General features: G+C 33.2%; 2 protein-coding genes and 1 long non-coding RNA gene across 3 annotated transcripts; 1 reads left to right on the top strand and 2 right to left on the bottom strand.

The window, feature by feature from the left end:
• Positions 1-24,479: 24,479 nt before the first annotated feature.
• LOC140452904 (uncharacterized) lies at positions 24,480-25,375 on the bottom strand. Its single transcript, XM_072547236.1, has 2 exons — positions 24,903-25,375; positions 24,480-24,839 (listed from the first exon to the last, which is right to left on the bottom strand). The coding sequence occupies exons 1-2, from the start codon at positions 25,294-25,296 to the stop codon at positions 24,523-24,525; spliced, it is 711 nt and encodes a 236-aa protein (XP_072403337.1). The 5' UTR covers positions 25,297-25,375; the 3' UTR covers positions 24,480-24,522.
• A 13,834-nt stretch (positions 25,376-39,209) lies between these two features.
• On the bottom strand, positions 39,210-39,728 carry LOC140452979 (uncharacterized). The gene is made up of 3 exons (XR_011952271.1): positions 39,645-39,728; positions 39,514-39,576; positions 39,210-39,459 (listed from the first exon to the last, which is right to left on the bottom strand). It is a non-coding gene; the product is annotated as an uncharacterized lncRNA (long non-coding RNA).
• Positions 39,729-65,387: 25,659 nt separating this feature from the next.
• Positions 65,388-66,434, top strand: LOC140452735 (uncharacterized). Its single transcript, XM_072547061.1, has 2 exons — positions 65,388-65,573; positions 66,180-66,434. Exons 1-2 carry the CDS (start codon positions 65,388-65,390, stop codon positions 66,432-66,434), a joined length of 441 nt encoding a protein of 146 aa, XP_072403162.1.
• Positions 66,435-72,089: the final 5,655 nt, after the last annotated feature.

Raw genomic sequence — 72,089 nt, forward strand, 5'->3', positions numbered from 1 at the left:
TACTTAATATTTAAAATTTCTAGTGATTCTTGACTTGATGACTGCATTTGATTGTAAGATTAACTGTTTGAAACTGTATTTTAAGTGCAATAAATTTTACTCTACTGATTATTTTATTTATAATATAACCTTAATAATAATAAAACTTTATATATATTTATTAGGTATATATAAGGTTTTATTAATTTTATTTCCCTAAAAATATTTCTTTAATGAATTGAAGTTTTCAAAATATCAGTTTCCTAAAATTCAAATTAGTTTGATTTTCTAGTAGACCTTACAGCTGAATATCGGACTACCGACGTCATAGAATGCGGTGTTGCCATTTTTACTTCATGGCTTGGAAGTAAAGGTGGCTGTGGCCCAACAAAATAATAAATAAAAGAGGAACATCATAATAGTCTGATAAGGTACATATACATCACATCTATTAAAACTGCAAAACATTGAATACAATGAGGTGTAATATTAATAGAATTTAAAAGTAATACAAGTGCATTCAGCTTACATTATTTACATAATTTATGTTAAAAAAAAAAGAAAATAATCGTTTAATATTTTTGTAAACAACTTGCAGTTTATTGAATTCTAGTATCCCTTGAGCGAATATTATATTTATTAAGAGTGGCTTAAAAAAATGTTATTGAAATTCCAGGTATTTATTTTTTGAAAGTTGAAAGCTTGCGCTTTTTAGATAAACTTTTAGTTAGTTTCTTTGTCATAATTTCATTATTCTTGTTTTTTGTGAAGTTATTTAACACAGTATTGGAGAAAATCACAGAAATTTTAAAATATAGTTCTCTAACAGCTGTTCCACAAACATCTGTTTATGTCCTTCACATAAACAGATACAAGTAATTCCTTCCTAATGTTAATGTTTGAAATAACTTTTATATACTCATCACTGCACTGATTGTCAATATTTAATAAATAAAAACAAATCCTTTCTTCTACAACTTTTATTTGCCAGTGTTTTAACTCAACCCTCTCACTAACACTTTGTAAAAATTTCTTGAAATCCACGATAAGGTCTTTGTTTTCGAGTTCTTTTATATTATTTTCTTCCCAGAGACTTATTTCTGCTCGTCTAGTTTCAGGATTTTTTCTTGTTGGTGGTTTTGGGTTAGATAAATATGACGGTTGGTTTTCAAAAATTCTTGGTATCGCATTCTCTTTCAACTTGGGAAAAACCAAATTTCGTTGAAGAACCGTACCATTTTTATCAATGAATGACTCACTTTCAATAATATCCGTTGCATCAAAATGTTTTTTACATACTACCGAACTAGAAGTTACTGTGAAATCTTCACGGTTAATAGATCTAACCCACTGAGTACGAAGGTGATCGTTTTTGGAAAAAGAGAATGTACTTTGGGCCTTTTCATACTTTAAAGTAGTTGCATAATTTGATTTGCAATTTGGTACACTGCAGTGTCTCGGCATCTGTAATTAAAAAAATATGTTAGAATATCATATTACTACTCCCTGTACCAATAAATTAACATCGACTTGGGGTTTGTAATTACTAAAGCAGTGTCTGAATTTGTGAATTTAACAGTTTGTACGTATTATTTGTCTGAATAATATATATCTAAATGCTTCATACAGTTATTACAATATACGTAAAAAATACATAAATTTTTTTTTTAATCGAATAATTTACCAATAATACAAGAAATACAAACAAAATTAGCATAATCTCTCCAAGTAAACACAGGGCTATCGGACTACCTCCAACGTTGCCAATTTTCTTACTTCACGGCTTGTAAGCTTTAGGTGGCTGTGGTTATAATAATAATGTTAGTTTAAAATGTTTAATTTATATATATTTACTGATTTAAGTGTTTATTCTGATCTGAAAAGCCTAAATGTCAACAAAATTATTAATAGAAAAGTATGGAATTCTCTAGATCACCGGAGATGGCCTTGTTTGCGAAATGGTTTGTTCCAGAAAATTCAGACATGTATTTAATAGAACAAATGAAACATGATTTCTTACCAGATGGTTCTGGAACATCCAAAAAGATATAAATACCCGGTGATTTGGATTCAGAAAGTCAGTCAGGAGTCAGTCAGGAGTCAGTCAGAAAGTTTAGTAAGAAAGTCCATTTAGTTAGTCAATCAGTTATGAGTTTTTTTAGTATGAAAATTAGTTAGAGGCAGTCAATCAATTACAATTGTTCAATATAGTGAGTTAAGTCAATATTAAGAAACAGTATAAAGAAAATAATATTGAAGATTAAAAATTATGTTATGTATAAATGATAATTGGATAATGGAAGAAGTATTAATTGAATATTAAAATTAAATAATATATTTGGTGATTGGATATTGGTATATAGAAAAGAAGAATAAATATAAATGCTGTTTGCTGGTTTGCTTGGTGGTTTATAAATGCTGTGAAGAAAAATATCTTAAATTGGTGGAAGCTGATAATTGGAAAAAGTAATTTCATAAAAACAAGGATAACCGAAGCTGAGAAGAAGACATTTGAGTGGTGATTATAATCTATATAGTGGAAAACAGTTCATTTAGGCATTCAGTGACAGAAAGGTACAAAATTTTGTTAATATAATTTAGTTAGTGTCATAACAATTTCAATTTTGAAGATAGTTTGTTTAAATTTTACATTGTCTATAAAATTTAATTAGTTTCATAAGAATTTCAATTTAAAGATAGTTTATTTTAAATTTACATTAGCTAGTTTAGATATATATATATATATATATATATATATATATATATATATATGTGTGTGTTTCATAGTAGATCTAATAAAGATAATTTAAAAAGGTACTTACAAACTAATTCTTTGAGAACCGCGATAAAAACCCTATATATTATATTATTAAAAATACTCATTGCTCATCATTAACAAACAATACATCATAACAATATATATATATATATATATATATATATATATATATATATATATATATATATATATATATATATATATATATATATATACATATTGAAAAAGTTGTAGTTTATTAATTTTATTTTTATTTATAATAAATGTTGTAATTTTTAAAATATGTAGTTCGTTGTTTAATTTAATATATACCTCAGCTAGCTCAATTATGTGTTCTAAGCAATCTGTCACTGTGTGACGTGGACTCTGTAGTCTCCTGGTAGAGTTCAAAAAGAGATTAAACCAAAATTTACTTTAGACTTTTGATAAATTAACCCAAATGAAGCACGTTATTTATTAATATCGAACAAATTTAATATAAACAATAAAATTCGTCTGTAACTTGGGTTGCCTTTAAAAATTTATAAAAATAGGAATCGTATAAATCTTAATGTGGTATAGTGTCGTGACAATAAAAATTTATTACAAAATGTGGAGACTCTCTACAAGTACCTAAAAACTAAATAAATATTGCAACTTTATAAAGTGCTTAAATGAACTATAAAGAAAAAGAAAATAAACACTTTATTCCGCTGACTTTTAACTTGCATTCAAATATAATCAAAATTTCAAATGATCCCCAAAATTATTATCCAACCTCACTTTAAAACAGTTCTGATTTATTTAAAGAAAACTAACTACTCGCAAAATAATCGGTGAAACTGGAATATCAATCCTCTCTTCGGTAGTTAAGGTACGTACTATTCTATTTTTAATTTAATGATCATTAATATTTTTAATTTTTTTAAGGCCTATCGCAATTATGTTAATTCATGAATTTTAATTTTCTCAATTTAAATGACATTTCTGTACTCCAATAATAATTTATAAGTCAAATTGTTTCTCTTACTCTCTGGAACAAATTCTGGATATCTCTGCTGTGGAAACTGTGGAAAAACTAAAATTCTAATTAGACGAGTTAAAAAACACTCCCGACCTATTCCACAGTTTCAGGGCTCCCCTTCGTCGAAAAATCCTCGTCGGCCTCCCCAAAAAACCTATTATCCGTTGCTAACAGCAACCAACGTTCTTTTTCTTTTCGTCTTCTATTTTTTTAAACCATAAAACTGTCCTGTTCTGACACATTTGTCAATCCACATTAATTTCTCATAATCACTTTAATCACATCTAATTTGGGAATTTTTAAAAAAAAGTGTTCAGATATAAAACTTATTCTATTACAATGCTAATACAATTTATTCTTTTCATCTCCACATCATTGTAATTTCTTATTTAACAAAACCCCTATTAATTTAGCTCCCACAGACTTGCTTAACAGTTTATTTTCTGACGTTTTTTTTTTTAATTTCTATGTTTAAATATTTTTTAAGAATTCTTCTTTTTTTTTTAAGGTTTAGACGATTCACCTATACACTAGGCAACTATACTATTCAGAAATTATTAACACTATACCAGGTAAGTCAAAATTAATTTATTTAACAATTTACTAATCTTTTTCTCTCTTTTATTTCAGAGTCGAACCCACATTGTGATGGCTTCATGAAATTCATGAACAACAAACTCATATAAAAATCCATTTAAGTTGTATCCTTTTTACATATTGAAATCATTTCAACTTTCCCCCAATTTGGATTTTGTTCAGTGCTAACTATCAGCACTTACTAAATCTAAATTCTTACCGGTAAACTTAAATATTTTATTAATATTAACATAACAATAAACTGACTTTTATTAATAAGCATATCTCTTGAATATTTTTTTTTATAATTTACTCTATGACAAATACAGAATTCTCCAAACAAAATCTACAAATCTTTCACTAATTATATCAACTTCAGAATCAAATTTCCAAGTACTTTCCCAATTTCTTTACTTATTTTCCTGTACTATTTATTTCTTGTACTATTTTCGTAGAAATTCTTATAATTGTTCCCCTATATACTATTTCATATACTATTTCAGTATCTTTATTCATTGCCGCATTATTATTTATTCTTTTTATATCCGCATATAATATTCATTTCATCATCTCTACATATAACTCTCTATATTTCATATTTCAATATTTCATATAATTCTATTTTTCATCTTATTTCCGCATATACTATTTATCATTATAATATTCCCTATTTGCCAATTTCTACAAAATATCGATTTGTCCATAGTACTTTGCTCATTTATTTATACTTGTAACTCCTATAAATCTACTTGAAAATAAATCAACCTTTTTTGTTTATATAAATTCATCATTATTCTGTACATCTGTTCCTAATAAATTATTTAATTATCAAATTTATCTCAAGATATGCTTATTTATTAATTATCCTTCTATTTACAAAACTTATAGCTTATAATACCAAATTCGTGTCATAATATTGCCTACCCTTGTATGTTTATTCATAATACTTATAAATTCCCTCTATATTAAATATCCCTCTAATTTTATTAGTTTCTGGATATCTTAGTTCATAACTGTTTACCCCATGTTCAGTACTAATGACATAAGGTCCTTCAAATGGCAAAAGTAATTTTCCACACAGATTTTCATCCCTTTTAGGCACCTGTAGTGACCTGATAAGTACCTTCTCCCCCTTTTCAAAAGTAACTCTTTTCTTTCTCTTCTTATTGATTCTATTTACATAACGATTAGCATTTCTTATTAAATTTTGGTTCACCTTCTTCATTACTTCTTGAATGTCCCCTGTTTTACTGATTTCCCAGGGTCTTTCTGGATACTTTCCAGACATTAGGAAATATGGGCATTGTTTGGCGATTCCATGTGGTGTCTCATTTAAAAATCTTTCAACTTGTGGCAAATTTTCCTGCCATAAATAATGTTGTCTAGCACACAAAATTCTTAAGAATTTTACCACCTCTTTGACGTATCTTTCTGCAGGATTAGATGCGGGTCTTCTGATACTAATGAAATTTAATTGGATTTTCTTTTCTTCACAAACTCTTTTTAATCTTGGACTTTCAAAATATGTGGCATGATCTAAGATAATTGTTTCTGGAGTACCTACTTCCTCTATGTATTTTTCTAGATAGTATTTTACGGTTTTTACATTTGTCCTTTCGCTGGGATATAACTTTACAAATTTTGTATGTATGTCAATCATTATAAAAATATTTTTGCAACCCTGTTCACTTATGGCTAAATTACTGACAAAATCGATAGCAACTAATTTTAAAGGTCTCTCTGCAACTATGGATTTTGCTACATTAACATTGTGGAAATTCTTCTCCTTTGCTAACTCACAAATGATACAACTTTTAGTGATGTTTTTCGCCATGGATATATCTTTTCTTGTATAATAATTTTCCCTAAACAACATCCATAATTTTCTGCTCCCTATATGACCATATTCAGCATGTAGATCTCTCATGATTTCTTCTGCTAATTCTTTGGTTACGACATAAACTTCTATGGTTTCCAACTTCTTACACCATACTCCATTGATGTTGATTGCTCTCTTCTTTTCTGCTTCTTCCAATCTTCTTTGATCTTCCAAGATTCTTTCTAACGAATACAGCCCTTTTTCATTCTTCATTTTGTTGATTCCAATTTGATATTTTCTTCCTTCACTTCTTTGTTGTGCTTCTCTGCTTAGTACATCTGCTACAATGTTTGACTATCCTGGAATATGTCTAATTTCGAAGTCATATTCTTGTAAAAAAAGGCTCCATCTATGAATTCTGTTTTTAAGCAAAGTTGTCAGAGCAGAATGATCCGTTTCCAATACAAAATGTGCTCCTAACAAAAAAAATCTTAATTTGGTAACACAGTAGATCACACTTGCCATTTCTAGTTCCGTTGCTGAATATCTTTTTTCAAAATCTTTGGTTACCCTAGATACGAAACTTATAGGAACTTCCTTTTTTTCTTGTTGTTGTAGCAATGTAACAAAAAATATGTTTATGTAGCAAAAATTGTGCTAGGGGAGTCTGGGTGACGCTATCCAGTGTAGCGTTGCAGTGTAGCAAAGGGTAAACTCTCTACCTCTAAAAATGTACCTTGATACACCAACGAACTAATATGTGGAATAACAGAAGAGGGAAGGGATTAGATAGAAATAAATTATGTAGAAGAAATAAATAAAGAGTAAATATGAATTTTAAATTATAGCAGAATTAAGTGTTGGCTAGCGACTATGCAGGAGAATGACCACTTGACACTCAAAGAAGGATTCGGCCAATTTGCATGCCCTACAGAGACCGTAAGATATAAGAACTAATGACAAGAAAACCACCAAGAAATAAACAGATGAAAAGTAAAAGTTGCTCTAGTGAATACTTGGGCGCCAGGAAGTTAAATGTTTTCTTCCGAGATATCTTGTATTGCTGAAATATAAATGATAGGTACTAATTGAAATATTAAATTTTAACCACACCTTTAATAATTACCAAACTTAGGTACAAACTATTTTAAATGCTTATATACTAAACCACCACCTCTTATGTACAATTAACTTAGCTATATTTACAGTAAAATCCCTGAATAATTATAAAACAATTTACCCCTTATATACCCCTTAAAAATTTCAAATTGTGACAAAAGTTAGATCCAATAATAATGTATAAATAATAAATATAATTATATACTACTCACTAATAGTTTAGTTTTCGTTTAAAAATTGTTTAGGGTTTTAAGTAAAAATTCTCAGGATATGTGTGCACACAATAACCTAACAATGAGAAATTCAAGGGAGAGTTATAACCTCATCCATTGGTAAACAATAAATAATTAAATTAAATTACAATGATAAATGTTTTTTTTAGAAAAAATTGAAGATATTTATTATTAAGGATAGTTTTCTTTTATTAAAAATTGAACCAAAAGTTAAAACCTTGAAGAGGACATAAAAAAAAATTATTTAAAGTAATTGAATGAAAAACAAAAATAAGTCAGTTCTTCCTGCCGGTTTCAGTAGGTTTCCCTCGAAGATGATCCGGTGGAGAACTGGACTCAGGTGGTAACAAGATACCAAACCTGTATTCCCTGGATCAGGTACTATTGGACAAATACGTCACTTTAAACTGCTTCTTAATATCCCATAAAAAAAAACCACTTGAAACTCCTTCCCCTTATCCTTATTAAGTATAACCCCAACTAAAAAATAATTCTTCCCCTGACTTGTAACTGGATTCTTGAGTAGGCTAAAAAAACAGTTGTGTTACTCCAAGTTTTTGTACATACAAAAGGTAAGGAAAAACACGAGGGTTATCAATCTTGAAAGGCGATACAAAAAATGTCAGGAAGTGACCTTATTGAAATAAAAACCTTAATGGTTTTCGGTAAATAGTGACCTTCGAATGGTGTGACAATGTTTTTATAATGTATGGATATATTAAATAGATAATTTTAACGGAAAACATGATCTTTATATTAAATAGAATAGAAAAAAAAAAAGAAATATTAGCCGGTCTAAACGGTATGAAATTGAAATAAATAATTGTTTGCTTTAATTCTTGAAAGGAAATAAAAATTTGAGATAGATATAGAATCTAATACTTATAATTTATTTAGGTATAAAACTTTTCCTTAATGAAATAAGGTGAAATATAACATGTATCAAATATATGAAATACCTATCAAAGACGAAATTAAAATAGGTCTGAATTTTACTAACAATGGCGGATGATATAAAGGATTTTTCCTTATAATTTATTTGTAATGTTATCTTACCGGCTAGGGTGATCCAACTGAAAATATCCTCGTACAAAACAACAAAATAACTCAAATGGTTTCTTCTAAAGTAACAGCTCTTCACATAAAATAAACTTAAACCAAATTCGGGAAAAAAAAGTGGCACTTCCCCAGCCGCCTTGAACAAACGATGTTCACTCAACGAGATTCCAGCAACAAGTGATTTAACAAGCTGTCGGTTGAATGTATTTTCAGAATTTCACCGCTGAGGGCGCAGTTTAATACCAACATCAGAAAATAAAATTTACTGGGAGTTATTTAAATATTTAGTTTAAGAATATTTCAATATGAATTTAATTTAGAATTAAATTAAAAGATTCCAGTCACAAAAAGAAGGTAAATGATTATTTAAGTAACGGACTCGTTACATTCCCCTCTTACTTGGAGAAAAAAAAAATTTTTAGTGAAAAAAAATTTTTTTTTTACTTGACTGATTGGTTAGATGTAGGTTAACCAATACTTCAACCATATGTGGAGCAATCAAGAATCGAGAAAAAAAAATAAACTTATATATAAAAAATTATAGCCATGGCAACAATTTGCCAAGTACAGCTATAAACTATATTAACTCACTAAAATACTTCCAAAACAATCTACATCGATTCACATGATTATAATTAACCACAGATTATGAGTGATGTAGAAATAAAGATATGGTTTCATCTAAAGAGACCCACATGTAACTAAGTACAAAGTCATGCTATTTAGAGTAAAGTTAAAGTAAGGTAACTCCAACATAGCATAGTATAGACTAGTAATACAAATACTCAATAAAAATAATCCAAAATAATGTGAAATCGGACCCTGGTTCCAAAATTGACTCATCAATGGACAACAGATTTATAGAAGAGCATATCCAAGGAATAATCAATCAGGCAAATAGGTGGACCGATACACAATAATAAGTAATAATAAAAATACCAACGTACTTATATAAAACAATATAAGTAACAATAAAAATACCAAATGTATAGACAACAATATAAGTGTCGAATTGGATGGTAGATCCAAAATTGACCATACAGTGGACAACAGATTTATAAAGTAGCATATCCAAAGATAATCAATCAGGCAAATAATGACCCAATTCACACTATAACCAAATAAACCAAATAGGGTAGGTCCACATATACCCACATCCGGTAATATGTGCCTAACCTAAAAATTCATCAAATAAATTATTGGATCAAAATGTGGGACTAACGGCTTGAACAAAAGGACAGCCATAAAATCGATTCCATCCTGATGATCTGCCATCAGTACATTTGGGATCCAAAATAAAGACCAAAAATAAAACTAGGAGGTGTTATAAACTCAATCATCCTAGCAAATGCCAAGCTGAACAACTTGAGCTCAAAAAGGTAAAGTACCAAAGCATGTGAACTGCTGTGGTAACTTCTTACAACAAAATTAACTTATGCTGATACTCGATAACTATAGCATGTAGCTACTACAAATTTATAAGAATATCTAGCATAAGAGCACTAAAAAGAGTTTAATGTGCCAGTAAACTCTAACAACCATAGCAAAATAGTAAGAGTAAGGTAGAAGTAATAACAAAACAGAACATCAAGAACGAGTAGACCAATTTCTGAAGAAACTGCAAATTCATAATTCGTTCTGATACTAATAAAAGAGAACAGGATAATTCCTAATTCAATATACCAAAATATAGATAAGTGCCTAAGGAAAGAAGTGAAAATAACTATAAATGGTCATTTGTCGCCAAAATCTGAAATACTATCCATAACTGTACTCTAAACATGCTAGCTGTAAAGGGAATATGTCATGGATTGAGTAAACTATATAAGTAAGAATAATAAATCAGCTAAGGAACAATTCTTATATTAGACCAAAGTCTGAAAATATTAAGGATTAAAGCTAAATGTTCAAATCCTAATTAACATTCAACAATAATTTACTGTCTATGGAAGACATTCTACTGCCTAGATAACTGTAAACTTGTCATGAAAATGGTGAATTCCGAAATTCATTGAACAACTGAGGCCAACAATTGAACTAAAACTTCGAACCCACGTATTCATTCACCTATACACAGGCAGAATAGTCTATATAATATAGGAGTGTTCTAAAATTATGCATAATGATTGTCTATATAAATTCCTAATGACATAAAAAAACGTCCCACATAGCAAATCCAGATACATGTTCCTATATAACTTGATCATGACCAATAAACGGAATCAAATCCATAAAAAAAATTACAACATTCTTTCCAACCTGGCAAAACAAGTAAGCAAAATGGGAACATAGGTTATACAACACATAAACATATAGCACAGTATAGCAGCACTACAATATTTAGTTCCATACCAGTGCAACATCTAATATAAGTAAACACTCTAATGGCCTTAATAATTGTAACTAATTATAAACAGATACTAATCAAAGTATAAGCTGTAGATATATCAAATCTGGTGATTAATAACAAAAATCTAAGAAAATATCAAATCGTAACCAAACCGAGCCAAAACAATAACAATTAAAGGAATAGGTTAGCTTAATAGACATTAAGTTAATCTTCCTCTGAAGATGAAGATGTTGCCTCATCTGTTGTATTGTCAGGGAGTAAATCCTTTATATGAAATTGACCAATTCGTCTATTCGTCGAATTGTCTTTTAATTCATATACTAAAGGAGATATTACCCTAACGACAGTACAGGGAACATATTTCTGACAAAACTTAGCAGAAATGGCATCACCTTTATTTGATTTTACAAAATTCCGTTTCAAAACTCGATCGCCCACAAAAAATCGCAAATCTCGTTTCCTCAAATTATACTGATGCTGATTTCTACGGTAAGAAGCTTTCAACTTCTTCCTAATATCAGCGAATATTGGAGGTAAGTTTTGGAGATCTTCCATACGGTGAAGTTTCTCAGAAATTTGAGGAAGAGTTGTTGAATTTTCAGAAATTAAACCGAAATAATCACCTGACAATGGAACATGCCTACCAAAATTAACATAAGCTGGAGAGCACTGAGTGGTTTCATGAACAGAAGTTGGAATGGCTTGAGCAACTGAATGAATGTACTGATCCCAAGCTCTATGATCAGAGTAAGTGTAAGATCGAAGAGCAGTAACAATGCTACGATTTACACGTTCAGTGTGATTAGCTTGCGGATGATAAGCTGCATTGTAGAATATCTTTTGGACCTTATATTTACTTAAAAGATCTTTAAAGGCTTTAGAAATAAATTGTGGACCATTATCACATGATACTATTTGGGGAATACCAAATAGTAAGAACACTTGCTCCTCTAAGAACTTCAAAATAGCTGGAGTTGTAGCCTTACGAAGAGGGCAAACTAAGGGAAATTTGGTGAAGTAATCTACAACTACCAAACAATACGTATTACCTGAATAACTACGTGGATACGGTCCAATAAGGTCTAAAGAGATCATTTGCCAAGGAAAATTAATGTTCCTAAACGAACCCATTAATCCAGCTTGAGGTAGATTACTCGGCTTGCATGTTGCACAAACTCTACATCTAGAGATGTATTTCTTAACTGAGTTGCGCAGACCAGGCCATTAATATAACTCAGCTATTTTACTAAATGTTTTATAAAAACCAAAGTGACCTGATGTCACATCATCATGAAAAGTTCTCAAGACTTCATCCCTATTTGCTGTTGGGACTACTATTTTCCAATCAGACATATTCGATAAAGACTCAACTGGACTGATTACATGTTTATACAGGATATTATTCTCTACCTTGAAATCAGGATATCTAGTAGGTTCTTGGGTGACATTATGAATCATCTTTCGATACCAATTATCTGGAGATAAAGTGGACAGATCTAAAAGATTGATATCGAATGTACGTGACAACGCATCTGCAACCACAACACCATTGGCTTTGCGATGAACAATATTATAATCAAAGACAGAAAGCCTACAAATCCAACGGGATAAACGTTGTGACGGATTTTTCATGGAATGTAACCATAATAAAGAACTATGATCTGTGATGATAGTAAACTTACGACCCTCAATATAGTACCGAAAGGCATCAAGACCATGGATAATTGCAAGAAGTTCTCTCTCTGTGGTGGAATAATTTTTCTGTGCTTTATTGAGCTTTTTGCTGGTATAAGCTATTGGATGTTCCGAACCATCCTTCATTTGAAATAGTACACCACCTGAAGCAGTGTTGGAACAATCTGTCATGAGATAGAAATGCTCTTTAAAATTCGGAGATGTCATGACAGGTGCACTAGTAAGAGCTTCTTTTATACGCCGGAAAGCATCATCGGCTTCTGAAGTCCATGTAATAGTTTGGCCTTTTTTCCTATTTTTAAGGAGATCTGTAAGTGGAGACAACAAAGTAGAATAAGACGGCACAAACCGACGATAATATCCACACATACCTAATATCCTACGGACTTGGGTAGTAGTCTTAGGTATAGGAAAATCCTTGATAGCAGTAACTTTATCAGGATCAGTCCTTAAACCTTTACTATCGACTACATATCCTAAAAATTTAAGACTAGGACGACAAAACTGACATTTATCTAAATTAATAGTTAAATTAGCCTCTTTGAGACGTAAAAACAACTTATCCAAAATTTCCATATGAAGAGAAAAATCAGGAGTGACAACCAAAATGTCATCCAAATAATAAAAAACATAGGGCTCTACCTGAGGACCAATGACTAAGTCCATCAGACGACACATTGTCTGAGGAGCTGAAACAAGACCAAAAGGCATAGTGACAAACTGGAATAATCCTTTCCCACTAACTGCAAAAGCTGTATACTTTTTACTTTCCTCACTTAAAGGAATCTGTAAAAAAGCTTTAGATAGATCGATAGAAGAAATATACTTAGCATTCTGGAGTTTACTTAGAATGACGTCTATTCGGGGAATAGGATAAGCATCCCGATTTGTAGTAATATTATTCAACTTTCGACCATCGAAGCAAACCCTAAAAGATCCATCTTTTTTCTTGGTTAACCACAAAGGACTACAGTAAGAAGACGTGGAAGGTTCAATGATCTTCAACTCTAACATGGAATCAATTTCCTTTTCCAAGTCAACTTGCCAAGCCTGAGGAATAGGATACTGATATTGTCTAAAAGGTGTGGTATCTCCCACTTCGATAGTGTGAGATATTAAGGATGTACGACCTAATTTGTCTTTTGACGAAAGGGTTGTAAATTTAGAGATCATATTCTCTAATTGACTTTGTTCTGAACTAGATAAACTAGTAAAATCCTGAATAGCACTAAGTAAGGACAGATTAAATTGAGAAATAGAAAAGGAAAAATTAGAACAATTTAGTGTGCTATTAAAAGCATTTAAGAAGTCCATACCTAAAATTATAGAATTCTGAACTGAAGGAATGATATAGAATGTAATTTGCTTACATAAATCTGCTACTGTGATTTCGGTTTCGAATTTGCCTGTAATAGACTGAACTGTACCATCTGCAGTAGACACTTGTAGAGAAGAAATGGGCATAATGGAAACCTCAGCATTTTTCAGTAAAGTTAATGAATGTGAACCTATCACAGAAATGTTCGAGCCACTATCTAAAAGAGCTAAGCAAGATTGTCCTAAAATCTTAATAGGAAGATAAGGTCTATTATCATTATGTTTTCTCACTAATAACGAATTCAAATCAAAACAATTATTATCTGATTGATCAAAAATTTTAAATGGTACTAAACTAAACTTATTATCTCTACTAACACAATCAGAGGATGCAATAGGCAAACAAGAAGAATCAGAAATAAAAGAATCCTCCTGAATTGTGGTAGACTCTGGTATAGATACTGGAACTACTACACTGCTACTATTATGTTTATTACTAAAATTTGGGAAGATTTTTGGGGAAGATAATCTATGCGAATCAAATGTATTATATTGAGAAGTTACTTCTTGGAATGACTTGGTGTGGTGTGTGTTGGTTTTTTTGGAACAACCCCTTTTCCTTTCCGACTGGAAGGTGGGTTTGGGTGGTTTGACGTGGTTGGACCAGTGATTTCGTTTGATGTAACGGTTTGATTCCCTGATGGGGGGTGTGGACGGAGAAACGCTCAGGGGACGGGCCTCCGATCGTTCGTTTCCCGAACACTTAAAGCAATTTCGTTTGAGGGTATTTTCCCTACCACAACCGTGGCAGAAAATACGGGTACGAGGGATGCCGCAATCATAAAAAGTGTGGCCAGACTCACGACAATTCCAGCACACTACAGAACTTACAACTGAGATATTACGCTCAGGGCCCTTAGATTGCCAAGAACGGTGTCTAAAAGGATTTTGGTGACCGAAAGAGTCAGAAGAGTGTTTGGAAGTGGTGGGAGGTTGAGAAGACCAAGATAAAGTTTCCCCCAAACGTTTACATTTCTCGGTGATGTCTGCTATACTGGTGATGTCTACTAAAGCTAATTGTTGGTGATAAAAAGGCAATAGACATTTCAGAATAATCTTAATTTTTGCAGAATCTGTTAAAGGAGTCTCAAGGCGACTACACATACCCAAAATGTTATTGATAAACATCGTAACAGACTCATTTGGCTTCTGTTTACGATTTTTGATTTGGTCTAGAAGGTCATCTTGAAATGAATATGGAAGAAAATCAGATTTAAGTTTCTGAGCCAAATCAGACCAATTAGAAAAATTATTGTGGTTGTTTCTAAACCACGTAAAAGCTGTGCCTGTAAACAATTCAGCAGAAGCTGCAAAAAGATCATCTTCACTTACTCCTCTCGATACTCGAAGACATTCCACCCTATCCAAAAAAGAAATTAGTTGGTCATAATGACCTTCACCAGAAAATGTAATGCCCCATTTATGTATCTGAACAGGTTTGGGGTGTAGAAATGAGTTAGCTGCTTGGACAGAAGAAATAGGAGTTGAAGTAGCAATTGGATTTACTCGTGAATCAAGTTCACCCTCTAGGCTAAGAATTCGGATTGAAATTGAGTGTTTATAAGATTGCTGCTCCTCATTCGAACACGACAATAAATGAACACGGCCTGAGACATGAGCTAGACGTGATATCAGCCTGGAGTATAGGCTATCTTGGACAGTCCCTCTAAAATCGGATATCCTTTTAGCCAAATCATCCACAGTCTCATCAATCTCTTCTTGCTGCTCTAGAAAAGGAATACTTGTGGCAGAAATTTGTCGAAAGCTTCTGTTTCCTTCTTCTTGCCTTAAAGCTCCATGCAATAGTTTGCGTTTTAAATCCACATTGGAAGACTCATCAATGTTGATGTCCCTAATTCTCAACTCATAATCTAATTCCTTGACTAATAAATGTTCTACCTTGAATGCAGACATTATGAAAACAAAAAAAAATAATAGATGACTAGATAAGATAGACAAAAGAAATAATGTACTAACACACCACAAAGTCAATCGAAGAATAATCTAAAGTTTCCAAAAAAATATGAATATATATGTACCAACACACCACAAAATCAATCCAAGGAACTAAAGTTATCTAAAAAATATATATCTATATATAATTAAGTGTTTAAAAAGAATTAAGTAAAGTTAAGTTAAATATTTAAAGTTGAATCCTTGAAGCAACACACAATGGTTTCAACAAGTATATGGTTAACAAATAATTGAATATAAAAAACCCATCAATATTGACTAATATATATATATATATATATATATAAAAATAGTAATATCTAAATTATTAAATTTTATAGTTCAATAATAGTAAAATAACTTGTTAACTGTACACAATGAGATTAAAAAGGTGAGGGTTTAAATATGAATGTAAGTAACCTACAGCAATACAAGTTTACCTATAAAGGTAAATCTAATAAGGAAAAATAAATAAATAAAGAAGTTAAAAAATTTGAACAAAGAGCAACAGGAGCAAATTAGAAATAATAAAGAATATTTTGCAAAGAGAAATATACTACAGAATGTACGGTCTGAACTGAAAATAGGCACCACGTTGGGCTCGCCAATGTAACAAAAAATATGTTTATGTAGCAAAAATTGTGCTAGGGGAGTCTGGGTGACGCTATCCAGTGTAGCAAAAGGGTAAACTCTGAAATGTACCTTGATACACCAATGAACTAATATGTGGAATAACAGAAGAGGGAAGGGATTAGATAGAAATAAATTATGTAGAAGAAATAAATAAAGAGTAAATATGAATTTTAAATTATAGCAGAATTAAGTGTTGGCTAGCGACTATGCAGGAGAATGACCACTTGACACTCAAAGAAGGATTCGGCCAATTTGCATGCCCTACAGAGACCGTAAGATATAAGAACTAATGACAAGAAAACCACCAAGAAATAAACAGATGAAAAGTAAAAGTTGCTCTAGTGAATACTTGGGCGCCAGGAAGTTAAATGTTTTCTTCCGAGATATCTTGTATTGCTGAAATATAAAAGATAGGTACTAATTGAAATATAAAATTTTAACCACACCTTTAATAATTACCAAACTTAGGTACAAACTATTTTAAATGCTTATATACTAAACCACCACCTCTTATGTACAATTAACTTAGCTATATTTACAGTAAAATCCCTGAATAATTATAAAACAATTTACCCCTGATATACCCCTTAAAAATTTCAAATTGTGACAAAAGTTAGATCCAATAATAATGTATAAATAATAAATATAATTATATACTACTCACTAATAGTTTAGTTTTCGTTTAAAAATTGTTTAGGGTTTTAAGTAAAAATTCTCAGGATATGTGTGCACACAATAACCTAACAATGAGAAATTCAAGGGAGAGTTATAACCTCATCCATTGGTAAACAATAAATAATTAAATTAAATTACAATGATAAATGTTTTTTTTAGAAAAAATTGAAGATATTTATTATTAAGGATAGTTTTCTTTTATTAAAAATTGAACCAAAAGTTAAAACCTTGAAGAGGACATAAAAAAAATTATTTAAAGTAATTGAATGAAAAACAAAAATAAGTCAGTTCTTCCTGCCGGTTTCAGTAGGTTTCCCTCGAAGATGATCCGGTGGAGAACTGGACTCAGGTGGTAACAAGATACCAAACCTGTATTCCCTGGATCAGGTACTATTGGACAAATACGTCACTTTAAACTGCTTCTTAATATCCCATAAAAAAAAACCACTTGAAACTCCTTCCCCTTATCCTTATTAAGTATAACCCCAACTAAAAAATAATTCTTCCCCTGACTTGTAACTGGATTCTTGAGTAGGCTAAAAAAACAGTTGTGTTACTCCAAGTTTTTGTACATACAAAAGGTAAGGAAAAACACAAGGGTTATCAATCTTGAAAGGCGATACAAAAAATGTCAGGAAGTGACCTTATTGAAATAAAAACCTTAATGGTTTTCGGTAAATAGTGACCTTCGAATGGTGTGACAATGTCTTTATAATGTATGGATATATTAAATAGATAATTTTAACGGAAAACATGATCTTTATATTAAATAGAATAGAAAAAAAAAGAAATATTAGCCGGTCTAAACGGTATGAAATTGAAATAAATAATTGTTTGCTTTAATTCTTGAAAGGAAATAAAAATTTGAGATAGATATAGAATCTAATACTTATAATTTATTTAGGTATAAAACTTTTCCTTAATGAAATTAGGTGAAATATAACATGTATCAAATATATGAAATACCTATCAAAGACGAAATTAAAATAGGTCTGAATTTTACTAACAATGGCGGATGATATAAAGGATTTTTCCTTATAATTTATTTGTAATGTTATCTTACCGGCTAGGGTGATCCAACTGAAAATATCCTCGTACAAAACAACAAAATAACTCAAATGGTTTCTTCTAAAGTAACAGCTCTTCACATAAAATAAACTTAAACCAAATTCGGGAAAAAAAGTGGCACTTCCCCAGCCGCCTTGAACAAACGATGTTCACTCAACGAGATTCCAGCAACAAGTGATTTAACAAGCTGTCGGTTGAATGTATTTTCAGAATTTCACGGCTGAGGGCGCAGTTTAATACCAACATCAGAAAATAAAATTTACTGGGAGTTATTTAAATATTTAGTTTAAGAATATTTCAATATGAATTTAATTTAGAATTAAATTAAAAGATTCCAGTCACAAAAAGAAGGTAAACGATTATTTAAGTAACGGACTCGTTACAGCAACACTCCAGCTAATCTCTCACATGATGCATCCGTTCTTAGTATAAACTCCTTATCATACTGCGGATGATACACTTGCAAATTGGTTGTAAAAATTTGTTTTAATTGTAAAAAAGCTGTATTTCTTTCTGGAGTCCATTCCCATTTCTGGTTCTTCTTTAACAGTTCTATTAGTGGCACTTCCATCCTACTTAGGTCTGGAATTAATCGTTTAAAATAATTCAATATTCCTAAGAAACCTCTGAGTGTTTTGAGATTATGTGGTGTGGCAAATTCTTAAATCGTTTGTATCCTTTCTGGATCCATACTGACTCCTTGTGTATTGAGCACATATCCTAGATATTTGACTTCTTTTTGGTAAAAAGAGCATTTTTCCAAATTTAATTTTAAACCTGCTGTTTCTAACTCCTCCATTAATGTTTTTAGGTGATCCTGATGTGACAACTCATCTTCAGAAAATACCAAGATGTCGTCTATGTAGTGGAGAATGAACCTTTTATATTTGTTCAGAATGGAATGCAAAGTTCTGACCAGTGCTGCACATGAACTCTGGAGTCCAAACGGTACCACACAGAATTGGTACACAATACCATCCACCATGAATGCTGTATAACATCTGCTTTCTTTGGCTAATGGAATAAGCCAAAAGCTATGCCGAAGGTCCAACTTTGAAAATACTTTAGCTTTAGTGATTCTTCCAAAAATACCCTCAACATTCATTGGACTCTCATATTGTTTTCTCGTATAGCTGTTGATATTACGAGCATCCAGGCATATCCTGATTTCTCCTGATTTTTTTCTTACACATGTGATGGCACTAATATAAGAAGAATTACTTCTTTCTATTATTCCATCCCTCAGCATTTTATCCAGCTCTCGGTACACATCATTCTTTAATTTGTACGGAATGGGATATGTCTTCATTTTATAATTCTTGATTTCTTTGTTCATTTCCAATTTATGTACATATTGTTTTGCCACACACACCTCTTGATAGAATAACCTCCGATGTTCCTTTAACAAACTTCTTATCTCCATTTCATGTTCCTTTGGCACTAAAATAATTTCTTCTGAACTGTTTACTTGACAAATCTGAAATTCTTCTTTATTCAAAATCTCTTCTTTATTTAATTTACAAAATTTAATAGATTCTTGATCAATTTGTAAAGTTTGATTGACATAGTTAATAATCATTTTATGTTTTTCCATTTCATCATTTCCCAACACTATCTCAAAATTTAAGTGATCTACCACTAACATTTGTATTTCATACATTTTATTTCCCAATTTTACATTACAGATTATAGAACTATTAGTATCATATAATTTTTTATTATTCGCCCCTATTAATGATAATTTATTTGTTTTTATCACCATAATATTGTCCTTATTTAACTTGTATACTGAATCTTGTATGTACCCTTCAATAAACTTTAAAGTATTAGTGTTATTATTTTTATTTAATTCCCCAGTATCTCTAATAAACTCCCTTGGATGTTCATACTTTGGTAAGTAGACAATATTATGCACATAGGAGCGGTCTAAACAAAATTTCTCCCTTCTGCATCAACACTTGCTTCCCCCCTATTCTCCTCTGTTCTAACTACATTCACCTGTCTTCTCTCCTCATTTTCCCCCCTATTATATCTTGGATTCCCTTCTCTGTAAACTTCCTTATTTCTCGTCTCCTGAGGATAATTTCCCTGGTTCTGTCTCCAATTATTGCCTCTGTCATTTCCTTGTCTCCAGTTATTCCCTCTATCATTGTTTGGATTCCCTTGTCTACGTTCCCAGTTATATCTTCCGATATCTCTCCTGACATTGTTCATATTCTCTCCCCTATTTGTAAAATCCCTGCTTCTATTTTGTCTCTCAAATTCTCTTTCCCTATAATTATTCCCTCGATTCACATATCCCTGTCTATTTGCTGTGTTATTCCTATATGTCCCTTGCTCTTGTCCATTTCGATTCTGCGTCCCTACACTCCTCTCAATCCTCTGAAGATATCCTGTCAGACTTTCCATCGTCTTTATATTGTGGAGAGCTATTGTTTCCGCCATGTTATGGTTATATTTCCTGGCGATGTATAGGACAATCTCCTCTTCTCGCATAGCCGGTTCTAAGTATTGTGCTGTCTGGAATAACTGCATTGCGTACATATTGTAGTTGGTACTTTTTTCATAATTGAATTTCCCAAAATACAACCGCTCCCTGAAACTAGCCTGTTGGTTTTCTCCCCAAAAATAGTTAATAAACTTGGCCTCAAATTCCTGCACATTATTTATGGAATTTTCATTATTGCAAAACCATAATAATGGCATGCCCACTAACATGTTCCGAATATTTAATTTCATTTCTATCGGATCCCTTACATTCTTTACCTTATTTTTGATGATATCTACAAATATTCTAGGATGTAAGTGATTCAGGTTTCCGTCAAACTTAATTCCCCCATCATTATAACTCGGCATCACAGTACTCACTCCCCTTGTTTGTCCTAGATTTGATTCCAAACGCTGAATCTCCTCACTTGCATTTTTAAATTTCTCTCTCAATTCCTCAACTTGTCCCTGTAATACTCTATCTCCCTTTTCCGCCTGATTTGCATGCCTACCCATTTCCAGTTACAAATTCTGCAATCCCATCTTTATATTGTTTTTGATAATGGTAAGTTTTTCCTCATGATCCTGAGTTTGCCTTTTAACACTTTCTACCTCCCTAACAATCTCTTTATTCTGCTTATTAACTTCTTTGTTTATTTCCCTTGGTAAATTCTCTTGAATGGATGTTCCCAACTCTACAAATCTGCTCCCAATTTCCTGTCCTATTTCCGCTCTAATTATGGCCTTTTCTCTGGATATCTCCTCCTGTACATTCCTCTTAAAATTCTCACTTTCTCCTCTGACCTGTTCTACTTTCTCTTCTAAACCTTGGGTAATGTGTAGCATCTCTTCCCTGACTATCTTCACTTCTTCTTTGATTTCTTCCTTCATTTTAATTAACTCTCCCCTAAGTTCTCCTTTAATATTATTTTCCATTTTGTTCATATCCCCCCTAATATTGTTAATATTACTATCCATTTTGTGCATATCCCCCCTAATATTATGATCCATCTGTTGTAGCATCCGCATTATTTGCCTCATATCCATCTGTGTCATCCCTGACTCTCCAACATCTCCTTCCCTGCGTCTCTCCTCCTGCACTCTACTTTCATCCTCACTTTCATCACGTCTATCTCTCACTGTCTCATCCAACTCCTCTCTCAAACTATCTGTTAGACTTCCCTCTCTATCACCTTGTCCTGCTTCTTATATGCCTTGCTCTAAATATACTACAACTTCTCCTGATCCTCCTCTGCTTTCTTCATCTACCTGTATATCCTGTTCCTGTTCTAACACCTGTTCTCCTTTACTCTCTTTCGGTACGACTTCTTTTCCATTTCTTAAAGTTATTCGGTCTGCCATTTTATCCTAATATCTATTTATTCTCAAATTTAACTTTAACTGCCCCAGAATCTCTGCAACACTAATCACACCAATTTATTTTTACTCTAATCTGTGTAATATTAATAAATCTGCTTAAAAACACCCTTATTTCTGTTTTCCGAGAGGCCCCACGTTGTTAGCGTCAATTGAAAAAGTTCTATTTTATTAATTTTATTTTTATTTATAATAAATGTTGTAATTTTTAAAATATGTGGTTCGTTGTTTAATTTAATATATACCTCAGCTAGCTCAATTATGTGTTCTAAGCAATCTGTCACTGTGTGACGTCGACTCTGTAGTCTCCTGGTAGAGTTCAAAAAGAGATTAAACCAAAATTTACTTTAGACTTTTAATAAATTAACCCAAATGAAGCACGTTATTTATTAATATTGAACAAATTTAATATAAACAATAAAATTCGTCTGCAACTTGGGTTGCCTTTAAAAATTTACAAAAATAGGAGTCGTATAAATCTTAATGTGGTTTAGTGTCGTGACAATAAAAATTTATTACAAAATGTGGAGACTCTCTACAAGTACCTAAAAACTAAATAAATATTGCAACTTTATAAAGTGTTTAAATGAACTATAAAGAAAAAGAAAATGAACACTTTATTCCGCTGACTTTTAACTTGCATTCAAATATAATCAAAATTTCAAATGATCCCCAAAATTATTATCCAACCTCACTTTAAAACAGTTCTGATTTATTTAAAGAAAACTAACTACTCGCAAAATAATCGGTGAAACTTGAATATCAATTCTCTCTTCGGAAGTTAAGGTACGTACTATTCTATTTTTAATTTAATGATCATTAATATTTTCAATTTTTTTAAGGCCTATCGCAATTATGTTAATTCATGAATTTTAATTTTCTCAATTAAAATGACATTTCTGTACTCCAATAATAATTTATAAGTCAAATTGTTTCTCTTACTCTCTGGAACAAATTCTGGATATCTCTGCTGTGAAAACTGTGGAAAAACTAAAATTCTAATTAGACGAATTAAAAAACACTCCCGACCTATTCCACAGTTTCAGGGCTCCCCTTCGTCGAAAAATCCTCGTCGGCCTCCCCAAAAAACCTATTATCCGTTGCTAACAGCAACCAACGTTCTTTTTCTTTTCATCTTCTATTTTTTTTAAACCATAAAACTGTCCTGTTCTGACACATTTGTCAATCCACATTAATTTCTCATAATCACTTTAATCACATCTAATTTGGGAATTTATAAAAAAAAATGTTCAGATATAAAACTTATTCTATTACAATGCTAATACAATTTATTCTTTTCATCTCCACATCATTGTAATTTCTTATTTAACAAAACCCCTATTAATTTAGCTCCCACAGACTTGCTTGACAGTTTATTTTCTGACGTTTTTTTTTAAATTTCTATGTTTAAATATTTTTTAAGAATTCTTCTTTTTTTTTAAGGTTTATACGATTCACCTATACACTAGGCAACTATACTATTCAGAAATTATTAACACTATACCAGGTAAGTCAAAATTAATTTATGTAACAATCAGGGATGGGCGGTGTCGATAATGTCATGTCGACAATTCGATTGTCGACATGTCGACAATCATGTCGATGTCGAGTGATTTAAAGTTGTTGCCAATGTCGACAATGTCGAGTATGTCGACAATTAGCAAACGATCAGAATGACGTTCCGTGCGCACTAATTTGAAATTTTAGGTTAATCTGGCTGCGCTGACTTATTGAAAAAGTATGCATTAATGTTTCAACAAGTTGCAAAGAGACCAAATAATCTCAAACTTTTTAAAACTTTTAACCTCACTATTAACTTGCAATTGTCAAATTCATAGGATATTCCATAATTGTTTGATTGCAGGTTTTTCAAGTGTAAATGAATTTTAAATAGAATCATATAGAGACAATTTATTATGTGCAAACCTCATGATAGAGTAATGCAATGTAATGAATCTAAAATATTACCATATAGATGCAAAACCAGAAAAAACCAGCAAAACAAATTTTCATAGATTTTTAATTTTCTTTCGTTACTCGTAAACTCGTAACATTTACAGAAAGGTTTAAAAAAATTAAAAAGAAACGTATACCTAAACGTCAGTAAACGAGGTAAGATTCAAAACCACAATCAAACATATCTCAGTACATTGAAACCTTACCTTGTTTCCTAACATTTCGTTTACTTTTTTTTAAATTTTACTAACTCTTTATTATAATAATTATAGTATAATAATTACTGAAACAGTGTTGAATCTCTTCGTGCTTTGGCAGAGACTGGTGCAACATTTTGCGGTTTTGCTAATTTTTAACCAAAGAAAACATTTAACCAATAATACATCAAATAGTTGTACTTTCCCCGTCCATATCTACAATTTCTTCCTCGTCCAGGTCATAACTATTTTTATCAGGATACTCTCCCTTTAATGAAACATAAATATGTACCAATTTCTTGGAATTAGTGAACGTTAATCTATTTCTTATCAGACTGTGAATGTGTCCCCAATTTGAAAAGAGTCTCTCGATTTGAGCTGAGGAGGCTGGCATTTTTAGAAGTCTGAGAGCCATTTTAGCAAGAATTGGGCATTCCAGTTTGACCACTCGCCAAAATACTAGAGGCTTTTCAACTCCTTTTTCCCAAAGTGTTGAGAATATTCCTGAAATTGTAAACCTAATATATTAAAAATCAAAAGAGCGATAATTTTGTCTGAAAGACTTACCCGATTTAGTGTTAAATTTGTCCCATTCTTCTATGCCCTGATTGCACAACTTTCTGAGTAAGAACTGAGTTATTATACCAGTGTGCTCTGACGTAAGCTTGGAATTTTCATATTTCGGATGCAGATAGTACGCAGTTAATGCGTACACGTTTAACGCCATTTGTTGTCTGTGTTTCAATTTTTCTTTAAGGTTATCTGGCAGATTCAAATTGAGCCACAGATGAACGGCATCTGCTACAGATGTGTCAGATTTCTGACAAACATTGATCAGATTACAAATGGGTTCATAAATTTCTATGTTCTGTTGAATCTCATCCACAAATTCATCGTTGAAGATTAATTCCTTGACTTTCGGCTTAATCTTTTTTTTCGTTACAGCGGCTACTTGTTTCATATATACCAGATTTTCTAGGAGACTTTTGAAAGAATCTCGGTAAGAGCACCATCTTGTTTCGGCCGGCAATTTGATTCTGCGCCCTCCCTTATCAACTATCTTTTTCTCTAAATCTGGTTGCTTAAATTCTTTGAGGACAATGACCACATTGTCGACTAACTTTTTATCCAGCACGTCTTTGGCTAAAAGGTTGCCGGTGTGGCTACTGCACGTAGAGTGCCACATGTTGTGCTTGAGGAGGGATCCCATTTTAATCATTGCACTAGCATTATCCGAAACTATACCGTACGCATCTACATCGTATTTTTCTTTTGCAATTTTTTTAGATTCTGTTATTATTTCGGCAAGTTTTTCTCCAGTCTCAGACTCCGTGGTTAAATCCCAAGCATCAAGAAAGGCATTTTTTCCGTCTGCACTATGCAACATTGTCACAACCGTTTTAGAATTAGTAGATGAGTTTTTCCAACCGTCACACAAAATGACTGACTCGGTTTCCACTTTTTTACGTGAAATCTCAATACAGTCTTCATAGCACTTATTTAAAAGCGATGTACAAAGTTTTTTCCGGCCAGGAATTTTGTCTAAATAAGCAGGACGGATCGTTTTTATAAAATTTTTAAAGAGAGGTGATTCTACCACAGTAAATGGTAAGTTACAGCCAAATATAAATTTGGCTAGTGCAGTGCTTATCTTCTCCTCTTCATACTCTTGTAATATGTCCATATAGTCGGTGATTTTCTTTGATTTTTTGGCTGGTCTAGCTTGAGATGTAGCGAATAAATTTCTTTTATTCGTGCTTGTGTAGCTTGTGCTGGAGGAAGTTGGAGTACTTAAGTTAGTCAAATTACTACTCTCAGTATCAGTAGTTGATAACATCATATTTTCAACAATACTATGAGTGCCTTGAATTGCTACACCATTGTTTTCTTCCAATTCCAATAAGGCGGCATCGGTATCTAATGAATTTTCTATAATTCTATCTAGCATGTTTTCAGGTGAAGTTCCAGTCACAATAGCTAGCGAACCATCTTCCATAACTTCGTAACTACCGTTCGTTGTATTCTAAAATTCAAAATAAAAAGAAACTCTAAGGTGACTAAATATGAAGGGCGGATCTACGGACACCCTGTATACAGAAGTTGGCATAGATACAGCGTTTTGTACTTAATTCAATAGGCCAATCCGTTTTTTGCCGTAAAATACTAAACTTGGTGTTTTTTAAATGGGACACCCTGTATATACAGATGCAACAACCTGAAAACCTCAGAATACAAATTCTGGGGTGAAAACTGATGCAATTTATGTCCCCTTCCGAATTCGAATTAAATAGTAATCAAGAAATCTACAATAATATATAGTGCGTTATTTTCACTTCTTGCCGTTAGATGGCTATACGGTTTTTGACGCCATGTTTTCTCCAATATACTACTACCGAAATTGTGATCCATGCGTTGTTGAGTTATGCGGCTCCGAACACATTTTACGATTCATTTTTATATTATAGATAAATGTAATTTCAAAAAGTTCCTCCCAAAATTTTTTCTAGATCCGCCCCTGCTAAATATGTAGTAGAACATACGTCCTATATACTCACTTGTGGATTAACTGTAGGTGTAAAACCTGTGTCTGAGCCAGTATTTTCGTATATCGAAACATGCGACATTTCATTATTGGATTGATTACCATTGCCACGATCTAACTTGCAGACGTTTCTTAAAATGAAAGTACGGGACGGGGTTAGTTATCAGCCGATACAAATATCAATTTCAGAGAATAAATCTCTATAGCTATCCAGCTAAAATTAATTAAAATATTTCTTCTTACCTGTGACTTTGCAATCTTGCTGCAGCTGTATTTTTTATCACATTTCCACATACACAACATTTAGCCGCGTGCTTTCCTTCTATCTTTAATACTTTGAATGATAATATATCATAGTTTTTATTCAGTTTTCTGCCACTCATTTTGATTCTGATCAGATCAGATCACATTCAAAGTTTACAACTGAATAATTTCATAACATAACCTCACTTTTTTCCATTATGGACACGTTGCTGACATTGTCGACATTGTCGACATTGTTGACACGTTCTCGACATTGTCGACACGTCTGTGTCGACAATTAAAGTCGACGTGTCGATGCCCATCTCTGGTAACAATTTACTAATCTTTTTCTCTCTTTTATTTCAGAGTCGAACCCACATTGTGATGGCTTCATGAAATTCATGAACAACAAACTCATATAAAAATCCATTTAAGTTGTATCCTTTTTAACATATTGAAATCATTTCAATATATATATATATATATATATATATATATATATATATATATATATATATATATATATATATATGTATATATATATATATGTATATATATATATATATATATATATATATATATATATATATATTTAAAATAATGTGTCTCGGCTGCAATGACCATTGACACAAACAATATTGTGTAGAATAATTACAATAAGCGCATGTAATGTTAATCTGTAAGCTTCGAACCTGTGACTAAATAATATAATAGAAGTAAAGTACACAAAAAACAAGGGGTCATATTCTGTTGAACAACTGAATGTCTTTCAAGAAACCAATTATATTAATTTCGCTTAAACCCACAAATACAACCGAACTTGTGAGCGTGCCTACCTTGCAACTTTTGAAGGAAGCAGTAATATGGAAGCATTGTTAAACATCGTAAGAAATCGAATTAGTTTGAATTGTTCCACTTTACGCTCGCTTCAGAAAATTACATTTATACTTATGTATCTACATACATACATTTAATACAAAGACCGGGGCGAAAGCTTGAACTACACATAGAGAAATGCTTAATTGGTTTAGCGATGGAAAGTGCAGCATTACAAGACAAACGGTTGTTTGCACCCATGACTACGAGATCAGTTTAATGAACATTAAATGGTGCAACAGCCACGCTTGGAGCCAGGACTTGAGAAAGACCATTGACGCAATAGGAAAACGAAACAAACTATTACAATATTTTTGAATTTTACAAAAGTTAAATATTGTGTTTGTCATTGAACAATTAAAATTAGTAGTGCCCCAAATACATAATGTATAAATTATTAAAAATAAAAATTATACATAAAGTATACACCTTTATTTATTTACTGTACCGTAATACATGGTAACACAAAATATTTTTAAAATATATAGTGTGTGTTATGTTAAATTATATATCGAAATTAGATGCGAGTTAGTTTTCTTATGCTTCTTGTTCAGGACAGATTTTTCATCTTCTTTCTATTTTACCTATTGGCTATTGAAGGATAAAACGCGGCATCCCTATCGGTGGAAGAAAGATATATGCCAGTAAAAAAACACCCAAACAATCTTATACATGTTTTAGATGGTTCTAAAAGGTATAAGGAGTAGGTAGTGACAATTATGTGAAGAGGTATAGCTAATTTTGCTTTATTTTTTAATAAGCGACCATAAAAAGTAAAAAAACTCAAATGAAAGTTGTAGATGATAAAAATTCTTTAATATTGGAGTCCAAAATAAAATACAGCAATAATTGACCGACATAATTTCAAAAAACCCTTATTTTGCTATAATTTATAAATATTAATAATTTTGTTTTTTGTATCATCATCATCATCATTCTGGCTTTACAACCTTGCGTGGGTCCTGGCCACCTCAAGAATTTCTCTCCAGTTGACCTTATCCATCGCCTCTCTCCACCAAGCACGTATTCCCATATTTCTCATGTCTGCATCTATGTTATCAGGGAACCTTGTTCTGAGTCTTCCTCTTCTTCTCTGACCAATGTGTCTATCAAGGAGCGTTTCTCTAGCTGGGTCATTTTGTTCCATCCGCATTACACGCTCTATCCACCTCAGATGTCTTATCTTAATAGGTTTTACGATATCGGGTTCCTGTTATATTGTACAAAATTCAAAGTTGTATCGTCTTTTTCACACTCCATTGTCATTTACTGCTCTATAGATTCGCCTCAGTACTTCTCTTTTGAAAGATCCTAACATGTTTTCATTATTTTTTGTCCAGGTCTCTGAACTATATGTTAGGATTAGGCGTATTATGATTTTGTAGAGTTTTATTTTTGTATTTGTCGATATAATTGTGGATTTAAGAAAGAGATTGAGCCCAAAATAGTATCTGTTGGCCGTGCAAATTCTGCGGTTTATATCTGTGATAGTGTTATTTTCAGTGTTTAGGAGCACTCCCAGATCTACAAATTCGTTCACTGCTTTGATGACGTCGTTTTCTCTAACAAGTGGTCGTAGAATTTGTGGTTGCGTGTTTTTTTTATCATATACTTTTTTTTGTTGATGTTTATTATTAAACCCATTTTAATAGCTGATTATTTAATGATATATACGCCTCTCGTACAGAGTTTTTCGTTACCCAACAATATTGATATCATCAGTATAGGCCAGGATTTGCACTGATTTATTACATATTGAACCAGGGGTTGTGATTTGTGACATACGTATTACTTTTTCCAGCGCCAGATTAAACAGTATACAGAGAGAGTCTTCCTGGCGCAGCACGTTATTTTTTTTAAAAGGTTCAGACAGTTCCTCTTGAATTCGTACTCTACCTTTAACTTTTTCAAGAGTTAGTTTTGTTAAATTTACGAACTGATTTGGTATTCCTAGCTCTATTGCTTTGAACATTGCTCTTCTATTCACACGTGGGCTGCTTTGTGGTCTATAAATATGTGATGAATATCAATTCCATATTCCAGTGTTTTTTCCAAAATTTGTTTTAGGTTTGCAATCTGATGAATTGTCGATTTACCATCTCTGAAACCAGCCTGGTATTTTGCTACTATCCCTTTTGCATATGGTTCTATACAGTAACATAGTATTGTGGAAAATATTTTATACGCTACATTTAGAAGCGTAATTCCTCTGTGGTTAGAGCATTCAAAGATTTCTCCTTTTTTGTATATGGTGCAAAATATTCCAATATTAGAATTATTGGGGAGGGATTTCTGAATCCATATTTCTTTTATAAGCAGTTGTAATGCCATTATGGTATCATGGCCACCTTCTTTATATAGTTCAGTTGGGAGATTATCTATTTCGGGTGATTTGTTTGTGGCTAGCTTTTAACTGCATCTTTAACGTCAAGAATCGTTGGTGGTTCCTATTTCCTCTCGTCGGTTCCCCTTACCATATCTCTTTCGTCTTCCAGGTTTTCTTCTTCTTCCTCTATATTAAGTGCCTCGATTTCACCCATCTATTCAATACATCTTTCCTTGTTGTTAATAGGTCGCCATTCTGACTTCTGCATTTTCTTGTAGTTGCCTTGAATTATTTTCTGTTGATGTTCACTTTCTTATTCTTTTAGAATGTTCCGAATTCTTTCTCCCTATTGGGGTTTTCTATATATTTAAGTTCCTCATTTAGGTGGTTTCGTTTTTTTTTGTGTATCCTCTTTTCTTCTCTTCTCTTTGTCTGGTAATTCTCTACAGTTTTCCTAGTTCATCCTGTAAGCATCTTTTGTTTTTTGTATAATGAAATGTAATATAACTACTTGAAATTATGCCAGTTAGTTACCAAAGAGATTTATTTAAATAACTGTACTTGTCCAAACAGGAAATCTATAGGTATTTAGAAGAGCAATCGGTCCTTTGAGATAGAATTTTAATATTATATTTAAAAAATTCAACATTTTATTAAAATTATTTAAAAAACCATGTGAAAAGGGCTTATTTAGCTTATAAGCATTTAGAATAACTCCGTAGATTTTTGTTCAAATTAAATGAAAAGAAATATTCGAAAAGCTGTTATCAGATGTTCAGAAAGCAACAGGTTAAAAAATAAAACTTTTTAAAAGAGAAAAAATGTTCTACAATGTTTTAAGGCCAAGATAGCCCCCTATTTTAAAACACTGTTACGTTAATCAACAACGTTAAGGGCTGAAATTAGCTGAAATTAACCAATATTTTATAAGAAAAGTCAAAATTTTTAACAAAACTTTAAGCAAACAAAATAATTGAAAATTGTTTAACAAGAGTGTTGTAAACAAAGAGTACTTTGCGTTCCGACTAGAGTAAAATCAGTAAGTGTGGTCGACAGAAGGGCAAGTAATGCTCTTAAAAAAATCCAACACAGTTTTAAACTAGAAAAATCGAAGAAAATGACATATCTCGACTTCTACTGGACCACATTTACTATTTCTTGTTTAAACTGCAGTACAACGTTAAAATAATAACATTTATTGTATTTTAATTGCAAAATTATCCAAAATAAATCAGCTAATAACTAAGGGATGTACAAATCTTTTCTGAAGTCACCTTACAAAGCGCCAGGGCAAAACAACAAAACCATATCTGATCTAGAGCTTCTACTTCACCACAAAATGAAATTTGAACCATCGCGACATAAAAATGACATACTACAATGCACTAGGTACCTGTCTGAACTTCTGGTTAATCAATGGTGATTGACCATATTCCTGATTCTACCATTTAGTATTAAAGTACATAAAAACTTTAATCAAATAAATAGACGTGTTTGCCATTTTATTGATGCATGACAAGTGAGAGAGAGAGATTACAATATGACAGCCGTTACACCAATCATAACAGACTTGCCAACTCTTTCACTACACAAGTACCTACATTTAACAAATTTCAGAAATCTCATTTCTTGAATTTGAAATTAACATACAAAACATTATGAATTGATTTGAAACAATTGAAATTAACAGTCTGTTGGCAAAACACATATACGATTAAGTGATCGTTTTGTTTTACTACCACGCACTTTAACAGTCACAACTTTTAGTAACTCCATCTGGACCTGGATGCATTTCTGTCACTCACCCAAGAGGCCATTGAAGTGGAGGAATCCTGTCGGCTTTGATCAGCACCAAAGAATCTAGCTTTAACATTTTGTGGCAATTAGATTTCCATTTCTGGCGCATTTGTAGCTCGTTCAAGTATTCCAGTTACCATCTCGACCACAGCTGTTGAACCATTACTTGTATAGATTGCCATTTGTCTAGATGGTTCTCAGGAACATGAGTAATATTACACCCTGGAAACATAGTTAAATTACGTCAAATTATAAAGTGTGCTGGCGTTAAGTCAGTGCTATCATCAGGATTGCCGGAGAATAGACAAAGTTTTCTAGAATTCAATATACCTTTCACCTGATGCAACAATGTACTAAATTCTTCAAAAATCATAGACCGACAACCCATTACTCTTTTTAAATGAGATTTAATACTTTTTATTCCCGCTTCCCATAAATTTCCAAACGTAGGAGAATTTGCAGGTATAAAATGCCAATTTATTTTTTCATGTAAATAGACTTTGAGAAATGGAGTCAGATGAATTTTCTAAAAACTCATGTATGTATGTACAGCGTTAACAGGCCTTTTAGGCCCATTGCTGGATGGATAATTTCCATCGTTTTCTATTCTTAGCTAACAGCTTCCAATCTCTGATTTCCATCTCTCTGACATCTTCCATCACTACATCTCTCCATTTCTTTCTTGGTCTTCCTCTCTTTTTTTTGCCCTCAGGTACTCTCCAAGCAATATTCTTGACTAGTGACCTTGCATTCTTTCTAGATGGCCGAGCCATTCTAGTCTACGTTTTTTCACCACTTTTGTTATTGTAGGGTTAGCATACAACTGATACACTTCTGCATTAGTTCGTCTTCTCCATTCTCCCTCTACTACTTTTCCACCAAATATTCTGCGAAGTATCTTTCTTTCCCATGCTTCCAATGTTTTCTGTACGGTTTTGTTCATAGTCCATGTCTCGCCAGCGTATAGCATTGTGGGTCTAATTATAGTTTTGTATACTCTTATTTTTGTATTGCGAGATATATCTTTGGCCCTAATTATTTTGCTCATGGCTCTAGCACACCTGTTGCTCTTGGTAGGTCTCAGGTTGATTTCAGTTTCTTCCTTACATGTCTGATCAATAAGAGTACCTAAGTACATATATTCATCCACCTTCTCGAATTCTACAACTGATCCATTCTCCACGTCCAATTTAAAGGATCCCTTGGTGCTTATTCCTTTTTTGCTCGAGATCTCCATGTACTTCGATTTATTAATATTAACTTTCAGTCCCATTTTAGAGCTTTCCCGAATCAGTCTTTTTGTTATATTTGATAGTTCTTTTCCATTTCTTGCAATGAGAACCACATCATCAGCGTATGCTAAGCATTGGTGCTCCTTGTATAAAATAGTTCCGGGCCTATTTATCCCACTAATGCTTACAATTTTTTCTAGAACTATATTGAATAGCAATGTAGACAACGGGTCTCCTTGGCGAACACCTTTTTTCACTTCGAATTCTTCTGAGACTGTACCGTTGCATCTCACAGCACAAATGGTTTGTCTAATTGTCATTTTTACCAATCTTATTATTTTTTCTGGCACTTGGAATTCTTTTAGTGTTTCTATTAACTTGTTTCTGTCTATTGTATCGTAGGCAGCTTTGTAATCAATGAAAAGTACTTGTGCTGAAATGTTGTATTCATAGCAATTGGTCAGGATTTGTTTTAGCATAAAAATTTGATCGGTTGTTGATTTTCCTTTCCGAAATCCTCCCTGGTATTCTCCTAGATTCTTCTCTATATATATTTCTAATTGTTTTTTAATTAGTATGGCGAGTACTTTATACATTACTTCTAATAAGGATATTCCTCTATAGTTTGTGCATTCAGTTCTATCTCCCTTTTTGTGTATAGGAATTATAATCGACTTATTCCATTCTTAAGGCATTTCTTCGGCATCCCATACTTCCAGTATTAGCTCACTAAGTTTGTTTATTAAGACCTCTCCTCCATATTTTATGTTCTCTGCCACAATGCCGCTCTCCCCAGGACTTTTTTGGTTTTTCATATCTTTTATTATTTCTTCAGTTTCTTCTCTTGTGGGCTTTGGTATTTCTTCTACTACTATTTGAGGTCTAGGAACATAACAATTTTCTTCAGTAGTCACTTCGTCATTTAGTATCTCTTCGAAATATTCTTTCCACCTTTCGCATATTTGGTCTTCATCCACTATCAGGTTTCCTTGCTTATCTTTTACATTCATCGTTCTTCCCTGGTACCCAGTTTTAATGTATTTTACTTCTTTATAAAAAATTTTTATTTCATTTTTCTTGTAATTTTCTTCAATGCGCTTAATTTTATTCTCCATATACTTTCGTTTCCGCTCCTTTAGGATTCTCTTTACTTTTTTTTCGTTGTACGGCATACCTTTCTAGGTCGTCTTGTTTTTGCGAACGTAAACTTTTTAATCTGAAATCTGATCTTTTTTTTAACTCTGTTCTGCATTCGTCATTGAACCAGTGGTTTTTTCTAAATCTTTTTGTTCTTGGTATGTTCTTCGACGTAGCTTCCTTTATAGTGTTTGTCATTTTCAAGAACTTTTGTTGTATGTTACTCACAGTAGTACTCTCTTGTTTGGCGTAGGTTTCTTGTATATCCTTTTGATAGTCCTGCTCTACCTCAAATTTTTCGCAGTTTTTCAAAGTTAAATTTACGTTGCTCCTTTCTTTTTCCGTTTATGCTTTTTAATTCTTGCTTCTCTCATATTAATTCTAACCAAAAAATGATCTGAGTCTACGTCAGCCCCTCTGCACGTTTTCACCTTTGTTATTAAATTCGCAAATTTCTCTTGTATTAAGATGTGGTCTATTTGATTAGTTCCATTTGACCCCGAAATTTTCCACGTTCCTTTATATATATTTTTTCTCCTAAAATGGGTACTCATTATTTTCATCCTGTTTTCAATTGCGAATGTGAATAATCTCTGTCCATTATCATTTGTATTCGAATGTTTACTTTTACCCCCTGTTATGTTTTTATATATATCTTCTCTTCCGACCTTTGCATTGGCGTCGCCTATAATAATTTTAGTGTCTTGTCTGGGTATTTCTTCACACAATGACTCTAATTCTTCATAGAATTCATCTTTTACTTCTTCTTCTTTTTCTTCTGTTGGAGCATGTATATTTATCAACGATATCATGTTCTCTTTTCCTTTAATTCTGATTGCACACATTCTGTCAGATTTTACTACGAATCGTTTTACCTGCTCCACGTCTTCATGTACCAGAAAACCCACTCCAAAATTCCTATTATTGCCTCCACTTGTATAAAACGTGTATGGGCCAATCTTTTCAACGTTGTGTCCAGTTAAATGTGTTTCCTGTATTGCTAAGATGTGTATTTATATTTTTTTAGTTCTTCTATTAGGTTAATTAATGCTCCCTCCTCGTATACTCCTCGAACATTCCATGTCGCAATATTTAGGTACATATTTTTATTTTTTATTTTGCTATTTATGTTCAAACTCATTTTCCTGTCCATCGCTGGGGTCCGTTGGCATAATGGGCCATCTTTTCCTTTTTCCACTACTATATGCCGTTTTTTGGGTCCATATTTCTAGAATTTTCTCGTTTGAAAGTACCATTTCCGGCCCATACCCAATTTATACCATCCACAATTAGTTTTCTGTACCCTATCTTTACATTTCTACCTTCAGCTCTTAATTCCTTGCTTTTATTTACGATTTCCTTCCTCATGTGTCTTTCTTTTTCGGTCAGGTCATCGTTGATGAAGATCTTTTCTCCAGTAAGAAATCTGAGTTTGCTTTTTTCTTTCATTACCTTAATTTTTTCGCCATAATCCTTCATTTGTACCAGACATATATTGTTATTTAACTTCATTGCAGAGTCTATTTCGACATCCTCTTTTAGGTGCTTTTGTATAAAATCTTTTACGTTATTTTTTAAGAGTGTTTCATCTGTTGCGTTTATTGGTAGACCCGTAATTACTATGTTATTTCTTTTCATCTGTTTTTCAATTCTTTCTACTTTGTTTTCAACCTGGGTTAATTTGTTTTTTGTTTCTTCCAATTCTTGATTTATCTTTATATTTTCTTTTTTCAGCGCTATCATCTCTTCTCTATATTCCTTATTTTCATTCCTGATTTCTTTCAGTTCTCCCATCATCTTCTTGAACATGCTTATAACGTCGTCCAAATACTCTGAATCTTCTTCCTTTGGTTTTCTTTTGCTTGGGGTTCTGGAAGTTTTTTTGCTTTGCAGGAAAGGTGAAGTTGACCCTCTATCTTTTCTCTTCTTGCCTTCTGACGCGTTATCATCACTGTCCGTGTACATCATATCTGTTTCTAAGGACCGCGAAAGGAACTAGATTCGCTTCAACCGCTCAGAAATCCAGTTCCTATCAGTCCTCAGTTTGCAGAACTATTTTTAACTTTGGCAACGTCGCAAAACTAACGACCAGCATCGGGATTATGAAATTCCGATACGAAGTCACAAAACGAAACGAAGGCAAACTCGATACGAATACGTATCGAAGCCAAAAAGTGATTACGAACTCGGTTCGACTGGAATGTCAGAAAATGATCGGTAATCATCGTATTTTTGAACTCATGAGATAATAATTCGAACAAATGGAATGATTTATATGGTTATCACTGGTTATGTCACTGGTTCGGTTATGTCTTTTGTCATAAATAACCTTCATTATATATATTTATATAACACAACGTTTATGTAAAATAGTAACAGATTTCAATTATTTTCAAATTGAAGAAATCAAAGTATGTATTTATTTTTCTACTATAAATACAGCGTTATATTATGTTGATAATTATTGTATGTTTTTGTAGATGTTGCCAATGTTTATTTTACAAAGAAGGCAAAGAAGGAGAGATGAAAATAGGAGGCTTATTTTGCATCGGCAATATATTAGAACGGAAAGCGAACCATTCGATTTACCGGAATTCAGATTTGTAGAATTATTTAGACTCAATAAAAACATTGTGAGAAATTTAGTAGAACAATTACGGCTGTAAATACATGCGCCTAGGTCAAGAAGAGGCGTTAATATAGAGAGAAAAGTTTTACTTGCATTAAGATTCTATGCAACTGGCTCTTACCAAAGAGGTGTGGGTGAGAAATTGAATTTTGGAGTTAGTCAATCCAAAGTTCATTTCATAATCCATGAAGTGACACAGTTATTGGAGCAAAATTTTGTTCCCCAATATATTAAATTTCCGAATAATCCTGCTATGAGAAACCAAATGAAAATGGATTTCATGAATAAATTTGGGTTCCCTGGTACCATAGGCGCAATTGATGGCACACACATAGCCATATTAAAGCCTCATCAGGATGAGCAAAATTTTATAAACAGGAAAGGTAATTTCATAAATTTTTAATTATATAAATGTATATACTTTCATGCATACTTTTTTTTTTAAAGGATTCCACTCCATTAATTCACAGATTATTTGTGACAGTAACCTTAGAATATTAAATATATTTGCAAATTTTGGAGGCTCCAGTCATGATTCATATATTTGGAGTAGATCTGAGGTTAAAGATTATTTGGAGAGAATCCATGCAAATAGAGAGTCTGGGTGGCTCATAGGAGATTCAGGGTATCCTCTAAGCCCAATATTAATCACTCCTTTCAGAGATGTTGTGGATGGGACACCCCAAGCACATTTTAATCAAGCACACATGCGTGCCAGGAATTGTGTTGAGCGGTGTATTGGGCTGTTGAAAGTCAGATTTCGTTGTCTGTTAAAAGAGAGAAGCTCAAGATACGAACCACAGTTTGTATGCAGGCTTATAAAAGTTTGTGCTACATTGTACAATATGTGCATAGAAAATAATATTAATGATCCCAATGTAGCAGCAGACAATATAATTGATGCCAATGATGATGCAAATAATATTCCAGCACCTCCACCTGTTAGAGATGGGATTTTAGTTAGAAATGGCATTGTAAATAGATATTTTATTAATTAAATTATTTTACTAAAAAATTTACTGTACTTAACAGTACCTTGTGTTTTATTAAATCCACTGTGTACTCCAAATTTTCACATCCTGATAATATATTAAGCTATGATATTTATAAATGAAATCCAAAAACTTAAAAAAATATATATTTAAACAGTCAACATGTGAGTTACTGTTGTTACAAAATGCCACATAGTCATTAATAAAATTGCTATATTATAACTACAAATATGGTAAAGTACATTCTTTATATCTATCAGAAATAGAATTAATGCCAAAATTGAAGATAACCTGGGTGAATACCAAGGAGGGTTTAGAACAAACAGATCTGTAATAGACCAAATTTTTACAATTAAACAGATCCTGACTAGCTAATATGTTTAATTAATCCGTCACTTAACATATTTATTGATTTTCAACAAGCATATGACACAATAGACAGTCATAAATTGATTGACACATTAAAATATTTTGACTTCGGTTAAAATATATATAAATATTTTGACTTCGGTTAAAATTATATATATTTATATATATAATAAAATTAAAACTAAAACAGAATAATTCAAATACAAGCTACAAATACAAAAACAAAATAAGGAATCTTAAAACTAATAAATAACTGAAATAAGTAGCAGTTTCAATTTTTTTTTCTTACAAATTATAATATACTAACATTAACATATATATATATATATATATATATATATATATATATATATATATATATATATATATATATATATATATATAACAAGAAAAAGGTTAATGCAAGTTGATAGTATGATAGTAAAATAATGGTAAAAGATATCGGCATAGCTTGATGTAGTGCTCCATTCTTAAGTTAATATTGCTCTTTTTCTAACTTAGCTGCACTGCACTGAAGATGACCAATATTCAGAAATACGTATACATGGTTGCCTTCCATCTCATACACATATTTTATTATATATTTTTTCCTTTGTTGCGAGCTATGCCGATATCATTTACCTTTATTTTATATATATATATATGTATATATATATATATATATATATATATATATATATATATATATATATATATATATATATATATATATATATATATATATATAAGGATAAAACTAAGCACAAAAATAAAATACATTAAAAAAACAGAAATTAAACACAAAAAATTAATTATACTTTCACTTTTTTGCCACTAGTTCTGCTAATGAATTGGCAATTGATGACATGCTTTTGTTAAGCTCCCTTAACTCTAATTTTATTTCCTTTAATTCAGTCAAGCTCTCCTGCATTAGCTCATTCTCAACATCTTGTATTTTCCTTTTTTTGGATGGGGAAGTTTAGAATATCCATGGTCAGAAGCCTGTAAAAAATATTTACATGATGACTTGATATAGGTGCATGTATCAGATCTTACCTCTATAGATTTATGTTTAAATTCAGAAAATTTAGATGTCTGAATACTACTTGTAGAAGCAACCTATAAAAAATATTGAAAATTTATTAGTGAAATAATATGACTTAAGTATGTAGTATGTAGTTACATACCGGTAAATGGATAGGTGTGTCTTCCAAACTATTCTGTGGGAAAACATCTTTAGAGGTGGATAGGAAATCATCTTCACTGGTAGATGGAATCTGAAATTTTTTTGAATATTTACTATATATAATAAATAAATAACAGACTTAATTAAACATGTGACTGATACATACTCCACACTCAGATTCACTGACTCCTTCATAAAATGTTTTTCCTAATATATTGACAACCCGTTCCTCTAGTTGGTTTAGTTCGGGCTTCACTTTTGGCCCTCCACCAGTGGCTGCAATATCTTGTTTTTTCGCAGAAGCCTTCCTTTTAATCGAGTATTTAATATCTGACCAAGTCTATAGTAAAAAAATACAGAAAAATAATTAATGGAAAAACCATACTTTGATATATTTAATCTAACCTTTTGCCATTTCTCAACAGGCTTACTTCCTTCACCAAGTGAATTTAATAGTTGAGCAAGCTCTTCCCAAAGTTTTCTTTGAATTATTCTTCCAGTGGGGCCAGAAAACTGTCCTTTTGCAAATTCTTTATGCTGCTCCATAAACTCTAAAAGGACGTTCCAATGACCCTCTGTTAATTTAAAAGACATGATAATTATTAAAGTACAAGAAAAGTACAGAAGATAAACGTTAATGATAAACCCAAGAAAATTTTTAATTTAACGAATTTTTATTATGTCGCTGTCTAACTCAGAACAGAACAAATAGATTCGAATTTTAGAAGACTGAAAGAGAGTATATTTAAAAAGAGACACTAACATCGAATTGGTAATTCGATAGCGCTGTAGGTATCGTATGGTTTCTTCCAGTTGAGTCGATACGAAAACGTGACGAAAGTTGTTCGTAATCACTCCCTTCGGAAAAACATGGCGGATACGATTCGTATCGAATGTTCGTAATCCCGCCTCAGAGTTCCTCCAGTATGACTGTTTCGAATTGTAAATAACCTTACTTACTTTTATCACTTCAAACACTAGTTTTACCGAAAGCGAGTTTTTTTCCAGAAATTTCCCACTGTGGTATTACGAAGCCTTTTTAAATTCACATATGTAAACAAACCGTAAATTATTTTTTGCTACTAATCAAAATATTTGGGATTTTAGTAGGAGAAAAATATATTTACTTTTATCTGCTTAGTACACCGTTGCCGTTCGGTTCTAAAAACTCATAAATATTTATATTGAACATTTATTTCCTTATTTGCGCTTATGTAATTTGAACCATTATCAGAGTAAATATTAGAAGATCTTCCTATTCTACTAATAAATCTTTTGAAACTCGCTAAAAACGCATCAGTGGTAAGGTCTGACACTAACTCAATGTGTACAGCCTTAGTATACATGCAAATAAAAATGCGAATATAAGTCTTGGTTAATTTCGCACCTCCAGTTTTTAGATTCTTGATAAGGAAAGGACCACCATAATCAGTACCTACATTTTTAAAAACTGAAAAACTATTTACCCTATTCTGGAGTAAATCACCCATTAAATAATTTAAAGGTTCTGGCTTAGTTTTAAAACAAGCTATACATTTATTTATTTAATATTTACAGCAGCTACGAGCTGAAATAGGCCAATATTTTTGCCTTAATAAAAAAATTAATTATTGAACACCACAATGAAGCAAACGTTCATCTTCATTTAATAGAATTCTTTTTGTTAAAACATGATTATTTAGTAAAATATAATTTGGTGTTTGCTATTAACCGGAATATTACTATTTCTTAAACGTCCACCCACCTTAAGTAATCTTTCGCGAATAAAAGGATTCAATGTTATGATTTTACTTTTATTTGGTATTTCTTTATTATTAATTAAATTCTTGTATTCTAAGGGAAAACATTCCCATTGAACAGAATTGATTGCTATTATTAGAGCTGCTTCAATTTCTTCTGGTGTTAGTAGACTAGTCCTTCTCTTCGATAGTTCAACTTTACAATTATGAGAAAATCGTAAAAGATATGCTGAAATCCTTAAAAACTTGTTAAATGAAGAAAAATGCTCTAACAAATAGTTAACTATATTAAAGTTATTTACAGCAACACGAAGCAACCTTTGCTTCTCGTACATTCTGACACTGTTCAGAATTTAAAAATTCCATTCTTTACTATCTTTAAGAAGCCATTCTGGTCCAGAACACAACAACTTATTATTCCTTAAATTGTCTGCCGAGACCAACTCAAACAAATTGTGGAGTCAGTCCAACAATAGATACCATTAACTGGAATATATATAAAATCCGAAACATTTTTCAATAAATTAGCTAGTAAAACTGTCGCACAAAGTTCCAACCTACGAAAACTTAACAATTTCAATGGTGCAATCCGTGATTTTGTACATAACAAATTACATCTGTAAGATCCAGACGACATCAAACATATTATATATATATATATATATATATATATATATATATATATATATATATATATATATATACATATATATATATACCGTATAGATGCGTCACTGAAACCATTGAATTCAATATTAATATAAACTGATATACTAGCATGAGGTGGTATTCATTCAAAGAATTTAAGTTACTATAAAGTTCTAACCAAATTTTAATTAAAGCCTGGCGGTTACTCTTGGTCCCATTCAAATTGTCTTTTCCATAAATCTTACATGATTAGCTTTGTATTTATTACAATAGTACCCAATAGTCCCAATGGATCGTATATATCTGACAAATTACCGACAGAATAATACGTTTATTCCATTGACCTGGTTTAATAGAATAATCAATTTTATACCCTATAAAATCATTTTTTTGCTCACCTAATGGGAGTACAGCAACATCTAAATTATTATTAACTATATTTATGTTAAAATCTTTAGCTATAATTGGGATCATTTCAAACCCATTTTCGTAACTCAAATCCCGAATCACCCAAAATAATCGAAACATCTTTTTGTATCTTTATTATTTCCTCTTTTTAATCTGAAGAACTGAGCAAATCGTCCATATAGAAGTCTCTCTTAATTATATTTGATGCTAGTGGATAATCATGCTTATTATCTTCAGCAGCTTGTATCAAACTTTTAACAGCCAGATACGGCGCAGATGCGGTACCATATGTAACAGTATATAACTTAACATTTTAATTCCTCCTTTGAGTGATCAGTATAGACTACACTAAAATTCACTGTGTCTATTTGCTGTGATTGGTGGGTGGGCGTGTCTTAATTTAAAATTTGGCGGGTTTAGTGTTTATTGAACTGAAAATGGGGTATTGGTAGGAAGAGGATAATATTCGTATTTTAGGATTAAGCAGACTTATTACAGTTTTATTTGAAATGTCTTTCATTTTCCTACACTAAAAATAACAAGGTACATTTGCTGTGATTGATCGGTAGGTGTATATTAATTTAAAATTTGGCAGATTTCATGTTTATTAAAATGAAACTTGGGTATTAGTACTACATATTTTAGGAATAAGCTGACTGTGTATGATATCCTAGCGCTGTTTTTTTTTATTAAATATCTAGGTATTATTGTTTTAATTTTTTTTGTAGGCATATGCCATCTCAAGTTTAATAAAAATTATGTAAAGTCTTTCGTTTTCACTTTAAATTTTCCATTAGCTATTTTATACAGCTAATATGTACATTTGCTGTGATTGGTCGTTATCGACATATGATTTGTGAGGTTATGTGTCTTTGTCTTATATTGGCGGCACAGTTTAACCACTTGGCGGTTTTATTTAACACCAAGCACACATAAAAATTTTTTTCTCTGTTTGGCGCTGGTTTTATCCCAACTCCAAGCTTACATAAATAATTTCAATTTAAAATTTTTCATTTCAATTGTTTTAAGAATCTGTTCGTTAGAACACCATATTTAATTATCAGAGTCTTTGTTTTAGCAAGAAATTATGGATTCCTGTACTCCATCTACTTCAACAAGCTCTGAAATTCTCTCAACGGCCTGCCACCTTTGCAGCAAAACATTTAAAAATGTAAAATTACGAAATCGTCATATCAAAAGAATGCACAAAATAGATGTATCAAAGAAGAAAATGAATCATATAATTTGTCCGTTATGTGAGCAAGGAACTAATTGTGAAAGTCATGAGAAGTTACGAAAACATCTCAATGACCACCACCAGGTGAGTATTGAACTAATAACTTTTGAATTTTATAGTAAACAAGAATATGAGACATGGAAAGATATGCAGAAAACTAAAAGAAGTTATACAATGAATAGAGTGGATAAGAGAAATGATTATAAGATATTATACTATGAGTGTAACAGAAGTAACATTAAAGGTAGGTGCAATACTTTGTTACTTGTAATAATTAAAACTTATACTTGTCTATCTTTAGGATATAAGCCCAACCATAAAATTAGGACAGAGAAATCTGGTGGATCAATTAAAATTAAAGGAGTGTGCCCTTCCAGGCTGATCTGTACACTGAGAAATCAAGGACAAGTTTCTGTCAGTTATTGGAAAACACATGCTGGGCATAGAGAAGAATTAAGAACCATGCACCTCTCAAAAGCACAAGAAAAAACGATTGTAGAAATGTTAATGTCTGGGGTGTCACCCAGCAGAATTTTAGATGATTCAAGAAAATTGGAAACACCAAAACTAGAAAGACTTGCCCTATTAACAAGTCAAGATATCACAAATTTATCCAGAAAGTATAATATACACAAAAAACGGGATCAAAATGATAAGGTAGCAACAGCCTTAAAGGTTCAGCAATGGAACGCTAACAACAAGAATTGAAGGGGTTAGAATACAAAGGGTACAAGTACCTTTGTCTTATAAAATGAGATATATGTACTCCTGAAAACTAGATACAATTATTTATTGTATCTAGTTGTATGTAATATTGAATATAATTGTAGATATCGTTAGAATACAACGGATGTAAGTGTACTTGTACCCTTTGTATTCTTACTTAATCAGCCTTGGGTGACTTTAATATACCTTACTTTTAGTACAATACTTTGAATTATTGTTTTTGTGTTCATTTGTTAATTAGCTAAAGCTAAACTAAAACGTTTCAACTAATAGATAAATATTACTACTGACGAATCATAACAATGGAGAGCGACGAAGGTAAGTTTTTTGTTAATTTTAAACAATAGTATTACACTATTCACATTTATTTTTCCTAAATTTTGTGAGGTTATTTATTTTTGTTTGCAGATCCTTACAAAACCGATGAAGATGACTCGTACCACCTTTCTGGGAGTAGTACTGATAGTGAAAGTGGTTATAGGAATGAAGCAAACTCTATAACAAATGAGGCAATGTCATCCGTAAGTAGTCTATCTTCTAAAAAAACTAGAAAACGGCAAAGGCACGAATCCTCATGGAAAATTAAAAAACGTCAAAATCTACGAACCCACGGGAAAGAGTATGTGTGCCGTAAAATGAAATTACACGAGGCCAAATCTTTAGTCGCGTATCCACATCAATGTCGTTATAAATGTACAGAAAATATATCTCAAAATGAAAGACAGCAATTATTTAATGCGTTTTATTAACTGCCATCGTACGACCATCAGACATCATTCTTGTCGTCGTGTATAAAAAAAGTAAGTGTTGCAAAAAAAAAATGAACAGAAACATAAGCAAGGGTTTTAGTACACAAGTAGTTTTTTTGTTGCAAAAACGAGTGTGCAAGCCTTATTTTTTAAAAACGTTTGACATTTCAAACAAAATATTTACATTTGTATGCAAAAAAACCAGTGACCTTGGAATAGTTGAACCAGATAAAAGAGGTAAAGGACCGAGCAATAGAAAGATCAGTGGAAACGACACAAAATTGATTACTGATCACATCAACAAGTTTCCGAGATACAGAAGTCACTATTCTAGGAAAGACAATGTCGCTTGAAGGTATTTGTCTTCAGAGTTAAACGTACAGTGTATGTATAATCTATACAAAGAGATCTGCCTTGAAGATAATAGGACCTCAGTCAAGTTATCTTATTACAGATATGTGTTCAATAATCATTTCAATTTACGATTTCATAGACCACATTCTGATACCTGTTCCAGATGTGATAAGTACCAAAATATTATTAAACACTCAACAGATCAAAGAAATGTAGCTGAAACTATGTAAGGTTCAACTATCTGTCCACCAACGTAAAGCTGAGCTAGCCTGTGAAACAAAAAAAAAATAGATATAGATACCTACATATCTTCAGCAGATACCTTAGTTGTATGTTTTGATCTGCAACAAACTTTACCCACTCCGCTGATCACAACATCTAAAGTGTTTTATTTGAGGCAGTTGTGGACATATAATTTTTGTGTTTACGATTTGTTGCACAACAAGGCTCATATGTTTACGTGGTCTGAAAATATTGCTTCGAGAGAGTCACAGGCAATAGGATCGTGTCTTCTGCAGTTCATCAAGTCGCTACCACCAACCGTAACAAAACTTATTGCCTACAGTGATTCCTGTGGAGGGCAAAATAAAAATAAATACATAAGCAAATTGTTCATGTCTCTTGTACAATCTACTCACTTAGAGGAAATCCACCATAAATTTTTAGAACCTGGACACACGTATATGGAATGTAATCGTGCATTCGCTCTTATTGAACAAGCTAAAAGAAAAAATCCACAAGTATTTATCCCACAACATTGGACTTCCGTTATGAAATCATCTGCAAGAAGTTTTGTTGTGCATGAAATGACTCAACAAATGTTTTTTACATTCCAGAAATTAAATACTCTAATAAACGATCCAAAACTAGATGTGGAAAAAAAGCCTCTATATTTTAGACCACCTTTATATTTTAGACCTCTATAAACCACCTTAAATACTCTAAAAATGCTGCAATATTTTCATTTCAATTTAAACATACTCTTTAAGAGGACTTTCCGTTTTCTAAATGGGTATCCGTTTTACCAAGAGGTCGACTTTTCCTGAAATTAGAGAATATATTGTCCACAAATACCGGCGATATAACGATTACCACAGCAAAGTGGAAGGATCTCCAAACACTACTAGACTATATACCACCTGTCTATCATCAGTTTTACAAGGATCTACCTCATAAGGAACAAAAAAAGAAAGAGACAAAAGCAAGAGAGTCTACAACTCGAAAGTCCAATATTGTGACAGCTTCAACTTCCAGGGTAGCGCATGAATCAGATTCTGACAACGATATGGATGATAGTGCCATAATTGACTCTGATTATGAGAATGTATAGTAAAATATGTGTTATTATGTGAATAAATTTATAATAGCCTATAGATATTTTGTTTCCACCTGTTACTAATGCTGAAATAATGCTGGAATACAACGGGTACAAGTAACTTTTTTGCATTTTTTATGGAAAAAAAGCTTTAAATTTTTAAACTACTAATGCTAGAATATATCATTTGTCTTATATTTACCTTCTTTATCGAAATTGTAATGTTTTTTTAACTGCAGATTTTACTGTAGCAAATTAAGTTTAAAGCCAGTTTACTCAATATATTGGAATTAGTACTTATACCCTTTGTATTCTAACCCCTTCAATTATGCTTTCTTATTCAAGAAAGAAGGTAAACACCAAAAATTTTTAATACCTATCACATTTATAATAATTAATCTTGTGTGGCTTCTCATGTAACAATCCTTTTTATACAAGCGATAAACATTTTTAAATAATATAACTGCTAAGTTTGTAGTTACTGGCCTTTTACATAGCTAATTTTATTGTGGAGGTGGTGATAGTTTATGGGTCAAATTTACTGCTTTGTTACCTTTCCCTCCCTCATGTAATAAATCTCACTTATCAAAATTAACAACTTTCGCCCCTTAACTAACTATAGAGTTTTAAGTTACTTTCTTTTTATCATTATTGATACAACTTTTTTTTGGTTCTTGGTCTGTTTAAGAATACTTCCCGATTCTGTTCCGTATTTTATAGTATGTTCGTCAATTCGTTGATTTTTAAAGGTGCCATGTAATGTTTTATTTGTTCCTTATATATACTCAGTATACATATATGTATTCAGTCTTCCTCTTGTTTTATGTCCAGCTGACATTTATTTTTGAAGGTATTTCATCTTCCATTCTTTCCACATGCCCCTTTTACTGAAGCTGTCCTATTTGTATGAATGTTATGATATCCAGATCCTGGTATACAATTTTATTTTATGCGTTTATATGTGTGGTTTAAGATTTTTTCCTTGAGTCATTGCTTGGATTAGATACCCTCCATTTATGTTATCATGTTCATTTTTATAGGTAAAACAAACACTCCTGACCATAGAGCTGCGCGAAGGCGGAGTCAAATTCACGTAAAGGCAGAAAGGTTCTATTGTAAGTGGAATTATACAGTGCACAGTACAATGCGTTTTGCATGGAAGTGGGGACTAAACCAAATTTCGTCTACTGCGCCGGGGTCAGGAGTGCTTGCACTATCTCTAACATCTATGATAAGATTGTGTTTGTTGACATTGCATTTAATTGTTTTGAGAATTTACTGTAGAAAAAAATATCTAATCTATTATTGATTTTTGGCGTCAGAAATCACATTTGTACTTGCCTAAAACTTTTTCTGCATATGATCTCATAAATTATTTTAGACAGTATCTTGCATGCTGTGTTCAGAAGCATGATTCTGTGGTAGTTTCTGTATTCCAACCAATCTCTCCTTTTTGTAATGGTACAGTATTCCATTTATCAGATAATTGTTAGTTTTTCAATAATATGTGGTTTGCTTTCAGTATCATCAAATGATATTTAGTCTGATGATGCTGCTTTATTATGTTTTAGTTTATCTATTGCTGTTCAAATCTTAGCCATTGTTGGGAGATTTTTTCTCTGTTATCTAATTGGTCAAATGTAATTTATATGGTTCATATCTCTGCTTTCTTCAATTTTTTTTTATAATGTTCTGTCCATCTTTTTATTTCGTGTTGTTTTGTCAATGTAATGCTTGTAATCTCAGTACATCATGGTCCTAAGTTTAAATTCTGTTCTTCATTTGCTTATTTTCATGTAGGACTTTTTTGCCACTGCTCTTTTACTTAGATTTTGTAACTCTTGAAGTTGTTGTCTAGCTATACTTCCCTCCTTTTTTGTGGACTTGTTTTTCTTCCTTTCATAGCTGTTTGCCTTCTGCTTTTACTTACCTGGTCCTGTGTCACTGCTGCTTTATATGCTCTGTTTTTTTCTTTCAGTTATTTTTCTTCAAACCATTCACTTCTTTGTTTTTCCTCCATGCCTAATACTTTTTGAATGCATATTTTATGGCTTTTTTACAGGATTCCTTTTCCTCATTTATGTTTTCATGACTTGCTTTATTTTATAGTCTGTTATTGAAGATTCTTTTGTTTTGTCTTCAGAAGGTTCAGAATCTACATTTGTTCTCAGATCTATCATATCATGAGCTCAGTACTATAACTAGGTAACTCCAATTATCATCATCATCAATCAGCCAATCCTGTCCACTGCTGGACATAGGCCTCCCTCAGTTCTTTCCAGTGTTCTCTACACTGGGCCGCTTGTAGCCAGTTTCCCGCTACTCTTTTTATGTCGTCGGTCCATCTAGTCGGTGGTCGTCCTCGGCTTCTTTTATAATTTCTGAGCCTCCATTCCATAATTCGTCTTGTCCATCGTCCATCTTGTGTTCTGGCTAAGTGTCCTGCCCAGTTCCACTTAAGTCTCGTGGTTCTTTCGATGACGTCTTGAACTCCTGATCTTTGCCTGATTTGTCGGTTTGTTATGTGGTCTCGGAGGCTCACATTCAGCATTGCACGTTCCACTCCAATTATAAGAGTCTTAAATTATCTACTTTAAAATGTAATTTATATTATAATTGACAGAGTAAGTTTAAAAAATAGAAGTAATGATTATAAAAATATTAAAAAAAAATCAGCCTCTTAACATTTATCTCAAATTATCTATAAACTATAAATTTTGAGTAAACTATAATTTTGGTTGTTTATTTTTATTAGGAGAACAACATGAAGTACTCAAAAAAGAAGATTTTGTCTTAGGATTTATGAATTCTGTAATGGACGATAAGTTACGAAAATTCTCTAGCATAATTTGTATGGATGGAACACATGGCACTAATAAGGGAGGGATGGACTTAACAATAGTTCTCATTAAGTATGACAAAAATGCGGGTTTTCCAGTTGCATTCTTATTATCAAACAGATTGGACCAACAAGTTCAAGAAGTTTTTTTAGGTATGTATTATATGAGTACCTAGTGACAATTTATGACTGGTAAGAATAATTTTCAAAAACCTTTAGGTGCCCTTAAGAATAAGATGCAGACCGAAATTCAGGCAGATCATTTCATGAGTGATGATGATCCTAAATATTATAATGCATGGGTGAAGATAATTTGAAATCGACCAAGGAGGCTGTTATGCACCTGGCATGTGGTAAGAAGTTGGAATATTCAAGGGAAGAAGAAAATACAGGATCCAATTTTGAAAAAATAAATGAAAAATGAAATGAAGAGAATTATTAACGAAACTAATGAAGCTCGATTTATAGACTTATGCAATATATATTTACGAAAATTACAAGAAGCAAATGAGCTTAATTTTTTTAATTATCTGACAGGGTAAATAAATGTATGAAATCATACATTTTAACTCACCCTTCAGTATATTTTTTTGTAGGTATTACTTTCAGAATGAAGAGAGGATCAAAATGTGGGCCCATTGTCACAGAAGAAATTCAGGAATAAATACAAATATGGCGATAGAACCATTTAACAACTTATTAAAAACCAACCATCTAAGGAGAAATGCTGCAGTGAGAATTGAAAAACTATTGGACACAATTGACGATTTAGTGGATATAAAAATGTGGAAGAGAATTATAGACATGGAAAGACCAAATGCAAACAGTTATCAAGATAGGGTTATAGCAAAAGCACACAAAATAGCAGAAATGATGAAAGAAAAAGTGGAAGTTAAGAAGAATGTGAAGGTGGATGGGCAATTTCAGGTAAAATCCTTTAGGGATCCTAATAAATTATATAATGTTAATATAAGACAACTGTGTGAAAATGAGTCGTAAGACATTGTTTTGTAGAGTATGTAAAATTTGTATTCATCGATACCAGTGTGATTGTGCTGAATATGTGGTGAGGAATACACTGTGTAAGCATGTGCACTTGGTAAGAATGTATGAGGAGCGTGTGGGTACTAACTCTGTTTTAGATGATGCTGCAAGGTTTTTGGGAGAAAATTCAATTATCAAATCAAGTCATGAGGAGGAAATTAATGAATTTATCAGAAAGAAGCTGGAACAGAGAAATGTGATCCAGGAAAACACCATCCAACAACGTCTTCAAGACTTACAACACTTTAAAAATGTCATAGACAGCTTAGTTGACTTAGATGATGAAAGTTATACACAATTAAAAGACACAAGCATAAAAATTTTTATGAGAGATGTTGAAGAAGCAAAGCGTAAGACGAAGGAAAAATTTCAGGAAGCCACTAAGGATATTACAAAGAAGCGAAAAATGGAAAAACAGCAATATTTTCCTTCAAATAAAAAAAGAAACTGATTAGAAATTAAATTTGAACAATTCTTGTAGCTCACATATATTTTTTGTTTTTATATCTGTATTAAATTGTTATTATAGCTTTATAGGCTTATTGACAAGAAAATTTAACATTATATGTTTACTTGATTAGTAATAGTAAAATTTCATAAAATATATGTATGCATGCTTAAGTTAGGTCTGAATTTTAAATCATGTTAAGTAATGATGTTATTTGTACACTTTTATATTAGAGTTGTTGTATTTTGAAATCAGGATGTACTGGGTCCTAGACCAGGTTTAGAGGGGGTTTACTTTCGCCATTGCACCAATAAGGCCCCCCTCAAAGAATAAATTTTAAACATAGCTATTTAATGTTTTATTTGATTTGCAATAGTTATTTCCAGTAAACATTTGCTTAATTTTGTTCAGAAAATTTTTCACCTGATGGTAAAACATAACTTAGTTCAAGTTTCTAGAAATAAAAGTAGATAAAAGTCAATTTGGATATACACTTCTCAACAATTGAAGTGGATATTATGAAAATGTGTATTTTATTTTTTGTTCATAAGGTCAAATAGAAAAATGGAGTGATATAAATAAATATTTATTTTTACTTCGTATTTTCATACAGATGAACCGAAAAAAAGAAATTCTTTATGAAAAAAAAAATAGAAAATAAACAAAAATTACAAAATTAACAACCTAAAATTTCTATTCCTGCTCAATTTCTAATATCCCGAAAAATAAATTAATAGTGTGTGGATCCACTTCTAAGTCGCCTTAGTACTTAAACCCTATTTGAAAGATCTCTTATTAAATTATTGACGAACTGCTGCGGTATACGTTCCCAAATCGCGCGTAATGTATTGGCCAACTGATCTAAGGCTTGGGGCGGTTGAAGGAGCCTGTTTTGTTGCCTAGACATTTCGGCCCAAACATGTTCAATGCCATTCATATCAGGTGAACACGGTGGCCACTCCATTCTTGTAATGGCATGAGATTCTATACACTCGTTGACAATTCTCGTACGGTGAGGGCGAGCATAATCATCAATCAGAACAAATTTTTCGCCTATTTCACCAAAAAATGGAACAACTATTGGTACTATGACTCTGTCTCGATATCGTGTAGCAGTCATTGTCTCATTAATTAAAACGACTACGTCCGTGCGATCGTCAAAACATATGCCTCTCCACACGCAAACGGATCCAAATCCAAAAATAGTGGTTGGGACTCTCAGATTTTCATTGTAACGCTGCCCTCTTTTCCTCCACACCAATATTCGGCCATCATTGATATACAAACGAAATCTGGAATCGTCAGTAAAGAGACAATTCCTCCAATTTTCGAAATTCCACTGATAGTGTTCCATCGCCCAGCGATATCTGCATGCACGGTGCTCCCTAGTTACTCGTGGATGGGTGGCGCGCCGTCTAGCTCTTAAATTGGATGCATGTAACCGTCTTTTGACATTTTGACTGGAAATCGCTCGTCCAGTAGCATGCCTGAAGATACTGCTAATTCTAGAAGCCGTGAATATTGGGTTTCTTCTTGCCGTCAGAACTACAAAACTGTCTTGCCGACGAAGTGTAGATCGTTCTCTTCCTCCTCCATGCCTGTATGTTGCAGATCCAGTTGCTACATACCGATTCCATGCACGACTTATCACACTTTGCGACACATTTAACCTCATAGCAACCTCTTGTTGAGTTATGCCTTGTTGGATCCAACGAACTAATTGCTCGAGCTGCACTAGTTTTAAACGTCTTTGCGGCATAATGTTTTTGTGAAAAATAGATTTCTTGACTTATTGACAACTGGTAAAGCCAATACAAGCACTTTTATACGAATGATATATTCATGTTTGGAACAACATGTCTCTCTTTGTACGAGATAAGGGCCGATAAGAATAGGGAGAAAAAAACCACATGCATAAAATATTGGCAATAAAGATAGCATATAGAGTATAGTACAGGCAATTATTTTAAAAATAGTTTTATACGTTAATTTTAGGAATTTTAAAATTATCCACTTCAATTGTTGAGTAGTGTATATAAGGCAAGTTGACAATAGCAATTTTTATTATAAAACAGCTAATGGAAAATTTAAAGTGAAAACGAAAGGCTTTACATAATTTTTATCAAACTTGAGATGGCATATGCCTACAAAAAAAATTAAAATAATAATACCTAGATATTTAATAAAAAAAAAACAGCACTAGGATATCATACACAGTCAGCTTATTCTTAAAATATATAGTACTAATACCCAAGTACTTCGCCTGTACCTTTGAGGTTTTTAAAAACACAGTTCTTCGAAATATTCAACAGAATGTCAACTGTAAACCTTTTAATAAAGATAGTAAGTCACATCCCTGGTAGACGGTAATTACTTATTCATCACTATTAATTTGTCCTAATTGCTTCAAGTTTTTGTTTGAAAGAGAAAAACTAAAAATACAAACCTCACAATTGCAGTTATTGCTATTTACAAACAAACAAATTGTTTTTTCAAAAAAGAAAGATGATCTTCATATACCTTGTACTAATTATGCATATCTTCATATAACTTTATAATATACAAAAAAAAAACAATTACATACCAGTTCGACACCTAAAATATTACACAACTCTGAGTTAATTTAACAGCCACAAGTTGATTATGATTAACTAATTGGGCGCAAAATTTACCATAAAGTTCCGAAACTTATTTGATCAAGGTTTAATGGGCTGACTTAGTAATCGTCAGTAACAGAAGGTTCCGGCCTTAAATGTTAATATACCTAGGTATTTTATAAAAAAAAGAACAGCGCTAGGATATCATACACAGTCAGCTTATTCCTAAAATATGTAGTACTAATACCCAAGTTTCATTTTAATAAACATGAAATCTGCCAAATTTTAAATTAATATACACCTACCGATCGATACGGCAACGGAGTACTAAGCAGATAAAAGTAAATATATTTTTCTCCTACTAAAATCCCAAATATTACGATTAGTAGCGAAAAATAATTTACGGTTTGTTTACATATGTGAATTTAAAAAGGCTTCGTAATACCACAGTGAGAAATTTCTGGAAAAAACTCGCTTTCGGTAAAAACTAGTGTTTGAAGTGATAAAAGTAAGTAATGTTATTTACAATTCGAAACAGTCATACTGGAGGAACTCTGGCCGTTAGCTTTGCGACGTTGCCAAAGTTAAAAATAGTTCTGTAAACTGAGGACTGATAGGAACTGCATTTCTGAGCGGTTGAAGCGAATCTAGTTCCTTTCGCGGTCCTTAGAAACAGATATGATGTACACGGACAGTGATGATAACGCGTCAGAAGGCAAGAAGAGAAAAGATAGAGAGTCAACTTCATCTTTCCTGCAGAGCAAAAAAACTGCCAGAACTCCAAGCAAAATAAAACCAAAGGAAGAAGATTCAGAGGATTTGGACGACGTTATAAGCATGTTCAAGAAGATGATGGAAGAACTGAAAGAAATCAGGAATGAAAATAAGGAATATAGAGAAGAGATGATAGCGCTGAAAAAAGAAAATATAAAGATAAATCAAGAATTGGAAGAAACACAAAACAAATTAACCCAGGTTGAAAACAAAGTAGAAAGAATTGAAAAACAGATGAAAAGAAATAACATAGTAATTACGGGTCTACCAATAAACGCAACAGATGAAACACTCTTAAAAAATAACATAAAAGATTTTATACAAAAGCACCTAAAACAGGAAATAGAATCTGCAATGAAGTTAAAGAACAATATATGTCTGGTACAAATGAAGGATTATGGCAAAAAAATTAAGGTAATGAAAGAAAAAAGCAAACTCAGATTTCTTACTGGAGAAAAGATCTTCATCAACGATGACATGACCGAAAAAGAAAGACACATGAGGAAGGAAATCGTAAATAAAAGCAAGGAATTAAGAGCTGAAGGTAGAAATGTAAAGATAGGGTACAGAAAACTAACTGTGGATGGTATAAATTGGGTATGGGCCGGAAATGGTACTTTCAAACGAGAAAAATCTAGAAATATGGACCCAAAAAACGGCATATAGTAGTGGAAAAAGGAAAAGATGGCCCATTATGCCAACGAACCCTAGCGATGAACAGGAAAATGAGTTTGAACATAAATAGCAAAATAAAAAATAAGAATATGTACCTAAATATTGCGACATGGAATGTTCGAGGAGTATACGAGGAGGGAGCATTAATTAACCTAATAGAAGAACTAAAAAAATATAAAATACACATCTTAGCACTACAGGAAACACATTTAACTGGAAACAACGTCGAAAAGATTGGCCCATACACGTTTTATACAAGTGGAGGCAATAATAGGAATTTTGGAGTGGGTTTTCTGGTACATGAAGACGTGGAGCAGGTAAAACGATTCGTAGTAAAATCTGACAGAATGTGTGCAATTAGAATTAAAGGAAAAAATAACATGATATCGTTGATAAATATACATGCTCCAACAGAAGAAAAAGAAGAAGAAGTGAAAGATGAATTCTATGAAGAATTAGAGTCATTGTGTGAAGAAATGCCCAGACAAGACACTAAAATTATTATAGGCGACGCCAATGCAAAGGTCGGAAGAGAAGATATATATAAAAACATAACAGGGGGTGAAAGTAAACATTTGAATACAAATGATAATGGACAGAGATTAATCACATTCGCAATTGAAAACAGGATGAAGATAATGAGTACCCATTTTAGGAGAAAAAATATATATAAAGGAACGTGGAAAATTCCGGGGTCAAATGGAACTAATCAAATAGACCACATCTTAATACAAGAGAAGTTTGCGAATTTAATAACAAATGTGAAAACGTGCAGAGGGGCTGACGTAGACTCAGATCATTTTTTGGTTAGAATTAATATGAGAGAAGCAATAATTAAAAGGCATAAACGGAAAAAGAAAGTGCAACGTAAATTTAACTTTGAAAAACTGCGAAAATTTGAGGTAAAGCAGGACTATCAAAAGGATATACAAGAAACCTACGCTAAACAAGATAGTACTACTGTGAGTAACATACAACAAAAGTTCTTGAAAATGACAAACACTATAAAGGAAGCTACGTCGAAGAACATACCAAGAGCAAAAAGATTTAGAAAAAACCACTGGTTCAATGACGAATGCAGAACAGAGTTAAAAAAAAGATCAGATTTGAGATTAAAAAGTTTACGTTCGCAAAAACAAGACGACCTAGAAAGGTATGCCGTACAACGAAAAAAAGTAAAGAGAATCCTAAGGGAGCGGAAACGAAAGTATATGGAGAATAAAATTAAGCGCATTGAAGAAAATTACAAGAAAAATGAAATAAAAAATTTTTATAAAGAAGTAAAATACATTAAAACTGGGTACCAGGGAAGAACGATGAATGTAAAAGATAAGCAAGGAAACCTGATAGTGGATGAAGACCAAATATGTGAAAGGTGGAAAGAATATTTCGAAGAGATACTAAATGACGAAGTGACTACTGAAGAAAATTGTTATGTTCCTAGACCTCAAATAGTAATAGAAGAAATACCAAAGCCCACAAGAGAAGAAATTGAAGAAATAATAAAAGATATGAAAAACCAAAAAAGTCCCGGGGAGATCGGCATTGTGGCAGAGAACATAAAATATGGAGGAGAGGTCTTAATAAACAAACTTGGTGAGCTAATACTAGAAGTATGGGATGCCGAAGAAATGCCTCAAGAATGGAATAAGTCGATTATAATTCCTATACACAAAAAGGGAGATAGAACTGAATGCACAAACTATAGAGGAATATCCTTATTAGAAGTAATGTATAAAGTACTCGCCATACTAATTAAAAAACGATTAGAAATATATATAGAGAAGAATCTAGGAGAATACCAGGGAGGATTTCGGAAAGGAAGATCAACAACCGATCAAATTTTTATGCTAAAACAAATCCTGACCAATTGCTATGAATACAACATTTCAGCACAAGTACTTTTTATTGATTACAAAGCTGCCTACGATACAATAAACAGAAACAAGTTAATAGAAACACTAAAAGAATTCCAAGTGCCAGAAAAAATAATAAGATTGGTAAAAATGACAATTAGACAAACCATTTGTGCTGTGAGATGCAACGGTACAGTCTCAGAAGAATTCGAAGTGAAAAAAGGTGTTCGCCAAGGAGACCCGTTATCTACATTGCTATTCAATATAGTTCTAGAAAAAATTGTAAGGATTAGTGGGATAAATAGGTCCGGTACTATTTTATACAAGGAGCACCAATGCTTAGCATACGCTGATGATGTGGTTCTCATTGCAAGAAATGGAAAAGAACTATCAAATATAACAAAAAGACTGATTCGGGAAAGCTCTAAAATGGGACTGAAAGTTAATATTAATAAATCGAAGTACATGGAGATCTCGAGCAAAAAAGGAATAAACACCAGGGGATCCTTTAAATTGGAGGTGGAGAATGGATCAGTTGTAGAATTCGAGAAGGTGGATGAATATATGTACTTAGGTACTCTTATTGATCAGACATGTAAAGAAGAAACTGAAATTAACCTGAGACTGACCAAGAGCAACAGGTGTGCTGGAGCCATGAGCAAAATAATTAAGGCCAAAGATATATCTCGTAATACAAAAATAAGAGTATACAAAACTATAATTAGACCCACAATGCTATACGCTGCCGAGACATGGACTATGAACAAAACCGTACAGAACACATTGGAAGCATGGGAAAGAAAGATACTTCGCAAAATATATGGTGGAAAAGTAGTAGAAGGAGAATGGAGAAGACGAACTAATGCAGAAGTGTATCAGTTGTATGCTAACCCTACAATAACAAATGTGGTGAAAAAACGTAGACTAGAATGGCTCGGCCATCTAGAAAGAATGCAAGGTAATAGACTAGTCAAGAATATTGCTTGGAGAGTACCTGAGGGCAAAAAAAAGAGAGGAAGACCAAGAAAGAAATGGAGAGATGCAGTGATGGAAGATGTCAGAGAGATGGGAATCAGAGATTGGAAGCTGTTAGCTAAGAATAGAAAACGATGGAAATTATCCATCCAGCAATGGGCCTAAAAGGCCTGTTAACGCTGTACATACATACATACACCTACCGATCAATCACAGCAAATGTACCTTGTTATTTTTAGTGTAGGAAAATGAAAGACATTTCAAATAAAACTGTAATAAGTCTGCTTAATCCTAAAATACAAATATTATCCTCTTCCTACCAATACCCCATTTTCAGTTCAATAAACATTAAACCCGCCAAATTTTAAATTAAGACACGCCCACCCACCAATCACAGCAAATAGACCCAGTGAATTTTAGTGTAGTCTGATCAGTATCAGTATCAGTTCAGCTCTAGCAGTCGAACAGTACGGACGCGAGTCAGCGAAGTGTGCTTAGGTGGGGACGACTGACCTATTGTCAACGGAGCTTTTCAGCTCCCGGTGGGTAAGACACCGAGTGTGGCATAGGCACTTGTCCTACATATTAGCGAAAAGCGGATGCGAGGTTGTTATTAGTTAAACCGTCGGGGAGCTGTTTTTATAGGCTCCTCGCGGAGGCTACAATAGCTTCGCGTTTGCGAAGAATTCGGGATCACCTCAGTGTGTCGACAGGGATGACACTGTAAGGCCTTGACATTTGACAAGGTCGGACAGAAACGGCCCCTGCTCCTGAGGTGTGAGAAACTGGAAAAGGATCCCTGCCTGAGAAATCAGGTAGTGAACAACCGTGTGGTAGCTGGGACGACACCCAGGAAAACCGACTGGCAGCGGCCAGGCGGCACGACAAAAACAGAGTCCTCTGTGTAGCAAACTTATTAATAATTTTGAACTCGTAATGTTCACTGCCGTCCGGCATAATGAGTGAAAATCTCCCCCAAAACAGTGTTGTCACAAAGGTGACAACACACGAAGCAGACGATGATGACAAGTCCCAGTCATCCACCCCCTCTGTCGCAAAAGCTATTGATGTATACAACAATTTTACCGCGAATCTCAATAATCCCTTGGACAATCTTCCCTCATCTGATGACGACTCCTATTCGCCCGAGTCAGAAGATGACAAAAACAGCGAAGAAGATACGGACGATACCATATCGATATCCGCAGAAACCATCACCGACGAGGTACTAAGCCCCGAGTCGACCGAAGCCCCGCCCACATTGGACGATGACAATAATGTTGAGATGGAAGCTCCATCAAAACAATTAAAAAGACAAGGAGCCCCCGAAATAGATGAAGACGAGGAAGAGAGGAAAAGGGCAAAAGAAATGGAAGCCAGAGAAAAGGCAAATGAGCTAAGTAGGTCAGTCAATGCACTGACCGAACAAATCAAAGAGATGAAAAAGGAGATGAAAGCCAGAGAAGAAAAACTTCTTACTCAATTAAACGAGTTAAGAAGTGAAAATCAAGAAAAAGATCGGGAAGTCAAAAGACTAACCGACAAGATACTAAACTAAAAGTCACGTTGAGATGGCAGTGTACGGATATAGGATAACAGCGTTGCCAATTCTACTGCCATTGTAAGTTTTGCTACTTTTGTAAAATAAGCAGGGCCAAACTCACGGTAAACTAAGATATGTTTAGGTAAGCTAAAGTTGTTAATAGAAAATTCGTGAATGAAATAAATGGTAATAATTCCTAAAATGCTTTTATACATAATACCGCAGTTAATAGGGAAAAAAATATGAAAAATATTCTACAGGTTTTTTAATGTTCTAAACGGTAGATAAGGGATAACTGATGATAATTCCTTGAAGAATTACAGCCAATTTTGCTTTGTTTATTTTTTAAAGAAAGATGAAGTTTGGAAAAAATCATTTTTTTGCCTATTTTGTTCCTCGTGCATTTTAGGGAAAAATGTTTCAAATAAATGTTGCAGATCTTAAACAGTTTTTTAATTTTTTAGTTTGTAAATTAAAATACATAAACAAATGACTGAGATAATTGGAAAAAAACCTCTAATTGAGGCCCCTAGAACACAAGGGTGTAAGTGCAGTTGCTTATCACTTAGCAACTGATATCTAACAACAGGCACGTACTTTTGGCTTCAAACTTTCTACATTAACAACAATAACACCATCAAAAATTACATGTCATTGAAAACATGCTGAAAACTGAAAAAGTGCTACCTAGGTTTTTAAATTTATATCGAACTTTGAACAAAGATTTTTCAAAACTTTGTTTTTGGCACTTACACCCCTTGTGTTCTAGGGGCCTCAATTGTGCACTAATTTATTAAATGTTCATAACTTTATTTTTTGCATAATGACGTCTAATATAACTACTTGAAATTATGTCGATTAATGAGTTATTTAAGTGTGCTACATTTCAACCAGATCAACTAAATATTTTATTACCTTTACTGAGAAAAGAATACCCCCGAAAAACAATTTTCAATCATCTTCATCTTCATAATCTAGTTCAACTTCAGAGTCATCGTTTAATGAAATTCTAATAGGTTCAATGTCATCTTGAATGTTGTCTACGGCCCAAAAATTATTCTCCAATTTTATAACATGGTTGACGTAATTTTTCCAATGTCCATTGTTCTGTACTTTATCATAACCTTCATAAATCAATATTTTAACGTCGTTTTGTTTGAAACTTGAATTCTTAGAGGACATGTACCGTTTCACTTCACTCCACACCATTTCTATTGGGTTCAGTTCACAGTGATAAGGCGGAAGTCTTAAGATATGTACATCTACGCGGCATTGTTCGTCACTGTGATTCCTGTATTTTTCACCAATACAATCAATTTTGTATTTGTCATAAATATTTTTAAATACATTAGCAGTTTCCAGAAGTTCATTTTTTAAGTAATCTTCTTCAAAATAAATGTCCTTTTCATAGAGCCACTCCTTAATTTGACGTTTCACCCAATATTGTTTGGGAAAATTTAATTTCCTAGAGTGATAAGATGCATTGTCCAAGATAATGACATTCTTTTTATTTTTTGGGAGATTCGGTATTAACATCTCTTCAAACCATTTTTCAAATAGATCTCCGTCCATCTCTTCATGGTAATCTTCAGCACCTTTTTTGGCAAGAAAAGTGATGTCAGCACCTTCAACAAATCCGTCTTTGTTTCCTGCATGGACTAAAACAAATCTTGGTCCTTTTCCGGTCGGAGTTTTTAAACCTGTGGTAAGTCCATTTACGAAAGCCTGTCGGCTATTTTTTATTGTTGTATCTTGCCATACTTGCCCATTGGTTATTCCAGTATTAACCCATGATTCGTCCATATAAAGGATATTGGCTCCTTCGTTCCTCAGTTTCTTTATTTCCCGGAGATAGTGACGGCTACAAGCGACTATTTCTTGTTTTTCTATTAATATTGAATTTCTACCTTGTTTGCCATATATAAAACCCATGTCGTGCAATAGTCTTCTCAACGTACTCTTGGAAAAATTCGGAAAATGCTCCATTTGCTTAATTTTTTCTAGTACTACGTCAAAGGTTGGAGGAATATTGTCCATAAAAAAACCGTGCACTACTTGTCTTATTCTAGACCGAGTTGCTTCATCATATCTATTCTCACGACTATTCAAATAACCGGTTCTTTTTTTTCTTATAGGAGTTACGAGTGGATCATTTTTACTTTCACTTCTATATCGGAATATCGTTCGCTCAGAGACTCCAGTCATAGCAGAAACTTCCCGCACTATTGTTGATACACTTTTATCATTATTACTGTTTGATAAATAGTTAAAAACATTAAACACTATTTTTTTGCATTCACTATTTAACAAATTACCGTTTTTGAATTTTATTACACTCGCGGCCATTTTGACACTGACACGACACAAACGTCTGATATCAACTGAAAATTCTTTTAATGACTCTCAAGTATTTACCTGAATTTATAATTGCTGGCATTAGACAATAATTTTGAATTTATAAATAGGTATATTTTTTTAATTCTAAATTATTTTTTAATGTCTCTAACTGTAAATGCAGTTAGAGAAAGTGTGTCATTAAAAGGACATTAAGATCAAAAACGGATTATACAAATAATTATTTCATTTCCACGAATTGTAAACAATTTTGAACAGAAGATATAATTCCGAAAAGACCAGATTTCCGAAATATAACTTTCTATTTTTAAAATACCAACAGAAAAATTATATAATTAAAAAAATGTAGTATTTTTCCGTTTCACATTCATAAATATTTCCGAAATTATAATTCTTTTATAGGAGCCGGCCCATAACGTACGATTGTAGGTACGATTAAAAACTGACAACAATGTAGTTATTTCTGGCATATAGAAAGTACAGGCCTATCTCTGGAACGCTGCCATCTGAATGTGAATTTATCTATAGAGTTAATGGATGCATTAACTCAGCAACGAAATGAGGCAAAACTCGAAAGAGAGAAGGAAATTATCTTCCCGGAACCTCCACAAAAGGAGAAAACCACAAAGAATTCGGTGAAAAAAACGAATTCAAAAAAGGCAACAACCAAAGAAATTACACTCATACCCATCATAACTAATGATGACGGTATGGAGATAGAAGTCGAAGAAGACTGGCACACCGGTAACACCGATTGGAAAACTGTCGAAAGAAAACCAAAACAAAGCACAGCGGAGAAGCAAACGCAGCTAATCCAAAAGCGAAAAGAAGAAGAGATGGACAGGACCATCAAATCAAGACAAGAGAAACGACAAGCTCTTGACAACAAAAAAGTAACAACAATAAAGGAGTCGCAACCTCCTACCAAAAAAGTTGAAATAAAGAAAAAGGAGACGCAAACTCCTAATAAAAAAGTTGACGACAAGGAGTCACAACCTCCTAATAAAAAAGTTGCAGAAGAAGCGACCCTCGAGATCACTCTCGAAGTAGCAGTCTCCACTCCTAAACAGCCCAAACCACCGGCGATAATTCTGAAATCGGTTAACGAACATCAGAAGATACTGCAGCAAGCTTCAGCCATGAAGATAATCTCGGCAAATAAATTTGCCAGATCAGGAAGGTCTATTGTCATACAAACAAAGACCAGAGAAGACTACCTAAAAATGGTAAGACTTCTTGAGACATACAGCCCAGCAGTAGATTTTATCGCGTATCCTATAGATACCGATAAAATGAAGAGAGTCATAATAAGAGGATTATCGGCAAAAACCGATACCAATCTAATCCTCAACGAAATCATTAGCAAAGGAGTAGAGGCGACTAAGGTCATAAACATGATCTCGAAAAAGCCAAACAAGAAACCCCTCCCAATGTTTTTGGTAACCATTAAAGCAGAAGAGGACGCAAAAATAAAAAACATTTCTGACCTATGTTACATGAGGATCAGCGTAGAGGACGAAATGAAAATAAGACATGAAACAATACAATGTTTCAATTGTCAGGGATTCTACCACAGTTCAGAATCTTGCCACTGTGGTTCGAAATGCGTGAAGTGTGGAGACAATCACCTTAGTATCGAATGCGAAAAGGACAGAGCAACGGAGCCAAAATGCGCTAACTGCGAACAAGCGCATACAGCGAACTATCGTGGATGCCCAAAAGCTCCCAAGAAGAAAGCCGCCCCACAACAACAAAGGGCAAGGGTAATCAACAACAGCAACACCAATAAAGGTGTTAGCTACGCTCAGGCTACTAAACAGCCTGAAAGCGTGTCAAACGAAACAACAGCCATAAATGAAGCAGCAGCACTCATCGCCAAATTCAACGCCGATCTAAATGCCAAAATGGCACATGTCACCAACATGTTAGATCAGATGCAACAAGTAATGACAGCCATAGGAAACATAGGTCAGAAATGTTAGTACACCAAACGGAAGATCTTCGCATTGGGTCATGGAACTCCGGCGGAATATTCAAAAAAATCAACCTTCTGAACGAAATGATAAATAGATTAGAGCTCGATATCGTAGCCCTACAAGAAACCAAATTAGCGGAAAGAAAGAAAACAAAATTTCCCGGCTACGATATCTACAGGACGGATCATAGAGCGTTATCAGGAGGAACAGCCATACCTGTGAAAAAAGATATCGAACACGAACACATCCCAACACCAGATGGACTGGTCACAATGAAAGCCACACTCATAAGACTAAAAGCCAACAACGACTCACTAAAAATAGTGTCTGCATATGTCAGACCTGACGAACCGATTCTAGACGAAGATTTGAGCCTAATATTAAACTCAGAAGAGCCAACCATAATAATAGGAGACCTTAATGCAAGATCTCCCAACTGGTTCGACAGGACGACCAACAACAACGGACGACGACTATGCAACCATCTCGAAAACAGACCAAATACGTACGTGATCGGAACAACAGAGCCGACATGTTTTCACGGACAACTTCCTACTTACCCAGACATTGCAATCCTACACAACGTGGGTTAACAATATGAGATATACTCTCTAAACGAAGGCGATTCGACACACAACTTAATCGTCCTGACCCTGGGCGCAATAGAGACAGACTATTTGCAGCCCCACAACAGAAAAAAGACAAGTTGGCCAAACTACGGAAGAATTGTGAGCGAGAACATCGGTAATATCCCCACAATCAACAACATAACAGAATTACAGGACAGCGTAATAAAACTAGAAGAAACAATTATCAACGCTATCGATGCCAGCTCCAAAACCGAAACTATAACTAGACAAAAAGGAAGATTTAGGGACATAAGTATAGAACTTAAAAACTTAATCAAGCAGAAAAACCGGAAAAGAAGAAGAGCCTACCGCACTAGAACGGTAGAAGACAAAAGGACTGCAAATGAGCTAGACAGGGAAGTGAAAAAACAACTTCAAAATCATCGAAATGAAAGCTGGGACTCCTATATCGAAGAGTTAAATCCAAACAAATCTGCGTTCTGGAAACTATCAAAAATCCTACGAAAAGCCAAAAATCCATACCCCCTCTACATGGAGTAAACGGGATTGTCCACACAGAAATCGAAAAAGCAGAAGTCCTAAAAGACGAAATAGAAAGGGCGTGTAGAAACAACGAACACTCCAACAAAGATATAGATTTCGAAGAAGAGGTAGAGAGGACAGCAAGAAGACTAAAAAGGACAAAAGGCAGAATAGGGATACTTCATACATCTACCGAAGAAATAAAAGAACTCACAAAGCAGACTAACGCCAAAAAAGCTCCAGGTCCAGACAATATCACAAACAGGGCGCTGAAAAACCTACCTACAAAAGCTATTGTTTATATTACCAACATCATAAACAATATACTGAAACTAAGATATTTTCCAGACAGATGGAAGGAAGCTCACATAATAATGATTGCTAAGCCAGGGAAAAATGGCACATTTCCTCAAAATTACAGACCAATCAGCTTACTATCATCAATAAGCAAGATTGCGGAAAGAGTAATTCTAAAAAGACTGAACGAAGAGTCTCAAGCATTACACACCATTCTAGAAGCTCAATTCGGTTTCAGAAGCGAAAACTCCTGTGAATTACAGGTATTATGACTTACAGAATTCATAACTAAAGGATTTAACGAAAAAGCATACACAGCAACCGCATTTCTGGACGTCAGTAAAGCATTTGACAGAGTCTGGCACAAGGGACTCATTTACAAAATGAATTCATTGGGATACAGCGAGGCGATGACATGTCTCCTTGCGTCATACCTTGCTAACAGAAGGTTCCGGATTCGTATAGGGGCAGCCCTGTCTGAAGTCGGAGCCCTGGAAGCGGGTGTGCCTCAGGGTGCTGTGCTATCGCCATACCTGTATACCATCTATACGGCCGACACGCCAACAGAACCCGGATCTCTGTTAAGTCTTTACGCAGACGACACAGCAATAGCGGTTAGCTGGAGAAACCCGGATCATGCAGCTAATCATCTGCAAAGAGCACTAAATAAATTTTAACGATGGTGCATAAAATGGGAAATAGCCTTAAACCCAGACAAAACTCAGGCTGTAATGTTTAGTCACAGAAGAAGTGTACCAAACCGTATAATCACGATAGACAACACCCCAGTAGAATGGACCAACCAGGCAAGATACCTAGGAGTGTTACTCGACAAGAAGCTAACATTCACGGAACATATCAATCAACAGGTATACAAAGCCAAAGCGCTGAAAAGTCAGCTCTCAACGCTCATAGGCAGAAGAAGCAAACTAAGATTTAAAACTAAAATCAGGGTTGCAAACAGCATCATCATGCCAGTCTTAACGTACGCCTCAGCAGCATGGGGACATACCTGCAAGTCGAACAGAATGAAGATTCAGAGATCTCAGAATCAAATCATACGAGACGCCTTAAAAATACCAAAATACGTACCTCTAGGGTACGTATTCAGAGACTCAGAATAAACCAGGATCCTACGGACGCTAGACGAAAGAGCATATGATATATTTAATGGACTAACAAACCACCCTAGTAGAATGCTAAGAGAGCTGACGAACTACAACGAAAACATCAGGACGGTACACAGAAGACCAAAGCAGCAAATAGCAAGATATAGGGAGAACCCAAACGAACAATAAAGGATGTAATGGTGCATAGTCGTCAAAACCTCAAGATGAAGAAAGATAGGAAACCGACCAAAAAAATCTCTGGCGAGAGGGTACGCTTTTTCTTTTAGGTTTTTAGATTTTTAGGTAGATATAAGTCCAATATACACCGGGGTGAGTGAGAGCAGTATACACTTGGAAATGCTCACCCCATGACACGCACACAAATAGGATTAAGGAAAAAAAAAAGGAAAGAATTGTTGCCCAGGCATATTATAGTTCCGAAGCTCCAAGGAAATCCACAAAAAAAAATAAAAACAAAAAAAAAAACAAAAAAACGGTCTTTCTATCTAAATCACTTTGGATTCATCCAATACTTAAATCTTTTCACTATACATTTTTGTAACTTTCACTTTCATCATAGACCAAATATGGAGGGCCCATCAGGCTCTACATATACAGTTTCAACGGACTAGGCCCTTAAGGCAGATCAGGTGAATACTGATATTCTCGCGAAATCCGAGCACTAAGGTCTTGTGCGGCATACAGGGGCTCAGTAGCCGGACCCTACTCGGGTGCTCGGCCGGCGAGGAGAACAAAATTTATTTTGCCAAATCGGCGGCCGAGTAACCGAGCACACACTCTTTTCCGAACATAGAGTCATCAGCCAAGGCTGGGGGCTCTATGGTCGGAACACACGCTTTTTTCTTTTGTTTTAGGGACTCAAGTCCCGAGAGTAACTTCAATAGAGTCAGTAATGTAAATAGGGAGAAAAGCCTAGATGTGGCTACCCCTACAGTTAGGTGGCATAACCACAGTCATTAAAAACAGAGGGTGTTCCATTACCCAGGACACCTTAAGTAACTTTCAGATCATAAGCCTCCTCACGTAAGTCACACGATGAGGAGGGGTGGAGGAAAAACCTGGGGGTCAGATAGGTACCACTTCGACTAGCGAAGTGTGACCGGTTTGATCTTCGGACATGTGGATCCCATTCTTAGATTGGTATACACATATTCCTAGGGGCAGGGTTGATCACTGCGTGTGTGTGTGTGTGTTTGCCTCCTTTGAGTCTGCAAATAATTTCTTGAAATTGACAATCATCTTCGTCTACCATAACTTGACGATACATTTTTGAGATATCACTGCTTATTACTAGAGACTGGATTATATGCAAAATACATGTGCATATATATGCAGCATATTTGTGGGTTTCTTTATAAATGCATATGCTATTCACATTTACTTGATTAATAGCATATTACATAGCAGGTATTAGGTAAAGTAACTACGAAATAGTTTTATTACAAATATCTACTAAATCTACAAGTTTTATTGTTTGGAAAAACCCATCTGGGAATTATTTATCAAAAGAATAGGCCAACATGCAGGTAGGTATTATACAGTAAATTGGTTTTTAAATTCTCTTTACCAGCTGGCAAAGCATTTTGTGATTGTGAATATTGTTCTTATAAAATAAAAATAATTTCTTTTTTAAAAATAAACAAAAATCAAGTCTATTGCGGAGTTGGGTTGGTGATAACAGCGAAATGAAGATTATAGACAATGAAAGTGTTTTCTGTACTATTTGTGATAAAAAGGTGAGTCTACTTTTATTTTAACGATTCAAAAATTTAATTTAAAATCTCATTTTTGCCAGAAAATCGGTATACCTATAGTAAACATGTAACAGTTTGACTATTGGAGGTAGTTTTATTTATTTTTACGCACAACAGGCAGTTAAGGCCTAGGGCATTTTTTTTTAAACATAATCCTAATATTAACTAATTACAATTATTTTAAACAAAACTTTAACTTAAATGTGTATATACAACATTCCTAACTCCTCTGAAGGACCTGGTGGACAATATTTCTCCATTCGCTTCTATTTTAGGCTTTTCTTTTCCAGTCCCTCACCTTCACGTGTTTAAGGTCTTCCTTTACTAATCCACCTCGTTCTGGGTCTACCTCTTCTTTTGGGGCCGATTAGTTTTCTGGTTATTACTAGTTTAGGCATTCTGTTTGCTGCCATTCTTTCCACATGTCCCAACCATCTGATTCTTTGTGACTTGATGAACTTGGTAATAGTAGGTTCTTTGTATAAAGCCATTAATTCGTTGTTGGTTCTTCTCTCCCAACCATCTTCTATCTTCTGTCCTCCGAATATGCGTCTCAATATTTTCCTTTCCCATCTTTCCAGAGTGTCCTCTTGCTTCTTGTTTAATGTCCATGTCTCACCGGCATATGTTACTGTGGATCGAATTACTGTTTTATATATTCTGAGTTTACCTTGTCTAGAAACGTATTTTGAGTTCAGTAGGGCTCTTAAACTACCTAATTTTTTATTCCCTTTTGCTATTCTGGCTTCGAGCTCCCATTTCTCTTTTCCATTTTCATCGAAAACTACACCCAGGTATTCAAATTTGTCCACCCTTTTAAAACTGTAGCTTTTACCACTTACAGATCTCACACTAAAGTCTTTTTTTTTTCCCTTCTGTCCCTCCCATAATCATATATTTGGTTTTGTCTTCATTTAGTTCCAATCCGAATTTCTGTGATTCTTCAATGATTTTCTTCACAACTCTTCTTAATTCTTTCTCGGTTTTTGCTAGGATCGTTAGATCGTCAGCATATGCCAAGCACTGGTATTTATTTTTCATGATCGTTTCTTCCACCTTCATGCTGCATTTTCTGATTACAGTTTCTAACACTAAGTTGAATATTGTAGTGGATAAAGGATCTCCCTGTCTCAAGTCTTTTGCAACCGTAAATTGATCTGATATGTGACCCTGCCAAGCAATTAGATCACACGTTGAGTTATTTAGTGTTATTTTACCTAGCCGGATTAGTTTCTTTGTTATACCCAAATGTTTCATTGCTCGATACATTTTGACTCTATCGACTCTATCATATGCTTGTCTAAAATCCACAAAAAAAATGCAGGGGAACTTTACCTTCATAACAAGTCGTTTGTATGTCCTTTAATAAGAAGATTTGGTCTACAGTAGATCTGTCCTTTCTAAAGACGGCCTGATACTCATGTAGGATTCTTTCCGTATAGCGATTTAGTTTATTTCTCAATTATTTCTCAATATTTTTGCCAAGATTTTGTATACCGTGTCTAGTAAGGCTATACCTCTATAGTTGTCAAACTTAAATTTGTCTACTTTTTTATGCAGAGGGCATATGCGGGCCTCATACCACTCCGATGGCATTATTTCCTTTTACCATACTTGCATTAGTAGCTGATATATTTTTTTTTGTAGTTGTTCTCCACCAAACTTCTCGAAGTTGCCTTTCAACTATCGCATCTTCTCCAACCGTCCAGTTGTCTACTGCTTCGTGCTCCACCTAACCATTTAATAATTCTTCAAAATGTTTTTTCCATTCCGTCACTATTTCTGCCGGATCGCTAATTAAATTTCCGTTTTTACCTTTCATATAACTACTGTGGCTTTACTTCTATATACTAAACAGTTTTATTACAGATTCCATGTGAAAAAAAATTTCAAATTTCCCAACACCTGAAAACGGCTCTCCACCAATATAAATTATCTAAGGACTTCAAGAAATCACGCCAGCAGCTTCTACAGAACAACATTATTCAAAGTCGTCACACATGGACGGGACAAGAAATGTTTGCAAAAGATGTATGCAATTTTTTTGTAAGTTGCAATATCCCACTGTATAAATTGGATAGAAGGTGTGTCAAAATTTTTTGAAAACATATTGTAAAGTTGAAAATAAGTCAGTACAGGTACCAAGTTCTTCAACTCCTCGCAAGAAATATGTGAGGGCATTTTACAAAGACGTTATTGAAGGTATTAAAAGCCGGGTAAGAGATGAATATCTGTGGATACCTGTCGACGAGACTACTGACGCCAAGGGTCGGCAAATCGCGAATTTAATTATTGGAGTTTTAAACAGTTCAGCTAATGACTCCAACAAGTCGTATTTAATTAGCGTAAAATGTTTAGAAAAAACCAACTATGCAACAATTGCTCGATTTGTTAATGAATCTTTGACAAATTTCTTTTTACCGAATGAAGTACCTTCTGAAAAAATTTTGCTACTAGTTAGCCATGCCGCTTCCTATATGGTTAAAGCTGTTACTAGTCTTAAGACTTTTTTCCGAATTTGATTCATTGTACATGCTTAGCGCATGGTTTAAACAGGGTGGCAGAGAAAGTTAGACTCGAGTTTCTAAATGTAAACACTTAATTCAACAATGCAAAGAAAGTATTTTTAAAAGCACCATTGCGAGTAGAATTATATAGGGAAATGCTTTCTGATATCCCTTTGCCACCGGAACTAGTGTTGACTAGATGGGGGACGTGGTTGAATAGTGCCATATTTCTTGCAAATAATTATATTGATATAAAAAATATCCTTCTTGTTGTATTGCTGTTCAGAAATGTCAAAATATTTTTAGTGAGAATTCTGTTTAGAATGAACTGTCCTATATAAAAGCAAATTTTGACATAATTCTAAACTCAACTACAAAACTAGAGAGTCAAAAATTATCTTTAAATGATAGTATTTGCATTGTTGATTCTGTCAAAGAAAGAATGGTAAACCTTTCAGGGACAATTGGAAAAACAAAATTTAAGATAAATTTAGTGAAGTTTTAAACCGAAATGAAGGCTTTTCTTTATTGCGATCAATAAATAACATAATCAATGGAAGCTTTAACAAAGTTATTAATATGGATCCCTCGCTAGTGTCAAATTTTAAATTTGCGCCAACTAGATCCTGTGATGTTCCTCATATAAACACATATTAACTGATAGAAGGCATAATATTCCTCTTGAAAATATTGAACATTTTATGATTATATACTGTAACAGCAAGAACGAGGACATTTTCTTGTGAATTTTCATTTACATTTTTTATTAAATGTAGTAATAAATAAACACTCTCTAAGTTATACTATAATTTTATTTCTCACAAAATCTCAAGCCCTAAAAATTAAAAAATGTTTTTTTTAAAGTGCATATATAAATGCATATTGCATATAATAAAGGTATATTTGGTTACTTTTTAAGTACATGTTGCATGCATATGTTAACCATTTTTTAGAGCATATAATCCAGTCTCTACTTATTGTATACTTTTGTAGATAAAACCCTTGGGAGAATTAAAAATATATATTGTTGAAGAGATGGGCCTATATCATTGTTTAAATAGGACTAGTTAGCCAACGCAATGTAAAAATTTGTTTGATTCTAATTGAGACAGTCACTAGATGTCACCACTCTTTCTGTCTCAATAGATTTTAATATACCATTGTTTGTTTGATATATGTTATACTAGATGGTGCCATGTGAAAAAGTTAAAGACTAAACTAAACGTCCATTTTTGATCCCCTGAATTAAATTCACCAGCGTTGCAATATTTCACTGACATAGTAGCAACAGGTTTACTTACAAATAAAAATGTTACAAAAAACAGACTATGAATCATTATTCATTTAAAATAGATCACTAGATTTACTATCAACTAGTAAATAGGTAT

Source organism: Diabrotica undecimpunctata, chromosome 11 (assembly GCF_040954645.1).
Source record: "Diabrotica undecimpunctata isolate CICGRU chromosome 11, icDiaUnde3, whole genome shotgun sequence".
NCBI classification, from domain to species: Eukaryota; Metazoa; Arthropoda; class Insecta; order Coleoptera; family Chrysomelidae; genus Diabrotica; species Diabrotica undecimpunctata.

Excerpts from the sequence above, each read along its gene's own strand:
- LOC140452904 (XM_072547236.1), bottom strand. The coding sequence starts at position 25,296 with ATGAAACAAGTAGCCGCTGTAACGAAAAAAAAGATTAAGCCGAAAGTC. Across the intron at positions 24,840-24,902 it reads CAAATTTAACACTAAATCGG|GAATATTCTCAACACTTTGG; the intron begins GTAAGTCTTTCA and ends TTACAATTTCAG.
- LOC140452735 (XM_072547061.1), top strand. The coding sequence starts at position 65,388 with ATGATTGCTAAGCCAGGGAAAAATGGCACATTTCCTCAAAATTACAGA. Across the intron at positions 65,574-66,179 it reads AAAACTCCTGTGAATTACAG|GTATACAAAGCCAAAGCGCT; the intron begins GTATTATGACTT and ends ATCAATCAACAG.